At 38.6% G+C, this 72,089-nt stretch overlaps 2 protein-coding genes across 4 annotated transcripts in view; both read right to left on the reverse strand.

The window, feature by feature from the left end:
• Positions 1–13,352: 13,352 nt before the first annotated feature.
• hivep3a (HIVEP zinc finger 3a) lies at positions 13,353–53,990 on the reverse strand. 2 transcript variants are annotated; one of them, XM_060865807.1, is made up of 7 exons: positions 53,851–53,990; positions 27,229–31,224; positions 26,170–26,318; positions 17,620–17,795; positions 17,066–17,167; positions 16,345–16,964; positions 13,353–14,883 (listed from the first exon to the last, which is right to left on the reverse strand). In XM_060865807.1, exons 2-7 carry the CDS (start codon positions 30,877–30,879, stop codon positions 14,323–14,325), a joined length of 5,259 nt encoding a protein of 1,752 aa, XP_060721790.1. In that variant the 5' UTR covers positions 30,880–31,224; positions 53,851–53,990; the 3' UTR covers positions 13,353–14,322. The 2 variants fall into 2 exon arrangements, with proteins under 2 accessions (XP_060721790.1, XP_060721791.1); XM_060865808.1 differs by lacking the exon at positions 53,851–53,990 and adding an exon at positions 38,141–38,205.
• A 17,449-nt stretch (positions 53,991–71,439) lies between these two features.
• Positions 71,440–72,089, reverse strand: part of cers2a (ceramide synthase 2a) — a 23,574-nt gene continuing 22,924 nt past the window's right edge. For both annotated transcript variants that reach the window (XM_060865811.1, XM_060865810.1), the window contains exon 11: positions 71,440–72,089. This exon is cut by the window's right edge and continues 1,961 nt beyond it. The gene's annotated coding sequence lies outside the window, so the exon portion shown is untranslated.

Genomic DNA, 72,089 nt, shown 5'->3' on the forward strand with positions numbered 1-72,089 from the left:
AGAGTATCTGAGTAAAAGCAGTAATGGCTTAAGTGTATAAGGGTATGGGATGTTGATCGGAAGGTCGTCTGAGCGTAGGCAATTGAGCAAGGCCCTTAAACCTCTCTGCTCCAAACCTGCCCCGGTGCTCTGACCCCAACCTCCTCAGTTGGGATATGTGAAGAAAATAATTCCCGTGTGCTGTAATGTATTTGTGGCTATTATGTGTGATATGTGTGTTCCATGTCATTAAGATTTTGGACCTTCATTGAGATGAGGCCAACACTCAGGAGGATCCTGAGGCATTTAGAGATGTTCGAATTCACTTCATGAAGTATTCGGACATTCTAAGAGGAGATGCCAAGTACATGTGGTCTTTGAGGACAACAACCTTCTCATCAATTCACAATTGATGGAGTGTATGCTGTATTTATAATCACACCCTCCAATGTTACTCCAATGAGGATGAGGTTCACTTTTGAGTCTGGTTCCCCTTAAGGTTTCTTCCTCTTCCATCTAAAGAAGTTTTTCCTCACCACAGTCACCTCAGTCACCTCAGACTTGTTCATTATGGATAAATACAAACAAATTTAAATATAAGTCTAATAATAATCTTGAAGCTTGGTATAATATTAATCATTGTATTAATCAAACTTTTTGTATTATGTTTCTTATGTTCTGTAAAGTTGCTTTGAGACAATATCCATTGTTAAAAGCAAAATACAAAGAAATTAGAATTAAATTGAATTGAATTGATTATAAATGCTTCTATGCCACAATTTCATTTCATGACTGCTACAGTATGTTAGTGCTCACATTAAATGATTTATGTTGTGATGTGCGCAAGTTTAATCCACTCTTGATATATCACTATGGTTAAAATATCTTTAAACAATCATTTAAACTTTCTGTTTTACTTAAATATTTTTTGTAACTTGATTTTGCTGTGCAGCTTTTCAGCCAACACCTGGAAAATAATAAAACAATGAACAAAAGAATGGGAAATGTCCATGATGTGCGTCCTAGTTGATGAAGTACAGGTGTGTTTGTCTTATGATAGGCAGTTGTTGTTAAAGGTGACCTTTTAATTTCTGTTTGATATTTTTTGAGAAAACGATTGTGACTAAGGCTTTCTAGCTAAATTGTGTGAGAGTTCTTGATATAAGGATATAAGGAAGTGCAAGGTTTAAGCAAATACATTTTCCTCTGGGTTTTGAACCTCATTCAAAACCCATGCTCCATTGTTCTAGATGTTAAAGTGAGTGAGATCAGACGCTCCAGTAAATGGAAAATGTAATGTTACTAGAAACAAAGACTGTGACTTTTAACATACATACCACATACAGTATGGGTGTGGTGATCGGGTGTCCAGAAACATTTGGAAATAAACTGTCCGGTCTGGGCTTAAACGTTTAAAACTGACTTATATAAAAAGTCGTGCCAAATCTCGAGTAATGTACATTAGATAGAGTATGTGGCATGGCTAGCTGTGAGAACTGCCAATCAAATAAGAAAGAAAGAAAAAAAGAAAGAAAGAAAGAAAGAAAGAAAGAAAGAAAGAAAGAAAGAAAGAAAGAGTAGTCGAACACAGTTTTAAATCTGAAACTGATATTAATTTTAATATTTAATATTATGTCTAATATTAATCTTGAACTCATATAATATTAATCTTCTTGTGTTATGTTCTGTTTTAAGCTGTTTTTAAACTAAAGTGAATTAAAATGAATTGAAATGAATATTCCGGTGTCCGGGTTAAGTGTGAGTTATTGTTTTCCAGTGAGACAGAGAATGAGAGAGAGAGAGAGAGAGAGAGAGAGAGAGAGAGAGAGAGAGAGAGAGAGAGAGAGAGAGAGACAGAGAAAGAGAGAGAGAGAGAGAGAGAGAGAGAGAATGAAACTGATATCCGAGAGAGAGAGAGAGAGAGAGAGAGAGAAAGAATGAAACTGATAAGCAGACACAAATAGTGGCTTTGTATTCCAGCATAATTATAGTCACTATTTTTCTGGCTATCACTGAAAGAAGGTGTTTTCTATTTAAAATTCGCAGACACCAAGGGAGAATTTAGAGTTCGAACCTTAGGGATGCTCAGGCCCTAATGAAATTAAAGGATATATATTAACATGGAAGTGATAGGTAAGAGGTTAAGGTGTTGGATTACTGATCAGCAAGATTTCAGTAAAAACCCCTTTGAACTCTACCAGGGCATGTAGTAATAATAATAATAATAATAATAATGATAATAATAATAATAATAATAATAATAATAATAATAATAATAATAATAATACATGAATTAATAAATAGCCTCCACATATTTAAAGACAAAAAAATTCAATTCAAAAAGTCAATTTGTGTCATTTATTTACTTGCTTAATAATTCATTATTATTATGAATCGATTGGCTGACAAAATATACTATTTTTCAGTGCTTATTCATTCCTATTCTTATTTGATAAATTCATATCAATAATGTGTAATGCACATCATTGATATCAGTTTTAAGCGCTTCACACTCCTCAGTACTGAGTAAGTCAGTACAAAGTGTAAATAATCTGTTTATGCTGTGTTTTAGCCAAGAAATATGTACACACCTGGAGAAACTAATCTCAGTCAACTGTCACTCGGAAAAAGTGCAAAAAGTCAAGTGGGGTAAGTGACTCAAGATTCCTGTTGTTGAAGTGGGAATTACTATGAAACTCCCAGTGAGTCAGAATACCCACTATGGTTTCTTTTCATGTAGAAAACCGTTGTGTCTACCTGGAGATCCAATACTGTCAAAAGAACAGTGAAAATGCCTCAGAGACACTGAAGGTGTAGCTCATTGTTTTACGTACGTAAAATGTACCTTATTTTTCCGAGTCAGAAAAAAGAAAAGTCAGGGATAACACTACTTTAGTTTGTGTAGACTACTTAAACGATCTTTTTTTTAGCCACGGTATCATGTTTTTTTCAAGATATTTCTTCACTTGTGGTTCCTGATTTTTCTGACCACAAAATATATCAAGAGGATACAGTGACAAATTTCAAAATTATTATTATTATTAAATAATAAATAATATAAAATAATTATTGACTAAGTATATATCTTGCATACTGTCAACTATGTAATGAGTATATCACTTTTTTATTAAGGTCAGTGTAAATAAAACGATAGACAAGATGGACTTCTTGTACTTACTGTATATCTAAATGAATACACTGAATTTACTGTATAACGGACAGTGTAGAATTCTACATTTTTCTAATTACCATTGCTTACTGAGAATATTTGTTAAGCTTATTCACTGTAAAAGGTGGCATTGCTAGCAAAAATATACTAGCAGGCATATTTCTACATGAACCGTATCAATGGTCAGTTGATGGGATGGAATGATGAATTGGGGAATTGGGGAAAGAGAGTTAGATTGTGAGATAGAAAGGTATAGATATACAGATAGACTTCAAACATGTGAAGTCTTCGGCAGGAAGTCATTAGTGTTGTGTCTGTAATGAACTTGGTTCCTCATAAGCTCTCGGGTACACAATTCCACTGGACTGTTGAAGAAATGACATTATTTAGATTGACATTATTTCATGTCCAGTGTCACACAAATGAGGATGAGGTTCTCTTCTGAGTCTGGTTCCTCTCAAGGTTTCTTCCTCATATCATCTCATAGAGTTTTTCCTTGTCACAGTCACCTCAGGCTTGATCATTAGGGATAAATATTTTACTAAATTGAATGGAATATACTTGGCTTTATGTGCATAGAGAATATGAGCAGCAGTACCAGACTTCTTGTTTGTGAGTGGTACTTTTCCTGCTCCAGATTGCCTACAGGTGACAGTTGTAGAGATATACAGATTACACATAATTTCCAAGAAAACATTAAGGTTGATTCTTTGAGATACAGTAAGTATGGAGACACTTTATATAGCTGTTACTTTGAAGAAGGGCGTTCAATGTATGAACCTGAGCAATGACATCTAATTAGATGGACTGTCATGTTTTCTTAAACATGTATAAGGTACCAGAGCACCTTGGACAAAAGTCAGTGATTGCTTTTGCACTTGTTGCATCAGATATGAGGCCATACATTTTCAACACTCAGGTATGACAAAAGGACTGCCTTCCAGGACCTAGGACTGCCTTTCAGGTTCCTTGGGAGCATCGATTAGGTTGGGTTGGAAGGCTGTATTAATATAACCTGTGCTTGTAAAAGGGAGCAACCCCAGCAAAAGCAGGTCCAGAGATAAAAGCAGAAAACTCATGAGAAATATAGAGTTTGGAAAAGTCTAACACTTATAGTCTTATGAATTGGCAAACTGGTGGTCAGCTTTTTAATTGGAAATTGGAGTATGATAATACAGTGTAAATGTGTTATGTGGATATATGTGTATGATGTATCTCAGCAATTTGGGAGGTGCTGCAGTGATTGGGATATTTGTATACCTGTAGCTGTATGAGTACCAAGGGTGAAGGTGCTGAAGAAACCATATTAACCTAGTGGTTAAGGTGTTGGACTACTGACCAGAGGGTCATGAGTTTGAATCCCAGGTCCACCAAGCAGCCACTGCTGGGACCCTGAGCAAGGCCCTTAACCGTCAATTTCTCAGTTGTATAAATTAAAATACATTGTAAGTCACTCTGGATAAGTGTCTGCTAAATGATGTAAATATAAGGTGGGCATCTGATGTACAAGATGATTGCTATTTCACTCCTGTTTGTGGTTTATATGGATGGAATATCAAGCTAGAGCCAAGATTGGAAAGTTGTCTTGTCTGTAAAAATGTAAATTGTATGGAGAGCTAGAGGAAACATCCCTGTAGTTTGCACATTATGTTGAACAGATTGGGATGCTTCTCTGAATTTACAAGAACAAATGATGTGGTTCTGATATCTTACAAGGATTGGAATTGCTGGGGATCCCCAAAGAAGAACTGGAATCTGTGGCCAAGTCTCTGCTCACCTCCTTGGCCTGTGGCCACTGGCTAGAAAAAACACCTACTGTACATAGCTTTGTCTTTCCACACCTTCCACACCTTGTAAATGGCAGCACCTACACTCACCTGCATGTCATCACATGCATCAGCATTGCTTTTCTGGTTTATTCTGCATAGATGGACATTTTCTGAGCAGTTGAATGGTAAAAAATGGTACAAATTTGTTAAACTTGTTGTGAACTTACATTTGGTAGCAAAAGCAAAATGACTTTTTATTCCCACCGTAGTGGTAGTGTTCTAGTCATAATATGTGCATGACAAACTAATAACCTTACAATCCTAGAAATACTATCACTTAAATAAGCTGCAAGGTGAAATATCACCAAAACCAATGTAATAGCTAAGTCTAAGTCTTTATTTTGTCACATATACATTACAGCACAGTGAAATTCTTTCTTCACATATCCTTTCTTCACATATCCTGGAGGTTGGGGTCAGAGCACAGGGGCAGACATGATACAGCACCACTGGGGCAGTGAGGGTTAAATCAGAAACTTTGACAATAGGGCAAAAACGGTGATCATCAGAAATAAAATAAACTAGCAAACATGATTTAGAATGCTAAACATTAATGTGACATACAGAGTCTGTGCATATACATAAACAGAAAGACATCATAAATTATATACAGGGGTGAAATGAAAACAAACAGGAAACAAGAGAGTCGCTGAACTGTGTTGCACTCTCAGGAATAACAGGTGGAGTTTTAATGTCAAGGGGTATAAGGACAGAGATCTGCTCTTTAATTAGATTCAGGAGATGTTAGGAGTAGTGACAATAACAGTAATAGATGATAGAGACAGGTGGATGTATGGGCTTTGTGGTATGTAGAGCTGGGTAGTATGGTTTATCTATAAAGTGTTAAGTTCTGGAATAGAATATGCGTTTAAAAATAATGCAAGGGAACAGGATTATATGGACAAGACAGCCTAGTCAGGATGTACTAATTAGCACAATTATGGATGGTAGTGGGGGCACGGTGGCTTAGTGGTTAGCACGTTTGCCTCACACCTCCAGGGTTGGGGGTTCGATTTCCACCTCCACCTTGTGTGTGTGGAGTTTGCATGTTCTCCCTGTGCCTCGGGGGTTTCCTCCAGGTATTCCGGTTTCCTCCCCCGGTCCAAAGACATGCATGGTAGGTTGATTGGCATCTCTGGAAAATTGTCCGTAGTGTGTGATTGCATGAGTGAATGAGAGTGTGTGTGCCCTGCGATGGGTTGGCACTCCGTCCAGGGTGTATCCTGCCTTGATGCCCGATGACGCCTGGCACAGGCTCCCCGTGACCCGAGGTAGTTCGGATAAGTGGTAGAAAACGAATGAATGAATGAATGAATGAATGGATGGTAGTGGGACTGGCAAAACAGGGACAAGATAGACCAGAACTAAGGACACTGTAGAGATGGAAGCTGAAGAAAAATGAACCAGTGCTGGAGTTGAAATAACAAATCAGATAATTCTCTTTATAGTAGAAGAGATTGGAATTCACTAGAAAAGAAACCTGCTGCAAACCATAACACAGCCATTAAACAGTATATGATACTGCCATCATTTAATCAAAATGGATGCAGTTTTTCTGGAATTAGATCAGAGAAAGCTCTTTCCAAATTGAATTATCTTTAAACTGGAGGAAGGAGCAGCTTTTGGAGTCCTTGAATTAAGCCATTTCCAAGACACTAAAGAGGTCTTGGTCATGTTGTGCTCCATGCAGCATGACCTAAACACTTGCAGCTCTCCTCATAGGGAAAAATCAATAAAGATATATATAATAAATTTTTACTTAGAGTATGTCATGAATCAAATGTGCTATATAGACATACATTTTATATTAAAAAACTCAAACTGACAGTCTAAAGTTAACTGGAAAGCAATAAGAATTCAAATTGAAGATATCTACATAGAGACTGTCAACAATGGCTGTTGGGAGGGTGTAGTGGCAAAGGCAGCACTGCAACAGGATAAGCCAACAATAAAGAAACTTCCATTACAAGATGAAACTGATGATCAGGAGAGTGGATCAGGGTGGAGCTAGAGCACAAATGTTTCCACAGTTTTCAAGGAAGGTTTCAGCAGACCTGAAAGGCTACAAGAGAAATACTGACATTAGGTACTGTGTGGATCATCTGGAAATGCCCTAAGATGGTTGAACATGACAGAGCGAGACAAAGCCATTTATATGTGAAACAAATGACTGCTTGATAGCACAAGTGGCCCACATTTGGCCACAGTTACAGCAGTACATCTTCTGGGATAAAGTTCTACTAGCTTTGTATATCTGAATCCTGATATGTTTGTCAGTTTTCTTGCCAAAATTGCTAAGGTTCTGGGGTTTGGGCTTTGTTGGGGTCATTATGTTTTTAAAGGCTCAAGTATTGTCTTTTTAGTTTTCTGAAATTGCCATGTATTTGGCCTTTTCCATAATGCCCGGAAACCTGACCAGCTTCCTAGTGCTTGCTAAGGAAAATTATCCTTATAGCATGGTGCTACCACCAGCATGCTTCACTAGGGGAATGATCATTTCAGGGTGATGACTAGTGTTCAGTTTCTGTCAAACATAGCGTTCTGTGCCATAGTTCAAACGTTCAGTGTTTGTCTCATCAGACCAGAAACATGTTTTCCACATGAGCCTTCAGATATGCATGTATATATTATTTCAGTAACGGCTTTCTTATCAATGCTCTTATTTAAAACCCTGCTGGTTTTTCCCTGAATAGCTTCTGTCATTCAAGCTATGGCTTTTTCAGAGCTACCACTGTTTAGCTGTGTTCTTTCCCTCTTTTTTCTGTTTGTTCTTGGTCATTGGCATTTGGTGGAAAGCTTCGTCTTCTATTTTTCTAGAACTTTGTCCTGAACCATGGCTGTAATGTTGTTTGTTTAGTTATGTTTCTAACAAACTGGGGCTTTCCAGGAACAGGGGCAGTTATATTGAGGTCTCATGGCTCTTTAATGACACACAGATGAGTTATATTCAAATAATTATGTGATGCAGTCATAACTTGCTTTATGTGTAAAATAATTTTGCAAAGATGCTGATCTCAGAATTACTGAACATTTTGTGTCGATTCATTGTTAATATTTTGGCTGCCAACAAAATATTGGGGTTGAAGATCATGAATGATCAAGAATGCATCAATAACTTTATGAATTATGGAATCCATAAACATTACCATATTCATGGTTTCTTCCTTAATGGTGTTCTGCTAGGTATGTTTTCAGTTTCTTTTTGTTCTTGGTTTGTTTAACCATCAGCAAAGTGTGGGCTCAGTTGGATTCAGGTCACATGACTGACTTGCAAAATATTCCACTTCTTTGCATTGAAAAAAATCTTGGTTGGCTTTCACAGTATGCTTCAGGTCACTGAGCAGATAATTCATGCCTATAAACTTTCAGAATACATCCTGTTGTGTTTGTCAGCAATCAACTCATCAGTAAATAAAAGGAAACCCTGTGTTAGCCATATATGCCTAAATTATAAGATTAGGTGGTAAGCTTCAAATCATTAGCAGTTCCTTCTCTTCTCTATACACTTCTCTTCTCATCTGTCCATCGGTGGTTGTCCCAGGACAGGTTTTATTTAATGGTAATGTTAATTAAATTTTAATTATTTAATGTTTTTGGCATATTGACAAGATAGTTTTCTTCTATTTGAGGCTTACTGATGGTTAAGATCTTGTGGTAAGCTCACTTATTTTTTACTCCAGGGAAGCCTTCTCTTGTTTGTTGACTTTAACGTTGGTACAGTAAGTCTACCTGCTGGAAGGCGTTTCCGATTTTGCCAAATGTCGTGCTTTTCTTTACCAGGAAAAGAATCCTTCTGATATCCACCCCAGTTGTTCGCCATGGGCTTCCAGGACGTTCCTGAGCTCACCAGAGCATTCTTCCTTTTTAAGAAATTACCACAAGACTGGTTTGTCTACTGTGTGTGTGTGTGTGTGTGTGTGTGTGTGTGTGTGTGTGTGTGTGTGTGTGTGTGTGTGTGTGTCAAAACTGTATGTCAAAACCGTGTACCCCAAAACCTGATCCTAATAATTGAATTCAAAATTGCTTTATAGGCTTTAATATAGCTGTAACATACTGGTCTCCATCACAGATAGAGTCAGAATAACACTCAGAACAGTCTAAGGTCATATCTAAAAAAATAATAAATAAACAGGATGAGGGCAAATAAATCTAAAAATATACAGTCTTACAAGTAGACATGATGGGTACACAGAGATTAAAAGAAAATAAAAGTAGCAAAAGAATAACAAGGACTAAGCAAAAGGCAAAAAACGCAATCATGGAAAAAGGTCATACACAAAATAGCTTTGTGGCTAATTAAAAGTGCATGTGTTTTAAAGGGTACAAACAGGAAATGGGTGTGAGGTTAAAGACTAAAGAGGGTTAGTCAGGATGGGTGCCCTCTGGCCATCAGGAGGGGAAAAGTCTGGGCTGAAAAATAAATTCATTTTTTCAAAACACCAGAAAACAAACAAAAAATATAAATGACAGAAATATCAGCAATGGCAATATTAATAAAAAAAAAAAAAAGCAAATAAAATAACAATAAAGTGTGTTTTATAGGAGAGGAGGTGCATCACTCATTGTCTTTGACACCATGAAGTGAGATGTTTTTATTGTATATTAATATATGAAATACATTCCAAAGGAGATTTGTAAAATCTCCTTTGGAATGTATTTGTATTTGTAGAATTTATAGAATTTGTTTTCAATAAAGGTCACGATTATGGATTAAATTTTAACAGGTAATTAGATCGTTTGTTTGTACGTTTAGATGTTGGGTTTTTCTTTTTGTTTGTTTTTTTTTTAATTTACAGTAGAGAAGGAAGTACATTTGTTTTCTCAACCTTCCATTTTGAACAATGTGTAGACATTCATAGACAGTCTGCTACGTCTCTCATCTGTCTGCTTGCACTTTTGGATGAATAGACTGTTGGCACTGAGCCTATGTATCACTCTGGATCTGTCTCTTCTTTCTATCTCTGACAATAAGGTGATATTTCAGACAGTTCATATACTCTATTTACAGACTATAAATAGAGACCCGAGGTTTCAAGTTGCCAGTCAGATATTTGTTTTGTATTTGTTTAATGATCCGGTTGCTATGTATATTTAGGTTGTAAAATAGTTCAGATCTTGGCCCTGTGATCTGATCTCTTTCAGGTTTCTGCTCTCAGGTCTGCAGAACTATAAAATAATAATCTTCTAGTGTAGAATTTTTTTTTCTTCTGTACACTGGTGAAAATGAACCCAATTCTTCCTTGTGTGCATGGGTTGATGTGGATTCTTAATACCTCTTTTCAAAGTTTTTCCTGCAGGGCTTCTTCTGGATGCTTGTCGTATCTCGTGTACTTGTGATGCCCGAGTGAACCTCATACCTTTCATACACTGTGGCTGGGCTTCACGTGAAATAATTTCACAATATTGGGATGGCATAGGTATGTCATTGTTATGAAGATGTCTTTCAATTGCATATTTCCATTAATGTATTTACTGTAATGCTGAAACTCCCTGAAGCAGTGTTGAACAACAGGGCCATGACCCGTGGTGGGAATAGAGAGACATTCCAGGGGGCAGGGGGGTGTGGCAGGTCGTGTACAATAGGGGCTGGAGGTTGTCTGTGAAATGAAGATTGCATTACTCAAACAGCACTTTGCTCTGTGACAAATAAAACAACAATGAGTGCACTCCTTTTTCCATCGGTTTGGGAGAGGCTATGATGACTGGCTAGAGAGGCATGCGTATCTTAATTGGAAGGGGGAATATTTTTTTGTCGCCAGCAGAAAGCAGCAACGAAAACATGACATTTCTGTCAGAACATGTACGAAGAATTGTTGTCTTATTCATTGTAGAGGATTAGCTGTTAATAAGAAAAACAAGAATGATCTCAGTTATATCTGCTCTAGTAAATCTGAGGCATGTTTGTATTCATTCACTTAATTGTGATTGCTTTTAACTATTGTATTGCTGTTAACTATGCTTTTAACACGAAAAATTGAATTGAAAATGAAAGATATCTGTCTTCAGAGCTACATGAATTATAGTCAGTTAATCATCTGTGCCTCAGCAGAGTTTGCAGCTATTCATTGTGTGCACTTTGAAATGGTTTGCATGGGATACAGCAGTGGAGTGGGTAAACAAAGGTCATGAAAGGAGAGTGAGGGAGAGAGAGAGAGAGAGAGAGAGAGAGAGAGAGAGAGAGAGAGAGAGAGAGAGAGAGAGAGGGAGGGAGAGAGAGAGAGAGAGAGAGAGAGAGAGAGAGAGAGAGAGAGAAAGATAGCATGCTATTATATGCATTATATGAAAATGGCATATAATGCAGTATGCTGTTGGCATGTTCGATATACATAAAGCCTGAAGTATATACTGTATAATAGGTTTACCAGCATGTTGAAGGTATGACCAGAAATTCTATGTATATAAAAAGATAAGAATCAACACAAATATATTATTTTTACTGACTAAGAAAGCTTTGCCGATAAAGGTGTTGATTTACAGAAGTGCAAGGCAAGTGCAATGTAAGCTCAAATCTCTTCTGTCAGCTGAGTACCATGTTCTGTTGATGAACACGAACCGGTCATGCATGAAGAGCCACTTGGAAAAGTCACTCATAATTAGACAAGTCACAGAAATGCCTCAGTGATGTTTATTTCTATTTGTGTATAGGTTTGAGTTAGTCATGATATCTAAGAAGATGATGCATTATAACTTAGGAACTCAACCTAATGTGCAACTTGATGTAATCATTCAAATATCAAGTTAAATATGATTTTCTACAGTGTTTATAACAACCTGGGTAACAATGGTAAAAGAAAATTAATAAAAATAACATGACCTTTACAGTTAAATAAATAATCTATAGATCTTTTAAGGTACTCAACTATGATCATCACTATAAAAAGTAACACCATTATTATTATTATTATTATTATTATTATTATTATTATTATTATTATTATTATTATTATTTATATTAATATTATTGTTATTATCTACTTATTCTTATACTAATAATACTACTTAATACTAATAAAATAATAATAATAATAATAATAATAATAATAATAATAATAATAATAATAACCGTTTTATTTCGTTTTAATTTAGAAGAAATTTTATTTAAAAAAATGGAAAATATTTTAAGTGGAAAATACTTAAAAATAAATAAATAAATAAATAAATAAATAAAATAAGATTAGAGGAATTACTATTTTATATAAACAGCTCGATACTGACATCTAGAGCACAAAAGATGAATATGTTAATTTTAAAATTGCAAATCCAAAGGTATACTGATGCGTTCTGATTATTTAAGGATTACTTATCACTATGAAATGTAAAGATATATCACACACACACACACACACACACATATATATATATATATATATATATATATATATATATATATATATATATATATATATATATATATATATATATATAAACAAAGAGAAGGTTTTAGTATTTTATATATAATATAATATACTAAATATACTATATATTATATAGTAATTAAGTAAATGTTTAAGATCTTAAAGATTCTGCACGATTTCTATGTGTGATATTATTTAACATGTAATCTGTTTTGTGTAAAATGTCAGCTTTTCCTCATGTCTAATCTCCTCTTCTGAAGCATGTGCTCAGACAACACACTACGCTACACTAAACTATACTACACTACACTATACTACACTATACTAAACTATACTACAATACTTTACACTACACTATACTAAACTATACTATACCATACTATACTACACTACATTACGCTATACTACACTACACTTTATAATACTATACTTTACTATACTACACTACACTTTTTAATATACTATATTATACATACTATACTATATTATACTATACTATCCTATACTGCACTAAACCATACTATATTATACTGTACTATCCTATACTGCACTATACTATACTATACTATACTATATGTATTTTATTTGTTGCTCTGACATCCTACGGATAAAGCACCAAGCTTCATGACTCAATGCTGACATCTGGAGCTCGAAGAAGGAAAAAACAGGAAAAAAAACATTTTTTCAGTCTTATATATATTTTGTTTTTATTTCATTTTGAGTAATAATGGAATATTGAACATTTCAGACATTACTCAATCGAATACAAATTTTTGAATTTTTTTTTTTTTTTTTTTTATTGCTTACCAATTTTTCCTGTAATGCTGCTGTTTATAGGCACCCAATATTTCATCCAGGCTAGCTACATGATGAGATGTTCAATTGAAAAGACATTATTAGTCAAACAGATACTGTTTCTGATTTAAACGATTCTGATTTTTTGTTCGTTTTTCACAAAAACATGTGTAACTAGAAATAATTCTTACGAGGCTATTGATTATTAAAAAAAAAAATAAAAGCATAGCTAGCTGTCAGTCTGGTGCCTGTGTGTGTGTGTGTGTATGTATTTGTGTGTTTGTGTATATGTAACAGGAGCTACTTTAAACTGCAGGTATTTTATACTGTTCTTCATAGAGGCACTCAGTGGTGCTATAAAGTTCACACAACACCATCAGCCAAGAAAAGAAAAGAAAAGTAGCTCAGTTAAAGTAATCTTTGCTTAAATACAATCATAGCTCTTCTGACAATGATAACCAGGTAAACATGTAAGAGGATACATTATCTGCATATTTTCTCTAATCAAATAGGAAATAATGGAAAGAAAACACAGCAGACAATAATCCATGCTCATAAGCTTTAAATATTTTTAGTATATGCATATAATCTTATTACCTCATTTTAGGTTACTAAAAGCTTTTCTGCCATTGATTGATTAACAGAATACATGAGAAAGAACTTTCCATATCCAAATACAGCACAATTTAGAAAATACTATACAGACTCTTTTCATATGGAACCCAGCTACAATTACTAATTACATCAATTAAAATGTGAGAAAAACAAAAAGGATACTGAAAAGTTGAGAGGTTTTGGTTACGGATGTGTATGGAGTCTACCGTGTTTACAATAGATATCAAAAATGTTAGATGGACACAAGCATTTAGCTGAGGTTCATATTCTACTGAGAAATCGCATTTAGAAATGATACAAACACATAAAATACAAATTCCAAAGCCATATAAGGTCATATATAAATCAATATAAACCATACATTGTTTTTTTTTACAGTGTATATAAATTATAGATAGAAATGCGTCTAAAATACAGATAGAGAACAATATACATACAGATATTAGTTGCATCTACATATCTACACAATAACTGTACACTGAATCTTGTTTTGTTTCTAAATGATCAGATTTCCTGTGGATCGTTTCAGGGATGTTAGAAAATTCTGTCCATCTTGGGTGTGTTTGGTTCACCACTTGAACTAGAGTCTTCTTTCTGATAGAGTTCTTGCTGATACCCTAGAAGCCTTTTCCTTCCAAGTCGTGTTGTTATCTGTAGACGTTTGTGTGGTATGCTTGATTGTAGCGCTTTTCTGTATGTGTGTGGGCTTTCTTTCCAAACGCTTTCTCTCTTTTTTTTGAGATATACACTTCCAGGTCGTCAAGGATGCACTTGGAGTATCACTTTTTTTATCACCCGCTTCTTCGGTTTCCTGGTTGTGTCCTCCAGGGGCAGACCCGTATTGTATCAAGTCGTCTGAGGAACTTGTTTTTTCCTCCTTTCCAAGCTCAGCTACATCTGCCTGGGTCATGCTGGGGGTCAGCACTGACCGGTTCATGTGCAGCCCAGAGCTGATTGTAGGAATCTGAACCATCTGGATCCCACCTATGGGGATCATGAGGCTAAGACTGGAGCTTGGAGTCTGAGGTTGAGAATGCAGAGGCAGGTGGCTGAGAACTCTTTGGCCTTCCCTGGCCTGCCCATGCCTGAAGAAGAGCAACTCAGCCTGATGCTCTCTCCTCTGAGCTCTACTCGTCTTCTCCTGAAAGGCAAACAGAAGGGCATTTGTGAGTCAAAAAGCTATATCAGGCCGGTTTTGCTTCACCACTGCTATTTTAATAAAACTGAAAACAGCTGTCATCTTAATTTCAGGTAAAATAAATGTTATTTATATCTAAAAAGATACATTAAATAAATACCAAGAATTTAATCTTAGAAACAGAAGTACAGACCAAGTCCATACCCACTTTGTCATACTAACAGAGGCTAAACATTCAGCGGTATATACCCTGTTTGGGTTTGGCATTAATTTTATGTAAAGAGCAATAACCTTCGTTCTTAATAAAGGCACAAGTCCAAAATAACAGTTTGTGTACTTTTGGTATCAGTGTATTTGTTTTGGAATGTTTGGCCTGGATAGATTTGGCTACGTAGCCCAAAAATTGCTGTGTGCACAAATAAAAATTGTCATACTATATGGGGATAAACTAAACTTGGCCAAAGGAAGAAAACATGGACATCTCATTATCCTCGTACTCTTACTGGTTAAAGTCAATACTGAGCAAAGTAATATAAATTATTCCCAAGAAAATATTAACAATGGATGGTTTGGATCAATTTTAAATAGTTGAGCAAAACTCTATGATTATAATGAAAAAAAAGATAAAAAAGTATAGCTTAATATATACTGAAAGCAAAATGATTTAATTTATATTACGGGTATTACTGACAGATCATGTCGAGTAGATCTTTACCGTCATCACAGCTCTATTAATATACACTGTGTAGTACTCTGGTGAGATGAAATAAATTTTCTTCTCGCCAGACAACTTTATTATGTCCTGAAAATGATACAAATTATCATTACAAAATACAAAAATGTATATATGATACAAAAATGACAAATTAAAGGACAAACCCAACATAAAATGTCTTACTAATGTGTTCAGCAATGACAAGCAACTAGAAGAGCTTCAGTGAACCTTGGCATAGATTCGATGCCAAGAAACTTCCTCGGTTTGTGCTGCAATCTTACAAATCAGTCCCAAATCACTCGTTCAATTAGGCTGGGATCAGATAACTGTGAAGGCCATTCTGTATGATATACTGGACATTTTTGTTCACATCACTCATCAGTCAATTCCCAGAGGTTGGAGACAAATCATCCTTGAAGAGACCACTCATCAGGATACGATAGAGGTGATCACTCAGAACACTCAAGACTCATATTTTTAGGAACAGAACACCTAAACCATGAGAGCAAAATGCCTCATACTGCGTAACAGAGGCATAATTTTTCATTTAATTTGTCACCTGTCTGCAGGATTTGATTATTTACACGTCAGAGCAGCAATCTATAAACATTTAGGTATCTACGGTGATCTTAGTATTAAAGAATGACCATACAAGTCCAACTGTGCTGCCTGGATGAATACCAAATGCTGTCCTGGTTAAACAGTAAGAAAAGAAGAAACCAAATTAAACATGGATTAATATAACTCACCAGCTTGTTCTTGGAGCTGACTGTATTGGTTGAAGTATTGGTTAAATCTTGTTGTCTGCAAGCACTCTGGTGTATGGTCACACTAGTCGCAAAACTGGAGCTTTGTAGACTGCTTGGAGACGTGGGACATATGGGAGAAATGGCTTGAACTGGGGAAAGGTGTCTTAGAGAAAAAGGTGAGACAGGTCGGGTAGATGGGGAAAGAGAGGACTGGTAGGGAGACGGAGAGGGGCTAAGCCGGGGAGAGAGACAGTGTAATGGGGACACATCCAGCCATGGGGGGCATGGACAATCAGGGGATAAATGAAGGCCAGGAGAAAGACTGCATATAGTGGAAGAGGACTTCGTTGCAGTGGTGGTCTGCACATATGAAGAACTGCTTGGGCTCAGCTGTCTGGACTCAGTTGTCTGAATATTCTTCACAGAGGCTTCATAATTTGATGCTGACTGACATCCTGGACCTTCACTACAGAGAGATATCTTCACAGATGAGGCAGAGGATTGCGATGTCTCCTCATCAGGATCCTCACTGTCATCCTCTTCCTTATCTGTATCCTCAGCATCTGAGAACTGGTGTTCTTCAGCATCCTCTGGTGCAACACAACCTTCCTCAGCACCACCTACAGGAAAAAGCACAGCAGAATTTCCTTTTTTTCTTTCTTTAATTGGTTTTGTAGTTTTTTTGCTATGATACTATGAAAGATAATGGTTTCATAGGTACCTCCTTCTTCTTCATCTGGCTCATTCATCACAGGTCCAGGAGTGGTCCCCTCAGGACAACGCTTCCCGTGGGCCTTTGACTTCATATGTTTAGTTAGATTTCCTGTGGAGTACAAATCAAAAATACAGAGGATTAGTATTGCAGAGAAAGAAATGTACAGCTAGTGTCTTCCGTGATGCAGTGTTTTGCAATGTATTTAATATTATATAAGATATTCAAAATAGTTATAACAAACAATTGTCTAAACAAAGCCAAAGACTGAATAAATGTGAATTTTTTTATGTGAATTAATGAATTTATTTTCTGTTTGAATTTCACAATTTCTATTTATTTCATCACATTCATTCTTTCGAATCTATAAGTAAAATGCATAATAAAATCATAATCATAATGACACAAAAACCTTTTGAATTACAATTAACTGTATAAACATAATGTAAATGTTTATCCAATAAATTTAGTTTAGTCCAGGAACAAAAATACAACTACTAATACAACTACTAATACATGCATTGCAGGGTGTGAGAAGAATGTTTTGGACTTCAATGGATTGCCTTTGGTTTTGAAAGCGAAGTTGCAATGCTGGCAGATGTAGGGCCGAGCATCGGTGTGCAGTCTGATGTGTTTCCGCAGCATGCTGGGCTTTTTACAGCGGATCCCACACTCTTCACACACGTAACGGCCTCTCCCACGTCCCCGCACGTACACATACTCCTCACTTGACCTGTAGCTGAAATAACAATTTTTTTCTTTAAGAAGACATACTGTAAGGACTAGCCGAGGTAACAGTCAGGAAAGATTAATAGAAAGAAATTAATCACATGATATATTTAAAACGTTCTTGACTAATATACAAACTTTCAAAATATGACATTTAAGTGAGTAAGTTCATACAAAATAGAATATAATATTGTGGAAAAACTCTAGCGGTGTAAACACATTTAAAGTTATATTATAGACTTATAGAGGATTTTAGACTGTGTAAGAAATACTGTGTAAACTGTCATGTACTTTTTTAAGTTAGATTTGACTGCTGATCTATAGCACCTGCACAGACTGCTTTTACAATCTGCTTTTTAAAAAAAGAAACCAGTATATTTGGGCAAGACATTACACACAGACATGTAGACACATGGACACAAACTCTGACTGGGTGTCCAACCGTAGGTGTTCAGAGAGTCCCAAAATGGGGCCTCCACTTTACCTCAAACAGAGAGCCATTTATAATGTCAAGAATCTAGCCCCCTCATTCCAAACCCATCACCACCCACACCTCCCAGCTTAAACATGGGGTGCCAGGACTGTTGCCCAGAGTCTACATAGTGTACGTATGCCAACACAAACAGCTAAGAGGGAGGGAAACCCTGCCTCAATCCAGCTGCTCCGAAAATATTACCAATTGCTGAACAAGACCACTACACCACCTTTCTTATTAATAACAATGATAACAGTGTGCAAACTAAAAAACCTTTTAGCTTCGTCATTCTCGTATTTACATTACTGGTTTAAGGCTTGAAAAATACATCAATGTTTACTGTGTAGTAAACTAGGCAAAGTCATTGGTATACAAATGAGCTACAGTTAAATATTTCAAGGAGCTAAAACATTTACATCAGGGAGGGGAAAAAGGTCCTGGAAAAAAAATAAGGCCCATCAGACTTCATGTAATTCTGTACTGAAACTAAGAAATTAGTAGTAATTAGATGGTAATGCAATCTATATCTGTTTTTTTTTTTTTTTTTTTGCCCCAAATATCTGGGTCTCTGTCTGTATTTGATCAGAAACACTAAGGGAAAAACAAGGCCTGAAGGAAAGCTAGTAAATTTTTATTAAAACAACTAACAAGCAAACTAACTAATTAACTAAATAAATAAATAACTAAATAACTAAGTAGCAAACACTGGCATTCATAAGAACAAAGTCTTTCCAAAATCAGGAGAATGGTGTGTATAGACAACAACAACAACAATCATAATATTTTTTACATTCGAACCTACTACAGAGTTGGGACATTATACTTCTAGTCTACATGGGGTCCTAGCAGCACTCATTATAATGCCCCTATGGTATTCCAAGAACATTATCATCAAATAAAAATGACAAATAGGATTCACAGTATAGAAAAGTATCTGTACTATGCCAGCTCTATGGTAGAAACACGGTTTTATTTTGGAGCTAAGTAAGTGAGTGTTTAGGTTAGACTACTGAAAAAATACACTGACAGTAGACCAAAATAGACCACCATCTACTAGTGTTAATTTCGTCACCTATTTTTAATTTAGTCTTAGTCTTAGTCTTGTGCCAAATGTCCTTGTTAGTTTTAGTCATATTTAGTCATTCACATATCTCTTTTGTTAGTCTTAGTTTTAGTCGACTAAAAGTCTCGTCATTTTAGTCTAGTTTTAGTCAAAAGAAAACTCAAGGTATCTTAGTCTAGTTTTAGTTTTAATTTTAGTCTAGTTTTAGTAAAAACCACATCTGGAATCTATTGTAAGAATAAATACAACGAGACCTCATTAAATGCAATAATATCAGGAACACAAGTGTTATAGTGGAAATAAATAACTTAATGAAAAGCCTAAGATCAAAACTGTAGGTGTGTATATATATATGTATATATATATATATATATATATATATATATATATATATATATATATATATATATATATATATATATATATATGTATTGCACACACCATTATTAATGATATTTGGAGCAATATTACATGTAATTGTTAAACTTGATTCCCTTACATATACATTTGTTTTTAAGCCCAATTATTCATCTTGATTATGATGTGATTGTGACAGGGGCGCGGGTAGAGGTTTCAGGTTGGGGGTGCTGAGTTTTTTCTGTCACCACTTTTGAATAAGAAACAATATCAAGGCTATAAAACTTGTCAAAACTCCGCGAATCACAAAAGTATCAGTGAGAAGTTGAGCACACTTGTTTAAACAGTGCATACACTCGAACTTGACTGCACATCACATTTTTTACTTTAATGATACTGCTTTTAATCATAATGCAAAGACCGGTCATCGGGACATAAGCTGTCATTTACAATAAAGAGCCTGCGCAGCGACAGGAAATATAATTTAACGCAAAAACCCGCCTAGACCAGGGGTGGACTTGCGCTCAGGATTTTTTATTTATTTTAATCATTTTTTTGAGCGGCGTGTGGACGAATTCTTTCTACGCACACACTATTTTATTTCTTGATAACAGACCGCTGCGAACTATAACACACCATTGCCATGAAAAACAGAGCGTTGCCATGGACACACAGGATTCTAACCGTAGAGACGGAGCGCACTATTTTCTTTAGAGGAAACAATACAATTGTTTTTAAATCAATAAACTCCTTTTTAAATCATCATTTTGAGTCAAATTATCGATTTATTTGGTATGTAGCAATATAATAAGCGGGATCCGCTTCGCAGACCTGTAACTTGAGCAACAGCGTGAAGCGCGAATATTTTAAAGGCATAACAGCTGATGAAAAAGCAGAGACAATTGTAGATGAAAATGAAGAGAGATTTTATCTTAGTTTTTATTTTATACAAAACATTTTCGTCTCGTCTTTTTTCGTCAACAATAATGCATGTTAATTTAGTCTTAGTCAGCGTTTTTGGACAGTGGTGCAGCCTTGTCATCGTCTCGTCTTAGTCATGAAAAAAAGGTTGTTGACGAACATATTTCGTCTCGTCTCGTCTGACGAAATTAACACTACCACCTACACATATCTGCATAACTGCCATTATTCTATATAACTTATTCGTAACATCGCTACAAGGCAGAGTTAAGCGTATCCCATGAAAAATAAGTATCTTCATTATCTTATCCTCAACTATTATGTGCTAATGCTATAACAGCACAAAAACCATGCCCTAACATTTTCTCATCAAAGTGAGAAAAAAAAATAGACCATTAAAAATGTTTGAGCATCTTATCAGCACTTATGACCTCAAAAAAACAAAGAGCAGACTGCTGCTTGGCTGATTGATGAGTCAACCTCACAGCGTCTGCATTAATTGTGAGATCAAAGCACTGTGGAGAATATTTTGTGCAAGCACTCACTGTGAGGGAAAGACACAGATGGCTGCTTTCATACACAGACATGACAATTTGTCTGTGAAACTCATAAACCTCAAGGGCGCAGTCACAAACACCTACATCATGGAACAGCTTTCAGCGACAAAATGGGGAGCAGCATAAATGTCCATGTTTTGCACTTTATGTAAACAAAGGAAATAGCAGCAGTGATCAATAAATTCACCACTGTTCATCATCTACTTTGATACTTCTTTGATCAGCGCTGTTATTTCTATAATACTATATAAATTCTTTAACAACTAAAAACTAAAACTATCTAACATGTTATCTAAAAATACAGCTGTGCCCTTCTGCCTCTCTGTCCTTAACTGGAGCTGAATGACCAAAATCATTTATGCAGTTTGGCATCAGCAGGGCTCTGCGGGGTTTGCAGGAGAGAGGAAGTAAACGCCAGGCTAGGTAGTTTCCTGGCTCAAGCCACGTAACAGAAGGTCTGTGTTGGCTCTGACAGCAAAGCAATCTCCTGCAGCAGAGGGGGCAAGAACAACACAGCACAGCGCACTGAAATACTGGTGACAAAAGTACAAACATGACCAAGATACACAGTGCAGGCACTATAAAATAAGCTCCAACAAAAGCTAAAAGGCTTCTGTAAATTACTGTACTCTGAAACATGACATACCAAAACAATTGATTTTTGCTATAAAAAGTGTTTTTTCCAAGACATACTGAGACTCAATGATATCAAGATCAGAATCCCTCAATTAATATACAAAATCACTTTGTAAAACAAATCAAATCAAAATCAAATCAAATTTTATTTGTCACATACACATACATACAGAACACGACATGCAGTGAAATGCTTTTTGCATCTGTCCGGTATTCAAACCAACAGTGTTGTATAAAGTACTAGAAAGCAATACTTGAAAAAAGTATCGTACTAGAAAAAGACTTTGTTAGAAGTGAAAGTTACCTTTTAGAATATTACTCAAGTAAAAGTCTTGAAGTATCTGATATATCGTCGCTGTCAGGCGGAATCCTCGTATCTCCAAAACCATTATTTTTCAGGAAATTTAAAAAACGCCGTACCTTATCTGCAGTGCACAGGGTTTAGTCCGCGTTGCAGTGGATTGTCTTGCGCTAAATTGCTGTCCTCAGACGAGCACCAAAACTAGCGGGGGTCAAGATTTTTTTTTATTTGAGCCCAGTGTTTTGAAGACATTTACCTCAGAAGACATGTTGACTCGTTGCGACTCTTATTAAGGAGAAATATGCCGCAAAGCTCTCCCACGGAGTGAGGAAGAGGTGGACAGTTGAAGTGTCCAATGGAGTTATGAGATTTGCGCTCAAGCTATTTTCAAGACTTTAGATTGGTTAATAACTTGTAAAAATAACAGACCCACGTGGGAACTGACCAATAGCATCGATATGTGAAAAAATATGAAATTGACCAAATTTGGACATACGAGGTTTCCGCCCAACAGCGACGATATACTGTACTTAAGTACCAAAAGTAATTTTCTGATATTTAATGTAATTAAGTAAGCATTACGCTGAAATAGAGCTTGCGGACATGCGTAATGCAAGTGATTAGCCAAACCTCCCTTATTGCAGTCGCACACATTTCTTCTGATTTTATTTTGTAGTAACGAGTAACAAAGATGCTTAGTGGAAATATATCGGAGTAAAAGTATACATTTTTTCTAGGAAATGTAGTCGAGTAAAAGTGAAAGTTGACATAAATTTAAATAGCGAAGTAAAATACAGATACGTGAAATTTCTACTTTACATTACATTACATTACAACACTGCAAACCAATATAAAAATATAACCAAAAGGAGGTAGATGAATAAAAAAAAGTATAAACTATATAAAAAGAAACTATATAAAATATGAAAATATAAGTGAAAAATAATGTATATACATAAATATCCTTAATGTGTATGTTTTTTAATTATTGTCCTTAAAGTGTCCATGTGCAGTATGGTGTGTATAAAGTGCTGTAGATGTCCTGCAGGTCAGGGAGCTCGGTGTGGATGGTACCTTCAGCTGATCGCACCACCCTCTGGAGGGCTCGCCTGTCCTGCATGGTGCTGTTCCTGAACCAGGAAGTGATGCTACCCATCAGGACGCTCTCAATGGTGCAGGTGTAGAAAGTCTTTAGCACCTGAGAGTGTAGTTTGAAGTCCCTTAAGCGTGTCAGATGGTACAGACGATGCCGGGCCTTCTTCACCAGGGTGTTGATGTGACAGGACCAAGGTCCTGTGTGATGTGAACACCCAGGTATCGGAAACTGTCCACTCTCAACACTGGAGTCCTGTTGATGTTATCACCGCTCCTGCTTTGTGCTGAAGTCCACTATCAACTCCTTCGTCTTGCTGACATTCAGGAGAAGATTGTTCTCCTGGCACCCTCTCTCCAGGTTTTTAGTCTCCTGTACGTAGTCCATCTTGTCGTTGTTGGAGATCAGGCCCACCACAACAGTGTCGTCAGCAAACTTGATGGTGGTGGAGTTGGAAGTGGCCACACAGTCATATGTGTACAGTGAGTACAGCAGGGGGCTCAGAACACAACCCTGGGGAGCTCCAGTGCTGAGGGTGAGGGTGGATGAGGTATGTTTGCCTACCCATATGGCTTGTGGTCTGTCTGTCAGGAAGTTGGAGATCCATTGACACAGCGGCAGGCTGAGTCCCAGGACCTCCAACTTAGAGGTCAGCGTGGAGGGAATTATGGTGTTAAACGCTGAACTATAGTCCACAAACAGCATTTTTGCATAATTCCCTTTTCTGTTCCCTTTTCCCTTTTCCTTGTAGTGTGGAGAAGATGAGCGATGACGTCCTCAGTACAGCGGTTCTGTCAGTACGCGAACTGTAGTGGAACAAGTGTGTCTGGTAGTGATGCAGTGATGAAGTCTTTCGAAGCACTTCATCACTACTGAGGTCAGAGCTACAGGGCAGTAATCGTTGAGGCAGGCGGGCTGGGGTTTCTTCGGGACAGGAACAATGGTGGACTGTTTGAAGCAGGGGACAACAGACTGTTCCAGTGAGAGGTTGAATATCTCAGTGATCACCGGTGCTAGCTGGTCAGCGCAGGCTTTCAGAACCCGACCTGTGAAGCTGTCTGGTCCCGCTGCCTTCCTGGTATTCACTCTTCTGAATGCCCTCCTCACGTCATGCTCTGAAATGGTGAACGTGTTTACCTCTCCAGCTCTCTCAGCGTGCATGCTGTTTGTCCCGCTACTGCCGCTAGCCTCGAAGCGAGGGTAGAAGATATTTAGCTCGTCAGCCAAAGAAGCGTCCACATTCCCCATTCTAGAAGCTGGTCTTCTATAGTCTGTGATTTTCCTTAGTCCCTTCCACCATGTTGGAACTGTGACTATAGTTTCCGCTGCTTTGCTTCCTTGACCGCTCTGCGCACGCTGTAAGACGCAGCCTTGTACTCACTACAACACGTGGCCAGCCCCGTGTTGTAGGAATCTCAGAGCATCGCGGATGGTTTTATCCACCCACGGCTTCTGGTTGGGAAACGTTCTGAAGGTGGTTTTCTGCACTGTATCATCCGCTAGTTTCCCAATGAATCCCACAACGGCTTCCATAAACATGTTGACATCATCAGAGCTGCACCTGAACATGTCCCAGACTGCGTCATCTAAAGCGTCCTGCAGAGCGGCCACCGATTGGTCAGTTCAGCGCACGACCACCCTCTGAACCGGAGTTCCCTGTTTCAGCCTTTGTTTGTAAACAGGCATGAGGAAGATGGCGGCATGGTCCGATTTCCCAAACGGTGGACGTGATTGTGCCTTGTAGCTCTTCTTGAATGGTGTGTAGCAGTGGTCCAGTGTCCTTTCACCCCTGGTGGGGCAGGTGATGTGCTGCTGAAAGTTCGGTAGTGCGCGCTTGAGGTTGGCACTGTTAAAGTCTCCCACCACAATGAGTGCAGCATCCCAATGCTGTGTTTGGTGAAGCATTAGTGTTTCATGTAAGTCCCATACCGCAATGTCCGTGTCCGATTGAGGTGGAATATAAACAGCACTGACTATGACCGAGCTGAATTCCCGAGGTAGATAGAAGGGCCGACATTTGATGGTCAGTAGTTCCAGATTTGGTGTGCAGGAGCGTGAAAGAGGAACGATGCTCACACTGTTGCACCGATGGTTGTTCACCATCAGACACACTCCACCTCCCCGATTTCCCTGACTTCAGTGTTCTGTCCATGTGGTAAACTGAGAAAAACTCAGCCAGCTGGATGGCATGGTCTGGTACCGCTGGGTTCAGCCATGTCTCGGTGAAGCAGAGAAGGTTGCAGTCCCGAATATCCCTCTGGAATTTGACCCTTGCCCTGAGGTCGTTGAGCTTGTTTTCCAGAGACTGGACATTGGCTAACATTAGGTGAGGGAGCACGGTGTGCACATGCCCTCAGCCTGTTCCTGACGCCAGCTCGTTTCCCTCGTGGACACCGGTGTGGGTCATGTCCTTTGTTCCTCCTCAGGATCTCGCTTAGCCAGCATGGGTCCGGGTTTAAAAATAGCGAAGTGTGAGTGGATTGTACACCAATAGATATGAGTGGCTCAGCCATATCTAACGATGATCATCTTGTGTAAATATATCTGTATCTATGTAAATAAATATGTAAAATAAACAAAAAAGACAAAGTCTTTGGCTCATTTCTGTTATTAGAAAAACCCTCTAGAACCTAGTGGAGGTTTTGGTACATCCACCACCAAGAAGAATAGTTAGAAGATTAGACATTAATCCTTGCTGTGACCTTGATCTTGCCTGGATCAATTCTAAAAAATAATCAGTTTATCTGTTGGTGGCAGTGCAATCCATATTAATCCTAAAGGTCAACCATTCTATCTTGAGATTTTGCACTGAGAATCCACTGAGTGGTGAAAGCATTAGGTTCTTAATATCAGTTTGTAAGTTTGATGATCTGACTGACCTAGAAAACATGTTAAAAGTTTGCATACTAGACACAGTAGAGGTCTACAAACATTGGTTTGTAGTAATAGTTGAACTAATTCAAAATGTAAGTGTGTCTTACCCTCCTTCGCAGATTTGTACCCGGAGGATCTCATTGTATTTGGAGGTAGACTGTGCTTCCTCTTCTCCCTCTTCCTTTGGTATCTGTTCAGTCTTTCTCTGCTCAGCGTTCTGGATCTCTGTGGGGTCTATGGGCTGTATGGCACGTACCTATACTCGAGAGAGACACGGGCAAGTTCACCAATCCTGCTCCGGGTGCCCAGGGAGACAGAGATGAGGAAATTCACTTTCAACATTTTGCAGAATGTATTTTAAGCGATTTTGACTCCAAAGAGTCACGTAAGTCACTCTTAAAAACATACTAAACTCTACTTTTTCTTGTCCCTAAAAAAGATGTACCCTCAAACATATATCTTACATAATGTATATCTTTTGTGCTTTTAGTAACTAAACTATAGTGTACCTTAAAAGGTGCATGAATTGCAAATTTAAAGCTTTACACTAAATAATAAACATTGGTCCAACAGTGGCCCTTGTGGTCAATTTATGTACAATGTAAACTATATTCATGTTTCCAGGTCAAAGATACATACTAAAGGTATAAAAAAAAGTACCATTAATGGTACCAATCTATCAACATGGAAAGTTTGTTGGACCTATATTCCTACACTGCATTTCATATATTTTTTTAACAAGCCATCAAGGTCATACAATACAATATATGACCAAAGATTTGTGGACAACTGACCATCACACCAGTAGGCGAGCCATCATTCAACTGTAGCCAACAAATTTGCCTGCACACTCCTTTACCTCAAACCCAATGAACAAGTGAACTGGGATGGTGGGTGTTCCCGAGCCCTCCTCACCATACTCATCACTCTTCAATACCTGACCATGCTAATGCTATTGTGGCTAAATAGGCAAATCACCACAGTCATAGTCTAAAATCTAGTGGAAAGCCTTCCAAGAAGAGTGGAGATTATTAGCACTGCCTTGAAACAAGCATGTGTGATTATTAAGGTCATGTGTCCAAAATCATTTGGCCATATGGTATATATATAAATACTTTGAAAATTTTCTCATATGCCTCATACATTGCACTAATGCTGGAGATTACCTCAGCCTCCTTGTGATCCCTTGTGTCAGGTGCTGCAGGTTTTCCCACTGTGGAGGGAGGCATTGCAGCTGTAGTGTATGTAAAATTAGTATGTCTTTGCTTGCAGTACACAAGGGAGAGTACATCTTTGCTTGTTAGCCCTGGAGGGTTTGGATTCCGAGTACTTGTGCGCCAAGTGGAATAGACCGAGTTCTGGTTGTCATCTTGGGCAGATGGATTGGGTTTGACGTAGTTTAGATAGCACCAAGTAGTTGCAAGATTTGTGTCAAGAGAAGTGTATGAAGTCTCTTCTTTCTTTATTGGGGCTACAATTATTTTTGTACACAACTGAGAGTCTTCTTTTATGCAAGAAATTAAACTACTTGTATTGCTCTGTGCATTGTCTCTGTCCTCCTCCTCTTCTTTTACTCGTTTCTGTTGTTGACTATGAGTGGTAAGTTCCACACTGCTTGTTGGGGACAGTACCCGTTTATTTCCCCCTGCACTGGAGGATTTGGAACCCTCAGCTACTGGTGGTTGATCTTTAAAATCAAATCTAGATCCTGTAGATTCTAATCTTAAACCAGAGCAGCTAGGAGCCTGAGATGCTGAAATAACTGTCTGTGACAGTGTAGTGTAAACTGAATTGGCATGGGAAGGTAAATCTGAATAAAGGCGAACAGGCACTCTCTGCATCCCAAGAGGCCTCAAAAGCTCTTGGCTTGGAGTAATATCAAGATGGGGGTGGTAATGATGATAATTGGCAGTTGACTGCCCAAAATCATCCTCTGTGGGGATCTCAAGCTTAAGACCTGAGGACACTGACTGGTAATGTGCTCTTGCAGCACCTGACAGGCAGTGCAGATTTTCCATGACTGTATGATCATCAGTTTGGATCACTGCATTTAAAGGAGTAACAGGTTTATGAGACACTGTGGGACACACTGTATTGCTTAAAGACACATTATGGAATGAAGAAGGCACAGAGAAATGAGATGTGTCAGGGCTATGTCTAGGGGAAATGCTTGCATTTGGAAATGGGGGATTACCACTATGAATTGGCTTTGGTTGGGGGTCCTCTTCCTCTGGCTCTTTTACAGCAGAATGTTTAATCAAGAGGCATTTGCGCCTTTCCCTCCAACCTGCAGGTGTTCGATCAGGGGATAAACAGCTGTAATCAAAGGACTTACTTCTGGTCTCAACAATGGGGTTTGTCTGCTGAGGTATATGTGGTGCTTGCTCAGATGCAGATCGTTGCATTTCTCTGTGAGTGTGGTGAGTACTTGAGATTGTTAATGTATGAGTAGCTCTTGACCTTCTAGACATTGTGTCAACGTCACTTTGGACAGATTCCTCAACTGATGTGGAATGACTATATCGGTGAGTATCCTGACTTGGACTATGAGGTACAGATAGTGATTCAAAACTGGAGTCTCCAGAGGACTGATTTGCCTCTGCAAGACGAAGTCTTTTCTTTTTTGGTGGCAACTTCTCAATGGGAAGCTGGGCCAGTGATGGACTTCTCTGGGGCCACTGAAAGTCTTCAACTTTTTTTGTCTCTTTAGTTTCAGATAGTTCTAAATGGAGTGGCACTTTCGTGTTGATATTTGTTTCTTCTGTCACTCGAATTTCTGGTATTTGGACATTGTGTTGGCGAACAAGCTTACGGAAGTTTGGCTTTGTTGTCTGTTCCTTTAAGTAAATGTGAGTTGATGGTTCTTGTTTGTTAAATAAACTAGTATGTTGTATCACTGATACTCCTTTTAGTGTGTTCTCTTTCTCGTGTGCCTGCATTGACACAACAGATTCTATGGTGGGCTTTACACATGTTGCAATATATCCTTGTGATGTTGTAAAGGTAGTTGCCAAGGCAGTTGATGGTAAGGCAGGATCATCAAGTTCTAGACTCTCTTCCTTTCTCCTTTTCCGCACTGCTAAGCCACCAATTCGAGCTTTGAGAAATGTCCCATGCTCTTCAGCTTGACATGCAGGAATTTCAAGTTGGTTAGATGGCAAAGCAGGGCAGTGGTGGCTCTTATGTATTTTATATTTTTCCCAGTTGTTGCAAGCAAGTCCACATGCTTCACACTCAAATGGCTCTAGCTGTTTTTGCTTGCAATCAGAGACCATGGAAACTGAGGAATGAAATGGTGTGCTGGAACTGGGCTGTTCCTCAGTAGTAATTTCAGCACCAATGGGTAATTCAATTGCAGGCTGACGCCTTAACATACCATGCCGCCTGTTCTGAGCTGGTTGTTCATCAAATGAGTGGCTGTGACGAAAGTTTTGTGAGGCAGCAGTGTTTTCAACGCTTGCATCTGATGGTAATGAGTGACTTCTTAAAAGAGGACCAGCTGACAAAGGATTAGCTGGCTGACTGACATTGATAGAGTGCTGTTGAAATTTCTCACAAGGGACACCAAGAGTGATGGACCCACTGCTTTTGGAACTAATGTCTATCTCTTTTGCTCTACGAAGAATTGTATCTTTAGAAAGAGATGACTCAATACTGCTCCTTCTAGAAAGAGAAAACCTTCTGGGTTTGACACTATCAATCTTGCTTGTGTCTACAACTGCTTCATTGATGGTGATGAGTTTGGTAATGTGATCAATTACTTGCTTTTTAGGCACTGAGAAAGGGATGCTCCTCCCGTCTTGTTCTGCAGAGTGTTCATCCTGTTGATGAACTGTTCTGTGTAAGTGACCAAGACGACCAAATTTTCCAAGAATAACCTCTGCATAACTTTTGGCACTTGTGTTTGGCAGACTGTCTTGAGAGACTTCAGTGCTCTCAGAACGAGAGAAATAACCTGACTCTGTGCTGCCTTTGCTGCCTGGACCAAATGATGAGGAGGTCTCATCAGATGAGCCCACAGGAGCTCGTCTTCCTTTGCTAAGCCTCATAGCTAGTCTCTTTTTAACAGCATGAGAGTATTCTAGTCCCCGTGACTGTCCTTCGGGGGATCTTTCTGTGCCAGAATTTATTTGAGAGGATATCATCTCTTGATTTTTAAGAGTAAGAGATGAAGATAGCTGACCAATGTCTTCATCTGATTCTGTAATTGGCTCATCATGACAACTCATGTCAGGCCCCTGTCTACCGGAGGTCATGCCAGCTTTTATCTTATGCGTGTGTGACTTACGGTGCTTGTAAAGGTTACTCTTAGTTTTAAAAGAAAAACCACATGGTGCACAAGGGTAAGGCCTTTCTCCAGTGTGGGAACGTATATGTTTCTGTAGTACACTGGGCTTGGCACATGCACGGCCACAGTAGGTGCAAACATACTTTCCTGGCTTCTGAGGTTTACGTTCACGTTTTTGTTTCGGTGTGCTTTCTTGCGTCTCCATCGAAGGTTGCACTGACACTGATGAAGTTGCAGTCTCAGGGCATTTGTTAGAAACTTCCCTATCTTCAGCACTTCTGGAAACCCGTTCTGACTTCCCTCGCTCGGGGATATCGCCTTCCTGAACATTTTTTTTCTGAAGCCGGAGACGCTTTCTCTCATGACGAAGCCTTTTTGTCTGTCTCGAATGAGACGGTCCATGCTGCTGCTGGGAATAAGCTGTGGTTGGTTTTGGGTTGTTGACACAAGACTCACATTGAGGTTCATGAAGGTGTTCTTGACCTCCTGACTGCTCCCCAGTGCTCAGTTGTCTATGTGAGACCTCCATAAAATGTGGAAATGGCCTCTGGTAGAAAGACTATCTCACAAACTTTAAATAATGTAGATTCATTATAGACACAATATGTTCAAAGAAGAACATTTTTTGGGATCTCTAAGGAATCCTGGAATCAGGGAAATTTAATTTATAATGAAAGTGATGCAGTGAAAAACTACTTGAGATTTTCAGTCTTCATTGCTTGTCAAAGATGATCCTATTCTGTTTATTGTAACTTGTACAGAAGTTAGAATATCAGTATAGCTCATTCATAGATGTTTTTCTTGGTACTGGTGTCCTTGGACTGAATAAACTTCAAAAGCTCTTCTTTGTCAAAATGGAATCACCTTCGAAGTTCTGAAATACACCACAAATAAAGAAATAAATGAGATGATCTATGGAGTTTAAGGCATACTAACAAATAAAGAAATAAGATAGAAATAAACCTCCAAATGCATAAACATTACACATATGCTGCTTGAATGCATACACATGCTCTAGTCTTGTAGTTACACTGTAAATATCAAGTGTACTGTACCATTAAACGGACATTTTGTTGGCTAAACATTTAATGATTCAAGCCCATCTGTCACTAAGTACAATATGTGATCCACCCTATTCAATGTCCAGTAGTGAGGACTAGAGCTATTTTTTCCATGCACCATTTGTGATATTCTTGTTCATCCTTTAGCTTTAGCTTACTGCAAACCCTGTGGTGCTTCTAAAGAGCTTCAAAATTCCAGCAGTGCCGCTGCATCTGATGCACACACACCCTATACACCACTACCATGTCAGTGCCACTGCTATGTTGAAAACAGCCAACACCCTATAATAACTGGACAGTATGGCTACATTGAGTTAATGTACAGTATACACATTCATTTTTCTAACAAAATCTTGAAAATGCCAGTATCCCTTTCATTCAGTGTTTGAGAACTGAGTTTCCCCAAACCTCCATTGTCATCCTAATTGTTTATATAAATCATTATTCCCTTAAAGAGCTAATTACCAAAAGCACTCTTATAGTTGTTCCTACCTAGTAAAGACAAAGCTGTTTGAGACAAATAAATGTTTTCTCACTATTTTCATTTTAATAAATACAGGATCCAAGCATCTTCACTCACTAACGAGCTGGCACCTGTGCCCACGCTTTGCTGCAGGGGTGGAAAGGTGTGGAACCATATGGGATCCTGCTGGTAATGCAAATCATTGCCAGAAGTGCATTCCAGACTTGTTATGTTGTGGAGTGCATCTGAGAAAATTATTCTTGGTGGTCAACTTTTCTCTGCTAGGAGTCTTTTTTATTTACAATAATTGCATTTGAATGTATCATTACTGTTATTAAAGAAAAACAATGAGTAATAAAATTCAGTGTTGTAATGTAACAGAGTACATATACTTCGTTACTGTACTTAAGTAGAAATGTCATGTATCTGTACTTTACTTCGATATTTAAATTTATGTCAACTTTCACTTTTACTCCACTACATTTCCTAGATAAAATGTATACTTTTACTCCGCTATATTTCCACTAAGCATCTTCGTTACTATTTACTACAAAATAAAATCAGAAGAAATGTGTGCAACTGCAATAAGTGAGGTTTGGCAAATCACTGCTCCTAGATTGCATTACGCTCCACATGCTCTATTTCAGCGTAATGTTGTCAAAGGAGGTGGAAGCACAACTGAAACCGCCATGGAAGCACCTACTAGAGGACCTCCCGTTATCGTAGACCAGGGGTGGCCAACCAGTCAGAGACCAAGAGCCAGATTTTTTACTGTTACCGCAAAGAGCCGCATTATACACATGGGTACATATGAACATCACATTTTTTTTCCTGCCATTTTGAAAGCAAACTTGACACAAATTGTTTACTCAAATAATCTTGCTCCTACTGGGAAACTTTGAGGTACTTTCATCCCACTAACATGCGCGTTTGACAAAATTAGCGTATTGAACTCAAGCGAAGCGAACACGCACATTAAAAAGACACAAATACAAACTTCGGTATGAACGTAAGAGCCGCAGGAAACCAGGCATAGAGCCGCATGCGGCTCGGGACCCGCGGGTTGGCTACCCCTGTCGTAGACGACCACCCCGACGATAGTGGTGAACAGGGTGAAGAAGATAACGTTTTACACCCCTGGCCATATTTGCAAGAAATGTTTCTGTACATTGGAATGAAAGATTCTTCCTACCAGATGAAATGCCTCTTATGCCTACCGAAATCACTGAAATTTTACTTTTTACTTTTACTTCAAATACTTAAGTACATTAAATATCAGAAAATTACTTTTGATACTTAAGTACAGTATATATCAGATACTTTAATACTTTTACTAGAGTAATATTCTAAAAGGTAACTTTCACTTCTACCAAAGTCTTTTTCTAGCACGATACTTGTACTTTTACTCAAGTATTGCTTTCTAGTACTTTATACAACACTGATAAAATTACATGTAAATACACTGTATGGAAAAAAGGATGTGAATGCTTGCCCATGACCCCCATATGTAAGCGTTCCCCAAACTTTCCCCGGACCTAAGCCTTTTCAACATGGCAGTGTCCATCATCACAAAGTGAGGTCCATTGTTAGTTGCTGACTCTGAGAACTCCCTAGACTTAACTCGGGGTTGTAACACCATGAAGACATAGATTGCCAAGGTTGGTATGGAACCACACGTGAACCACACCTCACTGAACACATTTGGGATGAATTGGAATGCCAAATCACACCAGGCTTCCTCAACTGACATCAGTCCCCAACATCACTAATGACCTTGTAGCTGAAAAGGCAGTACTTGCTTAGTCCTAGGGTGAGTCCTGTTCCTCATGACACTGCTGGTGTATGTTATGCAAGTGATTCATGTGTAAAATATAATTATATTTTCACATGGAACTCTAAATTACATCCATATCTTTTTCTGACAGAAGGCAGTAGAGATGAAAGGCTTATACGTAATCAATATGTAATGCAAATACAGCTTTGTTGGTTACTACTTTGTAAATGAAATTGGGTCATAGAAGCGTTTATCACCACATATACATTCATTCATTCATCTTCTACTGCTTATCCGAACTACCTCGGGTCACGGGGAGCCTGTGCCTATCTCAGGCGTCATCGGGCATCAAGGCAGGATACACCCTGGACGGAGTGCCAACCCATCGCAGGGCACACACACATATACATTACAGTAAAATACTTTTCTTTGCTTATCCCAAATAAGGAGGTTGGGGTCAAAGCACAGAAGTATCTATGATACAGGGAGGGTTAAAGGCCTTACTCAATTGCCCAACAGTGGTAACTTGGCAGCACTGGGGCTTGAACTGTGACCTTCCAAGCAACAACCCAGAGCCTTAACCAGTTGAGCCACCACTGGCATCCAAATGATTCTTACCAATGCTGGCAATTATCTGGGGCTAAAGGAACCCTATTTACAGATGAAATTAGTTGTATCTATTTCAAATTGTACCATAGACAAGTTATAGTCTGTTTTTGTTATCATATATTTTAGTACAGTCGATTAATATGTAAAGAATAACAGTAACACCCTAAAGGATATATATTAAAACATATTTTTAAAAAAAAGAATTTAATAATTCAGAACTCTAAGCTGTTTAAGTAAAGGCAATAATAACAAAAATAGCAATAATATTGACATTTGTATATCAGAAAATTCTTAAAGGAATGAGAATAATTTGAAGCATTAACAGGTACATGTCTGTCTGATGATGTTTTTAAAGCAAGCAACTAAACTCGATATATATCACCATAGTCTAAAGACTATGGTGATATATATCGAGTTTAGTTGCTAGTGAGCACTAGTGAAAAAAACGGCTGATTTATAGAACCTGTACTTCACTCTATCTAGGATGTGTCGACTAAATATGAGAATTATTTTGTATTAAGCAATGTTAGAGTTGAATACTTGAATCTGATTGGTCAGAAGGCCGCATGGCTCGGATGGTAGGCTGGCTGATGTCTGATGATTCAGAGCATTTGATTTAGAGTGTGTGTGTGTGTGTGTGTGTGTATTATTCCGTATTTGATCTTAAGTAATATTATCTCTAGCTACTGTGGTCAACTCACTAGTGACAGAGAAAAAAAAATCTGTCATTTACATCCAGCTTGGTTTGATTTCTGCAGGAAGGTGACATTAAAAAAAATTCAATACACAAATCAGAATTAGGGATCTGCTTACATCAGCTATAAGTTTTACCACATCGAGAGGAACTTCTTTTGTTCTTTTCACACAGAATCTAGGCAGTTGAGGACAGTGAAGCTAATTCCAAACCAAAAGTATGTCAATTTTGCACCATTGTGGTTCATTTTACCATAAAATCAGATTATAATCCAAATTGCTTTCTACAACAGGCAGATCTGACAGCATGAGTGTGATAAACCTAAAACATAGTCAAAATGTTGTACTGTAAAGTCCCAATATCAATGATGAATTGTCTACATTGCTAGCAAGACACTACTACCAATCACTATGAGTGTAATTCCCACACAGTCCTGTACAGATGAAAATTATAGCATCTGACTATGAGTATAACGTTAACCGTAAACCATAAAGCGTAATGTAAAATGTAACCTCAGTAAATTTTTAGTAGATGACAAATCCTTTGCATCACATAATACGTTTATATTTTGACAGACTCTAGTGAAATATATATTTTTTTGTCACAATATTTATATTTATACCTTCCAAATACACATGAAATAAAATATTCATTTGAGATTATATATTATCTGTGTTGCACATGACATCATAAAGGCTTTTTAAGTTACACAAATGACAAAAACCTCTCTATCTCATAACGTTAAATAAATTAAATGACGATCAAAAAACCCTGTCAAAAAAAAATAAAAAAACATTTTCATTTGCTAACAAATGTTTGTTGGTAGCCTAATCATCACATGTGGTGGGAAAAGTCATAGCTTAATGCCTGCATCCTTAATCCTTCTCACTGATTCTCTGTGAGAATCCTGAGACATCTACAGATCTACCAGCTCCAGTTGGACTCTGTGATACTAAGAGGAGATCTGAACTCCATGTGATCCCTACACCAATACAACATTTGTCTGATTGTATATCTGGAATCACACCATCTAGTGTCACCCATATGAGGATGGGTTCCCCTTTGAGTCTGGTTCCTCTCAAGGTTTCTTCCTTTACCAATCTAAGGGAGTTTTTCCTTGCCACTGCTGCCTGAGTCACTTCAGACTTGCTCATTGGGGATAAACACATATACATATACATGTACACTGTGAACTAGATATATTTTGAATTTTGAATTTTTATTATATTAATATTATTACTCCGTATGTTTATCTTCTGTTCTACGTTTACGTTCTGTAAAGCTGCTTTGAGACAATGTCCATTGTAAAAAGCGCTATACAAATAAAGTTGAATTGAATTGAATTGAATTGAATTGCATAATGTCTGCACACTATTTAAATTGCACTGCTAAAGAGAAATGCATGGACTTTTAAAGAGAAGGTCTGTTTATGCAGGCGGAAGTTGGAAGCAAAACAAAAGGCATGACTGTTCTTCACACATGTTCTTGATTAGGATGCAGAAATATCACCTGACTCAAAATGTGTTATGATGAAGCCTCACAGTGGAAATGGATGAAAATCTCAGCACAGGATTTAGGTTTTATGGGATGAAATACTGAACAAATTGCAGGGGCAGCAGATCATAGGGTCTGGATTCATTTTTATAGGTTTTATGCTATAAAGATATAAGTTTGGACAAAATGCAGTGTTTTGTGTTTGAATGCAACACAAAACTAGAACCATGCAAGTGAAATAATCACAAGGCAAATGAACTGTGTGCATGTCCTAGCAAGGTCAAGGCTAAATGTTAATGATTTCTTTGAGTTTTTTCAAAGCATTAATAAGCACCGCTATACATACCAAATGATTTTGTTTAATACATCTACATGTCATTCAATGTGGTTAATCAATAAAAAAATAAACAAATAAACAAATATGGTGCTTAAATGCTTTTTGGAAATCTCATCAATCTCTCACCCTCTCTCTTCCACTAATGGGCACCCAATGGTTGTTCCTATGGCAACGGCCCTAAACCATGCGGCGGCAGATGGAAGCAGAGCTGGAGGGCTAAATTTATCTCACAGCATCCTCGCTGACTACACAGAGAGAATGTAGCACCCTCCACCACCACCTCCACCACCTCCACCACCACCCCTCTTTCACTATCCCTCACTCCTTCATCTTCCTCAACCAGAAAATGACCAACACTCAACAACCATTAGAAGTGCTCCTTTCCAAATCTGACCAAACGCTGGAGTAGTATGTGTAATAATTTAAGAGGAAATAATCCAGAACAAAAACCAAAACAAAAGACCTATATTTTTTTTCCTATTGTTAATTGATCCTTTTTAAAGGTACAACAGTGATCTCATAACACACAAAACATAATACATTTGTGCACCATATTTTTTTGTTGTTGTTGTTATATTATGTGTTCTATAGAGTCGCCTTCTTGACCTCTAGCAATTCAAATGAGGACTATACGAAAGTGAGCTACAACAGTTACACAATGTGAAAACGCCTCGCTATGAACAAACAGTGCAGCTCTGAGGCTGCGTTGCTTTTACTGATGTCATTCCCAAAGAAAGAGAACGAATTCAGTCTCCTGCATTGCAGACTGGCTTCCTTGCTTTCTGCTGCTCTAGTAGCTTATCACAGATACAACATTAACAAGGCACTGTTGACAGTAAGAGCTTCATCAGCAGCATGCCAGTGTCAATTCCTCTGGAGACAAAACCCTTGTGCTGACATTAAACAGTTTCTGAACACACTCACATTCACACTCACACACGCACGCACGCCTGCACACATGCGCAGCGGACAAACCTCAAAGTCGCCCCAGGACTCATTCAGCAAACGGGAGTGTGAGGACAGCAAGAAAGAGGGAGAGACTGAGTGAAGCAGACAGTCAGTCCATTCATCTTTTTCGCAGCCTGTTCCGTCTCTCTCTCCGACACACACCGCTCGCGCCACACGCAACAACATCACAGACTTCACATGCACACTGTATCACCACAAGCACAAAACGTACTTTCACTCAGTAGGACGGACAATCACACGCTCTACAGATCAACATAATATCCTTCAAGTGCTAGCAGTCTAACAAAGAATGATGCAGCACCAGCCTCAGTGAGCTCAGCCACAGAGGAAGGTGAGCTGCAGACAGCAAGCGGTGCTCTAATATTATTAATATTTATCAGTATTATTACCAGGAAAACAGCAGGTCTTCTTCCCAGCCTGGTTAAAGTCTGAGATTGGTGAGGTTTTGAATGAGCAGGACAGAGAACAAGAGTAAGAGAGAGTGAAAGAAAGAAAGAGAGAGAGAGAGAGAGAGAGAGGTGGGGGGTGTTGTTGGGGGGAGAGAAAGGGCCAGAATGAAATCGAGAGAAAATGTATGAATGAGCCAGTGCGGAGAGAGAAGGTGAGATACACCGAGCTCACAGGTGACACGATATCCTGCCGTTCACAAGGAGGTTCTCTGCTGGTTCATGACACAAGCACCGATGTTATGTTAATAATATCAAATTTCTACAATATTGCATCAGATTTGATATTTCATGACTCATTAGCATGTATGAAGTTACATAGCCGGTTCATTCACAAAAAAAAAAAAAGGAAAGGACTCTTTTTCCTGAGTAATGATATATTTCGAATGCTGTTTCTCTATGCAGTTCTTGCGTTCATCAGAGCTCGGTTTAGAGGCTGGATGGAAAGAATCAGGTCGCAGGTGGAAAAAAAAAAGGGAGGGAGTTCTGGTTAGAGTGGCTCTGGAGAACGTCCACATTTCACTGCCCGGCTTCCCAGACGTGCCATGCTCCAGCTGCAAGAAGCCCAAACACTCTGACATCACTTACCATGTTTTTTCCAGCTGCAACTTTTTAAAGAGGATGTGCTGTGCATGTGTGCATGGAGGGTGAGGTAAACTAGCAGCTTAGTGAGGACAGATGGGGAAAAGCTGATTCACACACCCAAAGTACAAGAGGCTCAAGTGTATTAAATAACTGGTTTGATGAGTTTTATGAGACACATATTATTTGATATATTTGATGTAAGGGGTCTGTGGCAAGACTATGAAACATTTGGCAACAAGTGTAAAATTCAACAGATAAGTAAGCATTATTAAAGTTAGTACGTGTGGAGCAAATATACAAACAACCCATCAGTCAGAATCCTACACACCATTCAGATGATCCAGTCAACACACACGTTTCTTTACACACCTTCCTCTACTTCTTGTAAATTGATGCAACGAATTTCCAACTGACCCCAACTGACACCACCAGTCATTCCTAGACTATGAAGCTAATTGACACACACAACACCTTCCCAAGCTTTTCCTTACTGCAGATGTATCTGAACGGTATGAATAAGTGGGTGAGAAAAAAAAGATGTTAAAATCACACATTTACAACCTTGCATCAGATTAGTGTAGAGATAAAGATTACATTAAGCATTTGGCCAACATTTGCTATCCATTTCAGATAGATAGATAGATAGATAGATAGATAGATAGATAGATAGATAGATAGATAGATAGACTAGACAGATAGATAGACTAGACAGACAGACAGGCAGATTAGACAGACAGACAGACAGACAGACAGACAGACAGATTAGACAGACAGACAGACAAAAAGAAACAAAAATGTGCAAATGAGGTCATTTTCATTTTTTTTTTCTTGTTTTTTTTTTCAATATATACATAATATTTAAAATCTAAAAACTATTGGAAGTCAAGAGAGCAAAATTGTCCACGCTGTCTAAGTCTGGTTCCTACCCTGCCAATCACGGTGACACTGATGGATCATGGGTGTCTATAAGCTCATGTAACCAGAAGAGGTCTTCAGAGATAGGTCTTAGGCAGGTGTAAATGAACAGGTTACTATGTATATAACAGAGTCTTAAGACTACTCACACACACATAATAATGTACACACAGAGCACACTAGCAGGAAAGTGCTATCCTTCTTGTTCCCAATACATACGCTCATACATACTTACAACTGATGCTTACAAAACACATAGTGTCCCATCCCTCCCATTCACAGACTCATAGAGCCCAGCCTTTTTTGGGTGATATTTGCAAGCCAGACTTTTTTTTTTAAATATGTGTAACACACACACAAAAAAATCACTGTTTCACTTTTGTGTTAAAGAAAGATCCAAATACTGTCAGATAACGTAAACAATCTCAGACAATTAGCTGCAAGATTCCAAACTGCCATGTTGTTCTGGACGCCCTGCTGGCTGGTTTGAGGTATGAAGGGAACATTTGTAGATATAGGTGTATGGGCATGGCAGTGGCGTGTTTGAGAGACATTGAGAGAGAGAGAGAGAGAGAGAGAGAGAGAGAGAGAGAGAGAGAGAGAGTAAAACAGAGTAAAACAGAGAGAGTGAAAGAGACAGAGTGAGAGAGAGTGAGAGAGAGTGAAAGAGAGCGCGTGAAAGAGAGAGAGAGAGAGAGAGAGAGAGAGAGAGAGAGTGATAGTAAAAGACAGTAAAAGAGAGAGAATGAAAGAGACAGAATGAGAGAGAGTGAGAGAGAGTGAAAGAGAGAGAGAGAGAGGGAGAGAGAGAGAGAGAGTAAAAGAGAGAGTGAAAGTGAGAGAGAGAGAGAGAGAGAGAGTGATAGTAAAAGAGAGTAAAAGAGAATGAAAGAGACAGAATGAGAGAGAGTGAGAGAGAGTGAAAGAGAGAGAGAGAGAGAGAGAGAGAGAGAGAGAGAGAGAGAGAGAGAGAGAGAGAGAGAGAGAGAAAGAGAGAGAGTGAAAGAGAGAGAGTGAGAGAGAGAGAAAGAGAGAGAGAGAGAGTGATAGTAAAAGAGAGTAAAAGAGAGAGAATGAAAGAGAGAGAGAGAGAGAGAGACAGAGAGAGAGAGGGAGAGAGAGTAAAACAGAGTAAAACAGAGAGAGTGAAAGAGACAGAGTGAGAGAGAGTGAGAGAGAGTGAAAGAGAGCGCGTGAAAGAGAGAGCGAGAGAGAGAGAGAGAGAGAGAGAGAGAGAGAGTGATAGTAAAAGAGAGTAAAAGAGAGAATGAAAGAGACAGAATGAGAGAGTGAGAGAGAGTGAAAGAGAGAGAGAGTGAGAGAGAGAGAGAGAGAGTGATAGTAAAAGAGAGTAAAAGAGAGAGAATGAAAGAGACAGAATGAGAGAGAGTGAGAGAGAGAGAGAGAGAGAGAGAGAGTAAAAGAGAGAGAGTGAAAGAGAGAGAGTGAGTGAGAGAGAGAGAGAGAGAGAGAGAGAGAGAGAGAGAGAGAGAGAGAGAGAGAGAGAATGAAAGAGACAGAATGAGAGAGAGAGAGAGAGAGAGAGAGAGAGAGAGAGAGAGAGAGAGAGAGAGAGAATGAAAGAGACAGACTGAGAGAGAGAGAGAGAGAGAGAGAGAGAGAGAGAGAGAGAGAGAAAGACAGAGAATGTATATAAGAACTGTAAATGCTGCACATGTTTAGTAAAAGAAAGTCCTTATTCTGCTGTGAAAATCCAGACAGGCCGATGAAGTAGGTATAAATAACCACCTGATGTCTAGTGGGGAGCCACTTTACACCTAAATCTATCAAAATTGCACATACATACATACATGACCTCAAAAACATTAGCTCACACTGACACACACACACACACACACACACACACACACACACACACACACACATACAGTACTAAACTACCTAGACAACTAACAATTGCAACAACAAGGGCCCGGCTATACCTACATTTCAAGAAACACCCATGACTGAAGAGACCGTGACAATTCACACACACACGCATGCACACACACACACACAAACACACACACACACACACAAACACACACACAGGTCTTCTCTTACTAACCTCATGAGGACCTTACACCGATATAATTATTAATGCAGCTAATTAATACTATGTTAAGACCACCATCTAACCCTATCCTTGGTGTTTTGTTAGGTTTTTAAATTAAGCAGCGTATTTCTTAAAGCAGTTTTCCTCATGGGCTCCAACCAAACGTCCCCACAAGGTCCTAATTGTCATTATTCATACCCCTGCTTTAGTAAAAGGTTCCCACAAAGATATTAAAACACATACAGTACAGATATAGAAGTTGAATTACACACACTTCTTGGCATGTTGCCCCCTGTGGCAAGAGTTTTCTGGTAAACCTGTTATTAACTGCTCAACCAACATTGTCCTAAGATAGTAAACAACACAGTCAGCATTTGTTGAGTCATCGCTGAATATTATGTTTGTTTCTATCCTTAGGTCTAGGGTGTTCTTGTGACAGTTCTTATAGGGGTGACCACAAGAAAACCGCAGGTCTGGCTCGAATCAAAATTCCATCACTAACAGGCACATGGAAGCTGTAGTTAAAGAAAACTTAATGTTACCCCTTAACAAACTTTCATAACGTATGAGTCATTTTACTTCCAGTAAAACTCGTACAGAAGGCTGACCATCTAGTTCTTCTTTTTAATGATCAAAAACAGCCTTACTGTCACTCACTGATCTTCTGGGAAAACATCTAATCTTCTTACCAGAAGGTTCTTGGTGCTGAAAACAGCAAAACTAGGAAAAGGAGGAGTTTCCACTCCAAGAGTTAGAGGAAATACTCCCATGTTATTGATATTGTTGTACGTTTTATAGAAAGGGGTATGGCTTATTTTTGCTTCCAAAACAGCTAAATTTATTCATGGTGTGGATTCCACAAAATATTGGAAATGTTGCTTTGACAATTGTTCTTTTTTCCATTGGTGACATAATCGTACATGAATCACACAATTCCTGCAGATTTTTCAGGAGCACTTTCATGTTGTGAATCTCCTGTTCAATCACATCCCCAAGGTATTCTGTGAAGGTATGACTGAGGAGACCACTGAAGAACACCAAACTCATTAAACCAGTGTGAAACAACCTTTACTTTGTGACATGGTGCATTATCATCCTGGAAGTAGCCATTAGCAGATGAGGAAACTGTGGCCATGAAGGGATGCACATGAGCAGCAACAATACTCAAATAGCCTGTGGCATTTAAGCAATGATTGGTGGGTGTTAACTAAATAAAACTTTTACTACACCATTACACCACCTCCACCAACCTGGACTGTTGACACAAGGCAGGTTGGGTCCATGAATGCATTCTGTTGTTGCCAAATTCTTACCCAACATTCTGTGTGTCTAAGCAGAAATCCTGATTCATCAGACCAGGCTACATTTTTTCAGTCTTCTACTGTCCAGTTTTGTTGAGCCTGCTGCCTTCGGTTCTTGGCTGACAGGAGTGGAACCTCACGTCATCTGCTTCTGTCGTAGCCCATCCTCCTCAAGGTTCAATGTGTTGTGCATTCTGAGCTGCTTATCCTCTTGCCACAGTTGCCCAGAGTTGTTATCTGGGTTACGGTAACCTTTCTGTCATCTTGAAGCAGTCTGGCCACATTCTCTGTTAACCGTTCTCATCAACAAGACATTATATTCTGAGTAAACTATAGAAACTGTTATATGTGGAAAAAATCTCTGATATTTGATGTTAACATTAACTGAAGCTGCTGCTCCATGCCTGCTTGATTGTATGTATTGCACTGCTGCCACAAGATAAATGCATGAATGAGTAGGTATTCAGTCATTCCGAATAAGTCATTATTTTAAACCAGGGTTTGAACAAATGATGTGGGAATGTGATAGGAATACAGATGAGAAATAAATGCTAGGATCATTGGTGCACAAATTGTTTGCATTCCCTTGTTAGAAAATTTCTTCCTGTTTGGTAGCTTTCCTGTCAGATTTATTGTCTAAGGGATAGCCATTTGGAGAATATAATTATTATTTTTTTATTTTATTTTGTACACATGGATCAAAAGTTCAACCCAAAAACATATTTGAAATAAGGCCTAAATTTGGGTCAGAATGTTCCTTAGACACTTCTGGAAACGTTATGCATGGCCTTTTTTCCAGTTTTTTTCCGATATACCTGAATCAGGCAAATTTGAAAAACTGTAAAACTAAATACTTTTTTATGGTGTGTTAATGAATGAAAGGAAGTCAAAATGCACAGTGCCTGGGTTAAGAAACACTGATCTATTGTTCAGTGCAATTCAACCAGTAACAGGACTTAAGTCATCGTTTCCAACCACAGTAAGGTCTGCTGTTCTTTGCTGGCTGTAAAACAGGTATACAGTACCCAGTGATTCGTAAATACAATTTTCTGTTCCAGGTTTAACTCAACATTAATATCAATATATATCTCTACATCCAGCCAGTCCTGTGAAATGTAAGTCTGATGTTCACTCTATATACCTAAAAGTAAAACGTTTAGAAAAATAAAAGACTGTTGAACTTTATAAATCAAGCGATTTTCTGTTTTTCTAGTGGTACAACTGTAACAGCAGATCATGCTGCTTGATAGCAAGGTGATGTAATGCAGAGGGGCACCAGACATATGTTCTATAATTTCATGAACAGAGATGATGAGAAACTCTACCAAAAACCTCTTCAGAGAAATCAATAGCACTCACAACTCTTAGAAAGTGTGTTTGTGTGTAATGGCTAGTTTCCAGTGGCTTATGTTTTTGATAGAAATTAATGAGCATTTAAAACAGAAAAACAACATTCCCGACAGGCTGCTTTAACCGTCTGTCAAAACCAGACGTTTTTTCGTGTTTTTTTATTATTTTTTTTTTAATTAGCACATTAAACTTATAAGCTTGATTTAAGTTTACAATACACACTCTGCAAACATGAGCGAATTCATGTGTAAGTAAGACCATTGCCACATTTCTGCATCAGAGAAAAGGAAATAAGTTTAGAGCTAAAGGCAGCAAAAGGTTACACAACTGCACTTGACTATACAGTGTACTTTTATTTAAAGGGAATTATATACAATCTCACTATATGGTCTTATCCAGATGATGATGTATTTCTGTTTGAAATTCCTCTCTAGGTTTCTTCCTAATTCCATTTCAGGGATGTTTTCCTCACCACATTTTGGTCACTCAGACCATGTTGTGACATTCAGTGACAACAACCAACAAGGCAACGGGATTCTGAGAATTCACAAGGCCACAAAGTCTGAGTGGCTTTGGGATGGCTACTTGGCACGTTCCTACTACTGCTTCCACTCGAAACACGTCTGCTGTCTCTAATGGACAGAGGGATCTGGCATCCTTAGCCAAGTCACCCATGCCTCATCATGAATCATGAACAACTAAGGACTGTGACTTAGTAGTCTGTTAAATACTCTGGAATGCACCAGTCCCTAATACACAGGTACTGAATGCCAACGGAAGCTGGTGGAAACTGTTAGCGGTTGTGTACCCACAGATTGGATCCAGTGCATTGCCCAAGACCCCAAATACTTTTATTCAGTGATGCTAGACAGTGGCAAGTCCATATCTATGCTAAAAGTGTATGTGGCTGCATAAGAATACAGTGGGTGGTACGGGTGGGCGGAATGACCAAAAATCTGTTTCACGGAATGTTATTTTATTTCACGGTAGCGGTATATATCACGGAATAATAATTTTTCAGGTAAATCAACAAAAGGAACGTGCTTAATATATTAAACACCACTTTAACACTTTAAAAATAAAGAATAGGCTTTCTCGTCTTATTTTGTTCATTTTTCTTTTATTTAGCATTAGTAGTGAATGAGACTCTCAACTTTTAGATCAACCTCACCATAAATAGGCCTCATTTTTAGAGTTTAAAGAGAACAGACTTCATTTTTAGATGATAAAACAAGTTACTCGTGCTAGCATGGGTAACGGTTACATTCGTGTGACACAGTTTGCAAATCACATTTGTCTGCTCTTTGTCAGCCTTTGTAAACCCGAACCACGTCTATACCACTGATGTCGCGCCTCGTTTCACAACAAGTTCCTCCTCCTGCTCGGGATTGGTTTATCATCAAGACACATGCATGTCTTTCTCCATGTTTTCCTTCTTATCTACGCTTATGTGCCGCTTCTCAATCGTTCTCAGATTCAGGCGTGCTACGCGTGACGTTAACCACGCCCACTAATTTAAATTTCACGGTATGCACGGAATAGAAAAACCTTTAACGGTAGACATTTTATTCCGCGGAAACGGAATATACCGTCATACCGCCCAGCCCTAGTGGGTGGCATATCGACAGGTATGGGGTCTCAAATGCTTGTGACATCCTTTTTAATAAAAATGATGTAACTTTATCTGCCATATTTCCCCAATAGCCTGGTGTGGTAGTATCCCTGTTCTGAAGCCATTCAAGGTTTCTCCAGTTCAAAAAACTGCTTCCTTTGGTCACAGTCCCCTCTTTGTATTCTTTGTTGGTTATTTGGGAGACACTGGGAAAACCTTATGGCTGTCTTTGGCCGCAAATTGGGTATCAGTCGGGGGCAGTGAAGGATCAAAAGGTCAAGGCTCTGGGATGTTGATCGGAGGATCAGGGTTCAAGCCACAGCACTGCCAAGCTGCCACTGTTGGGCCCATGAGCAAGGCCCTTAATTCTCTCTGCTCCAGTGGTGCTGTATCATAGCTGCCCCTGTGCTCCAACCCCAACCTCCTCAGTTGGAATATGTGAAGAAAAGTATTCCACTGAGCTGTAATGTATTTGTGGTGATAATAAAGGCTTCCATGCCCAAAATTCATTCATTCAATTCATCAGTCAGTGGAAGTGTTCCATGAAAGCTGCAACAGGTAAACACACTGTTGTGATATTGACCTTGGACAGTGAACATTTAATTCTCTGAAAAAACTATTCTTGTGTCATCGTGGAAAGAAAAAGGGAGATCCTTTAACTAGATGCTGGCCCACTGGAACATTATTAACATGGCCTAGAGACAGGCTAGTCTTTCCTTTTACTAAGTACCTATCATGACTTTAACTTTATCCATTTCCTTTCTCATTTGGGTGCCAGGTTATACTAGGTGAGCATTACCCATCCCAGGGGTGAGTGCAGTGGACATCTCTGATCTTCATTCTAAGATTCAACCTAAGGTGACTTTTACTCCTCATGACCTTGTTGGCATATGTTATCCAGCCATTATGTACCACCCATGGGAGTAAGGAAAGGTGAAACAGAATGCTAATTACATATGTGGTTTTATAAAAGCCTTCAGTCCCAGTGCTAACCTGAGAAGGTTCAAGATTAAATGCCTTTATGACAGTGGCATTTCCAAGTGATTCTCACTACCCCTGGCTGTTATCCACAGTAACACCAGTTACATCTGTAACTAATGTTTAACCATATTGTTGGAGGCAATCTGCTGATATGACTGCAGCAGTCCCAAATGAATGAGGAATCTATTGCTGTTTTCATACTATGTGTTTGCATTTTAACACCAGGTTCACTGGGAAATCTCGGCTTAAGTAAATGAAATCATGCTAGCTGACTCTCTGGATCAGAAGGAATCAGTGTTGTTTAACAGGATCTTAGCGTTTAGCCTATTTTCTGTTCAAACATGAGCATTATTTATCATTGTCTCCATGTTTTGTCTTTTCTTATTTATCATACCACAAAACTTTTATTTACATTCAAGGTTATTACCTCATAAATATGTAACAAAAATGTTCAATAAGGCAATGAATAGTCTAAAAGAACCTAATCTGTATTCCCAATTCATCTCCACCTGTGTGCCTGGGATAGTCTCAGGATCCTGGATGACCCAGACCAGGATAAAGTGTTTAGTGAAGCTAAATGAATAAATGAATCTATTTTTCCGCTGTCAGTTTCATGAATATTGGTAAGCAAAGAAGGACGATTTAAAGTGTTCTTGCTGGTGGTGGTGGGAGATGTAGTGTTGTTGTTGCTGTTGAATGAATGTACTACTATTGTATTTATTACTACTTCTTGATTATAGCCATCTACTGAGAGACCAGTCAGCTTACTCAGCTGCATTATACCTGGACTGGAAACCTAAAACGGACCAGCTGTAAAATCTGGAAAGAGTTCTAAGCTTGTGTAAAGTCACAGTCTGTAATTCATCGTGGAGCTTTCATGATGCGTCATGATCTCAGAGCTCCAGTACCATTCGAAAATGTGCCAAAGAAACCAGCAAATTTGGACCTGAAAGTTAAAACACTTATTTATTGGAAGGGAACAGATTTAATTCCCACAGAGTTGTTCTCGTATTACTCATATTAAGTGTGCAGAAATCAAACTCCATTCTGGCTCTGATGACACTCAATCAGAGTGCCGTTTGGGCTCTGGGCCTATCAGTTTTACAATCAAGGCATTATTCCCCTGGGCTAACGGCAAAGACTTTAAGGGTGATTACAGAAGGATTGTCTTAAGTACCTCAGAGCAAAAAGGCACTGTAAGTTAAATCGTATCCTGGCAGAACACTCCTAACAAAGAGTGGTGTTGAGTTCCACAGAGTTACGGGAATGATGGTTGAGGATCAGTGTCAGGTTTGAGATATTTAGGATTATTAGGTGGTGTTTCTAATAATGTAATACAGAGGACTAATTGTAGGTTGCATTACTAAAAATAGCTCTGTTACTAGTTCTACAAGAATTCACTTCATGTCTATCAATCTTACAGTTTCAGTGCTGACAATGACCGTGCTGGCCAAAAGCCGACGACAGTAAAAACCAGAGTGTTTTGAAAGGAAAAATGTCCCTGTGATCTCCAGGGACCACTTTGGAGAAAAATATACCTTAATTCATTTTCTTTGCACCGTTATTACACTCTACCATATAATTTTCTTCACTGTGAATTATGGGTCATTTTTGTCATTATTGAAGATTGATATTGTTTGCTAATAACCACTTCCTGTGCTTCAATAGGCAGTGAACAGTCAAAAATAGCTGTTATATTTGAAAAAGCAAATTGAAACTATTGCCACAACACTAGATAATATAGTGAGGATGTATGTAAGGACATTACGTGAAAGGAAGGGGTCTGTTGGGGTCTGAATGTCCAGCATGCATCAGAATGCCTCAAAATCACAAGCATTTAATTGTAGTGTAGCCCTAAATATTCACCTAGTCTGTGTGTGTGAGTGAGTGTGTGTGCGTGAGTGTCTGTGTGCATGTGTGTGTAGGTGGGTGTAGGTGGGTGCAGTAGCAATGCAATATTTTGCATCTATTTATTTCTGAAAACATAAATTGAATATAAAATCACACACATGATACATTCAGAAATGATTTAAACCTTTACTCCAAACCCTAATATTCTCCTTCAGTTCAGTCAGTTCAGTGTGTTACATCCCACTACTGACTTCTATTATATGCACATCAATCTGCAAACAACTATTAAAATTGAGGCTCATCTCAATTCAACGCATCATTTTTGAGCCCTTATCATACGAATACTCTCATTACATCTCCCATACAAACCTTTACAGACAAATCTGTGTATTTCACATTCATCTTCTATTGATTTTCAGGACACTAGCCAACAATTTACCTCACAGATTTTCACTAAACATCTCAAAAAACGAAAAAGGCTAAAAACACACTAACAGATCAGAAAACACAATAATACAACCAAAAACAGATCAGTAAATTTTTTAAAAACAAACAGATAACCAGAAAACACATGAACATTAAGTCAAAACTGAAAAAATCGGTCCGTAATAAACACCACATGCTTGTTATTGTATTATAAGTTATTCTTTTTTTCTTTCTTTTCAATTGGATTTAATTGTTCACATCCTCATATTAATGTCTTGTAAGATAACAAAAAAACATCCTCTTTTTTTATTTCGGTTTCCTAGAACGTTGTATGCTGCAGCCAATCAGCAACAAGCATGACATTTAATAAGGTTCTACCGTTTCTGCTTTACAGTATGTTGCTGTGCGTTTATTGTTGTGTTTTTGGTTTGTTAATGTGTTTAGCGTTTCCAGTTGTGCAGAAATAAATCAACCGACTGAGGGAAATACCTGAAAGAGCTTAAGACAGGGAGTGGAAGTGTTTATTCAGGTGACTTCTCAGCAGAATGTTCAACTGGGTTGTAGAACTTGACACGCCACATTTTCTTGCTTGATGGACGCAATAACAAGTCACATATTTGGCACGGAAAATGGAGCTGGGTTTACAAAGCTATAGGCAATAGGGAAATCTCTGATGAAACAACATGAGACAAATACGACCACTGGCTTTTGTGGAAGCCACTAGGCAATTGCCAACCCACACACACACAGTCTATTATTTTTTTTTTTTTATTTTAAATACAACCTCTATATTAAAAGGGGTTTGGGGGTGTAGGCCAACGCGGCACATGGTAAGCCTAAAAACAAACTCATAACCATGTTTTCCTGCCATGTTAGATGTTAAGCAAAGCTGTAATATTTTATAGTGACTTGCAAAAAGAGGATTCTCTTCTAGTGTGGATGTATAGCATGTGTTATGAGACAGCATGTGCATTAGATAATGCTATTATATGGGTGGGTCTGAGAACATCTGAAACAGTAATCTCCCATGTGAGTGGCACAAGGAGCTGCAGCCTTCTAATACAAACTGGAAAGCAGCTCAATATTACAGGGCAAAAATCTTATCATATGTGTAACACTGGGTGTCATATCAAGTTGGATCTGAAGAGATTTATTCGTGCAAATATTTACGCAAGACATTTACGCATTGATTTCTGAAAATTTCTAGAAAAAAAACTCATGCTGTCCTGTGTGTAAAATTACGCATAAGAAGACCAACTAATATAAACCTCAAGTCGTCGGCTATATGTTTAAATCTTACGCATTGCACTTTTATACCAGGGTATTTAATTAGAATAGAAATAACAGACGAAATAATAAACAAGAGAAACATAACAAAAACAGAGCAAACATATCATGGTCCCTAAATTAATACAAATAAAACCAGTTATTCAAATAACAATGAGCAAGGACTTAATTGGTTCTGTTTGCCACATCATCATCATCATCATCATCATCTTCATCATCACCATCATCTTTTGATGTTGTGTTACACTGTATTACAGCCAGCACTAAGTGACCGAGCTGATATGTCTCATGTTGCATTGTGCCATATACTCCCTAATGTGCTGCTCGACTTCCTTTGACACATACGATACACACAGGTTGCATGACTTGCTATGATGCACAGCTGCATTACTGGTACTGGTGTGCAGATAATTGGCATGTTGTGGCAACATTTCATTATGTTTTACTTACATCTAATTCACCCTTTCTCAACTCTGGCTTTTTCTATGAGTTGTTACGGTCTTACATAATATATAGCCGGCCTGCTTATTGTAATGTGTATCTTATGTGTAACTGGCATTAATCAGCATACTCACATGTGTACAAAGTGTTTATGAAATGAGGATCGTTGGTTTGGTTTGTCTCGTGCAAACTTTTAAACACGACTTTTCTAAAAGATTGATCATTAAAAAAGATTGATTATTGCTAATAGACTGCAAGGGAAAATAGAATGTTATCAAAAATATCCCGTCCGTTTTCTTCATTCATCCTACATAGGGTTGTGTGGAACCCGGAGCCTATACCAATGCATGTCTTTGGACTGAGGGAGGAAACCAGAGAACCCAAAGGAAAGCACAGTGAGAAGATGTAAACTCCATACATACACAGGGTGAAGGTGGGAATTCAACCCCCAACCCTGAAGGTTCATCAGTGGAGAACAGCTTCAACAATAAAAATGTTTTTTACACATGACTTACTGATACATTAATTAATCGACACAGTACAACTAAGTCTATGTTTTTTTAATATGATTTTGGCAGTGGATGTAAAGATGGCGTTAGCTAGCTGATTTTTCTTTTTTTACACCAGTAAGAAAATAGCAAGGCAAACAGTTAATGTGATCACTACTTAATAATTACCAGCTTCTAACCATACCAACCAAATGGTTTCATACCCAACCAAAGAGACCACAATATTCAATGTTAAAAATAAGGGGTTACAAATTTGCCTATATACAGTAAAGAAAATAAATGTGTTTTCTATCTTTTCCTATAAAGAGGCAGTTGTGGTTCAGTACATTACTGATCAGAAGATCGTGAATTCAAATCCCAGCATCACCAAGCTGCAACAGCTATGTCCTGGAGCAATACTCTTTTATTGTCAACTGCAATATCAGGCACAAATCTAACAAAGAAAAGGTTTGATTTTTATAGTACTCTTAATTTATAACCAGATATTGTACTTAAACTCTATTAACGATTTACAACTGGTTTCTTGTAATCCAGTAATAAACGTCATCTGCATTGATGTATTTACAAAAGCACCATATTGTCGAATGGAAAATGACGCATCTTTGTCTGACACCGTACTAATAATACCTGTGTGGAAATGAGAAATGTCAACCACATCCAGCTTGCTGTTAGCCTCTGCTAAGCTTTCAGAACTAGTGCCTTATTTGTCCTGACTTACCCTCCGTCTCGCTTTCCTTCTAGGTGACAGCTTACTGAACACTCATCCTGAAAAACTCTTAAACCAGACTATGCCCTTGTGTCTTTTCTACACACTCAGAAAAAAAGGACTAAACTAAATTTTCCTTTCTGTATCATCGCGGTACACCCGCCAAGTGTGCGTTTGTACCTTTTGTGTGTATCTTTTACCTAGAAAGGTGTATGTAATGTATGTTGAAAGCTTCACTCTAAAGGTGAACTATAGCCATGCAATTTAATGCAATAAAGATACAGAAGAGTCATTGCCAGTGACAAGGACTTCTAAAAGTGTACTTTTACAAGGGACTGTTTGAGCAACATTAATATCTGTGTGCAAGCTTAGGTGTAAAGGACCCTGTAGGCAACAAAGCAGCATGAATGAAGCATTAATACAGTATAAAACTTCACAAACATCCTCCATAACACTTTCATCTGTTCGGCTGCCAGTTGCCAAACCTGGTCAAACTGGTAGCCATCTTTGAGTCCTGGTAGATGAAAACAGCTTTTGAATAACTGCTCCTAATGCACCGAGGTCACTATAAAATCTCAAACATTTATTGATTCATTTAGTGCAGTCAGGAAACCTGGAAAAATCACTTAACCAGCTGTGTGTTTCAGCAGATGCTTGCTAGCTACTCAGACCATACTGGGATTTTTTCACAAGGGATCACTACAGTGTGCTTTTTTTTTTTCTTGTAAGGACACGCGACCAATAGGTATTAGAACAACTGAAGCATCAGTATTTATGAGTTTACACATCCACAGCACTCAGGAACACAAACGATTGATTGCATGATGGCAGAAGCAGCACTCCTTTTTATTTTCTGCTAAATCTGGCCAATAAAAAGTGTTGTCTAGTGTAACAAAGAGGCTGTAAAAAAAGAAACAGTGATGCACCCGCATGTGCTGGACCGGATGCACACGTGACATAACCATATTACAGTATCCATAGATCAATCCCTGCTTTTTTAACCCGAACCCCATGCGCTCGCGCTTATGTAACGCTATTGATCATTTCGGTTCGCGCGAACAATGCGACATGAGATGAGCATCATGTTGCCCCGCGGCTGGATCCCGCAACACCTAGCTGAAAAAAAGCAGCACCCCACCACCACCCCCATCATTACACCCCATCAGCATCCTCTTCCACATCTCACTCCTCTCCTCCTTCCATGCGCACTGTTTTATCTCTTTCTCGTTAAATGACTGTGACGCAATAATGTCCTTTGTTTCCAAACAACGCGCTCACGCGCCTCTAATCATTACGATATTGTTTTCCCAAATGATGAACACTTGCATCAAGACATGAGTACGGATTGCTTGTCAGATTCGTTCAGGAAGTTCTAAGTTACACAATGAACCCGATCATCTTTTTTCCCCCGTTTTTGCTCCAAAACCGCTCGTGCTGATGTTGTGCGCAGAGCAAATAGTGACAGCAATCTAACTGTCTGAGTGACTGAACTGTTGTAAATAATGCAGCATGCATTCAGGTCAAAGGAAATGAGTCCCTTTGGATAGCTTCTATGCGGGACGGTCCGATCTGAACTATCCGCAGTACATTGTGTGAGCCACCTTTAAACAAGCAGTAATTCAAAAAACAGTACCTGAAAGCGCGCGTGTGCTCCCTGGAGATGTACTGTCTGTCTGTCTGTCTGTCTGTCTCGCAATGCCTGTGCATTACTGCATTTAGGTCAAAGTCAGAGCCCGGGGAAGCAGTTGTAGAGGATGGTCGGCCATGCCTCCAACCTCCTGTCTTCTTTATTGGCACAGTAAGCAGAGCTGCAATCTCACTCAGCTCTGCTGCCAAGCTCGAGTTGGGGAAAACACGCCCCCTGTGTGCACTGGCTGTCAGGGCAATTTTGTGCGTGGGCGCGCACTCGTGTGTGTGTGTGTGCGCGCGCGCGCTTGAGTGTAAGGTCAAATCAGTTCTCATTGTGTGTACTTTTTTGCTGTATGATCATCTGTCAATGCTGTGCGACTATCTGAAGCATGAGATTGTTATTTATTTATTTATTCATTTATTCATTTATTTATTTTCTCCAGGAAAAAAAATGCTAATGCATGCTGGCAAAGTCACCAGATGATGTCATAAATTACATGTGCCTATTTACTGTAACGTCATGATCATTTGCATGCCAAGAATTTCTCATGACACTCGTCATGGCATCACAAACAAATGCCAGTTGAATGTAATTGAGAATCATGCCAAATCATTGCTAATTATTATTATTTTTTTTTTTTTTAGGAAGAAGGGTGAATGGTTGCTAGAAAAATAGTGATCGGTGATTGATTTTAGGAACAATGGCGATCAGTGATTTGTCATTGAGAACATCGTCTCGTGTAAGCGTGCTCTCTCTTACAGTATAAACAACAACGGTGATGTGAGCCAGGAAGCTTATCAAGTGCAGGACAGTTACTAACATCTGCTCAAAAACACCCAAAATTCTGTGCTTGCCTTTTTAAATCACCACAAGAATTTATTAAAACACTGTGTGCACACATGTAAACCTCACGGTGTGAGGGCTAGACGTGACTGTAGGGGCATGTCTAGGCCGGGTTTAGGGGTGTGAGGACTTTCGCACCAACCCTGAATGTAATATGTTAGGCCACTATGGATGCCCCTGTACTAAAGCTAGGTGTTGATAGATTTATTACGTTTTCAATATATCAGTATTACAAGGTTCTATCTGCTATTCTGGTTGAATATGTGTCTATACGATTCTATCTGCCATCCATTTGTCATTCAGGATGAAGATAGGATGAACAGGTGGCCTTGACCATGGCCTTGAAGTCTCAGTATGGCAAGCAGGAGTAGAAAGGAACGTAGAATAAGTAGAAGGTACATTATGAGATGAACAGTACATATAGATGTTTCAATACTAATTTAATACGCAGAAGGAAGACAGAAGGTAGAAGGAGGGGTGTAAAATGAGTGGTGTCATGATGCTAGAGTTGCTAGCATTGCTGCCTTAGTGTATTGTCTGTGCAGAGTTTCTTATATCCTTCTTATGTTCATGTGATTTTTTTCCAGGTTTTCCATTTTTAAGGAATCTTAGCTAAGTAGATAGGTAGCAGTTTTGTAAGATGTAACTGTCTCTCATTGTGAATGAGTGTGTGAACGGACATGTGCAAACATTGCAGACCTGTGTCCCTGACTAGGATAAAGCAGCTACTAAAGATGAATAAATTCATTTTTCACAATGAAATTGCAGGATAAAAATAGCATAAAAACCTTCAGATTTTAAAAAAGTAAATTAGATTTTTTTTTTTTTAAATTAGACATTTTTTTTGCACACTAAATACATTCAGAACATTAAAATGGATTGAAGATTTTCTTTTAAGTATATATGAGAAAAATGCCCAACAGTTTTTTTAAGAGTTAATAGGTTTATATGGTTTATATGGTTTATATAATGTCATTACATTTATTCAAATGTATCCATCAATCAGTGTTTTTCGATCACATTCAGTACTGTATGTCTGTGTACCCTTTTTGTAGAAACATACATGTAGTTTTGGCAAACAACATAAAGTAATTGCAAAAAAAAAAAAAGCTACAGACATTGTGTTAAGTGACAAGTTACGTGAATGGATCCAAGACCTATAACTTTGGTTATAATTTGATTTCACTGGCTTATATAAGTAGTGATAACCAATAATGGACCAATAATGTGAAATCCTCCTTCATCAACTTTCTTCAAAATAGTTTGAGTTAATGTTATTTTTATTATCAGCTAAAATAATTGTTCTAAGAATATTTTATTTGTAAATTTATGCCTACAGCTTTAGAAACCAAATCTATTTATTAATTGCACATCTTCATATTGGTTTACGATATTTATTTTATGATTACAATTTCAAAGTTGACTTTTTATTTTAATCTTGTTTTCTTAAGATCGGTCTATATTTTTTGGACCAATGGAGTCTTTTATGCTTATACACTCATGCTGTACATTACTAAACCTTGGCTTAATCATACATTTTTTGCATATTTGTGACATCGTCAACCATGAATGGATAAATACAGCACAGACTAAATGACAGGTTGTGTCACGCTTTTGCATTAGTGAAAGGAAATGCTTTATACAAAGATCAGTTCTGCAGGCTTCAGTCAAGCATGTATTGTCATTTTTTCACAGTTTTGTAACCCTAAAGACACAAAACAAACCTAGGTACCATATGAAAGGACAACATAATACCTGGAAACACCATATGAATACAAAAAAATACCTGTGGACACAGAAACAGAAACAGACATGGGGACACCTTAAAGACACAAAAACACACCCTATAGCACAAAATAATTCTTGATGACACCCTCAAGGTACAAAAACAGACCTGAGAACAGCCTAAGCACATAACAAATGCCTGGGGACACTATAAGGACACAAAAACTGAATTAGGGACACCCTAAGGACACAAAAACAGACCTGAGGATACCATTAAGGCAAATAAAAACAGAACTGGGGAAAACCCTAAATACACCATAAGGACACATAAACACATCTGAGGACACCATAAGGACACAGAAAGTTTAGGACACTTTTAGGAAAAGAAAGTGTAAAACAAAACAAACCGGGGGACACCTTGAAAATACAACAGAACCAGGGACACTTTGAGGACACAAAAAAAAAATCTGGGATAAGTCTAAAGACACAAAAACAGATTTTGAGACACCCTAAGGACACAACTACAGACCTGGGAACACCCTAAGGACAAAAAAAAACAAAAAACAGACCTGGAGACAGCTAAAGGACACAAAAATAGACCTGTGGACACCTTAAGGACACAAAATCAGTCCTGAGGACACAACCCAAAAACAGACCAGGGGAAACCTGGAAGAGACAACAACAGAGCTGGAGACACATTAAGAACACAACAACAGACCCAAGGACACCTTAAGGACACAAAATAGACATGGGGACACACTAAGGACAGAGGAACAGACTTGGCAACACCTTAAGGACACAAACAACTAAGGACACAAAAACAGACTAGGGTACACATTATAGACACAACAGACCTGGGTCCACCTTATGGACACAAAAGCAGACCTGGGGACCGCATGGGTTGCCAGCACATCGCAGCTCACTATACACACACATTCATGCCATTGTTCACACCTAACTGTAATTTGTCTTATCCAATCCACTAGCAGGCTTTTTGGAGGTGGTGGAAAGGAGCCCTGAAGATTTGTCATTCCAGCTCGCTCTTTATGAACCACATGATGTCCTATAAATGGGGTCCTATATATCCTACTGGGTCCTATAAATGTGCTTGTCGATGTCAAACCCTTAGTCACCGACACATTTTAATTTCGTTTGCGTTGTCAGGTTTCTACACGTGGACATCAATACATTGGCTTCAATTAAGTAAATAGAGAGGACCTATGTACAGGGTTTCGTGTCCTCCACCAGGTGCTTTGAATGTGATGGGCAAGAAAGTTTGGATGTGACCTTTTATATGGATGGCTGCACGTCAAAGCTTTTCCATAGTACAGACATACCTATTCTCATGCACAACAGATTGGTGAGCTACAGTAATATAGCCGGCATGGGTCGTCAGCTCATCACAGGGCACTACACACACACTTGTTTACACCAAACAGCAATTTGTCTTAGCTGGTCTACCTACTTGCATGGTTTTGGGAGGTGAAAGGAAACTAGAGAACCTGGAGGAAAACCACTCGGACACACCGGGGTGCAGGCACGGAAACTCCACACAGACTGCAAACTGGTGACTCTCAGCTAGTGAAGTAGTTAAAATTATGTTTGAATTGCCAGAAATTACTAGATGGGGCCCTCATGGGTACCGCAACCAGCCACTCGAGGCCCACACCCATGTCGTGTCTCCCTGGTGGTCTAACAGCTAAGACCACTCTCTCATTTTATTTATCTTTTATTTTTTACCCATTACACAAGTGTTCCTTTCATCACTCCAGGTTTTTAATGTTCCTTCCGTTTTCATTTTAACATCATTTTTCATGAAGTCACAATCTAAACATTATTTACATGGATGAAAGTTATGTACAGTGACATAAATAAATAAAAAACATAAAATGTGCCAGATGTAGAGACACAAAGTACCCAGGAAATGATCTCTTAAATATGAATCATTTATAACAGTCTTCCTCATGTTTTTTTTGCAACATTACTTCTCAGAACCAATCGATATTTTTTTCTATTTTTAATGGCTGGTATTTTTAATGACTGTAATGAAATTATAAGAAACTTAATAAGGTTAATAATTAGAATAAGGCACATATTTACAACTATAACAAAATAATGTTTTGAATATGTAAAAATGAACAGCAAACAGTAAAAAAAACTAAATGATATTTGGCATGAACACCCTTCCCTTTAGTTTTGTTTTAGTAAGCATCTTAAAGAACCTGCTACTTTTCACTCGCATGTGGTTTTTGAAATATAAAGTCGTGGACATTTTAATTTGGAGATTTTATGCTGACATTGTAATGGAAAATATTGAACGGACACAATCAATTCATTATACTCGTTTCGCTATGATCTCTATTAACAAACCTCCTCAACGTTTGCATGTATGGTCCTTATAAAAGGTCAGGCCCAACGCCCGTAGTGTATTCACCACGTGGGATGGGCCAAATCAACCGTCAGTTAGTGATTTGCTCCTCCTGATAGGTGGAGGTGGGAATAGAGCCATAAGGGTCAATCACTGTTTGTGCACAGCGTACAACTGTAATGACCAAGAAGAGGCAGAGGAGAAACAGGAAGAAGAGTGCAAATCCCAAATCCACATCAATCTCTGACCAGGATGGTGTCTGTACTGGATGGTCCATGTTGCAGTGATGATGCTAAGGATCTCAGTTATGCATCAACTGTAGTAGCACAAACAATGTTGTTAACTTCCCTTGGGTCTGTATGATGGTGTTTCTTCTGTTTGTTGTTATACCAGTTAATCGGTGATGAAACCGAAGTCCTATGGATATGGAAATCATAAAAATATTTTCAGTACAGTCTTCAATATAAATAATAATTGTGCATTACTTATGGTGAAGAAAGACACACTGGCTGAGATCTTCTGCATGAAAAGGAGCAATGGCTCTTATTACATATGTCAAGCATAGTCATTGGTACGTGATCAGATACAGGAACGGACAGTGATTATGTGGCATGTGGGCAATAGATGGCTGGGTAGATGGTTATTTGATCTATGATGTTAAATTTTGGTGAGAGAGCAGCAAAACTCATTGATGCACTAATGGAAAATTATACATTTAACACATTAACAAGTCACACACCATGCAAAGGACTTCATTCAGGAGACAACACACTGAAAAAATATACCCTTGGTAAATGTTGCCAGAATGTTTACAATGGAGCTCGGTTTATTGTCATGCTGGAACAGGCTTGGGCCTATTAGTTCCATTGAAAAGAAAATTGTAATGCTAAACCGTTCGAGGACATTCTATACAATTGTGTGCAGTTTGGGAAAGAAGCACACATGGGTGTGATGGTCATGGGTGCACATACTTTTGGCCATAAACTACAAAATGAATGGATGAATGGATATATAACAGGTTCTTAAAAGGGAAAAAAAAAGGTTCATAGGTTCTGATTGCTGCTACAAAGTCTGTGTCCCATGTATACATGTCACACTTTATGCAGGCTTATATACTGTTTATATGTTTATAAAGAAGAACGGCAATTAAAAAAAAAAAAAACTACTTGACTGGACATCCTCGGTCCTCCTTAGAGTTGTTTAATACACATTCACAACACAACTCTACACCTTGTCTTTCTCTCTTTTCACTATACTAGCACGGCAGGTCGACCTCCCCGAGGCACTTATCAATAGTTTAACAGGAGGTTGGATAGTAATGAGCGAAGTGGCTCAAAGACCTGTAGCCTTTTGTTCTCAGGCAGGGCAAACATCCAGTCCACCAAAACAAGTCAACCAACACCCCAACACCTCCAGAGAGAGTAAGAAGCAGTGACACGGTGTAAGGAATGACCAGATGGTACTAAGAAATGTGATCCTTGAAGGAAATGAAGTTGCTCATCAAAGATACTCTGGAAGGACGCAGAGTCTACGGTTCCAAATCGACTACTGCTGTTTAGAGTATGTAAAATTAGAGGCCGGGACAATGTGAGGCGGGAAAGTGATCCTGCTCTTCTGTAATTAGCTGAAATGTCTACTGATCCGAAGCCCAAACAGGGGCTCAAATAAAAATGTAAGCAGTAGATTATAGATAATAATTATAGAATATCTTAATAAGGTTCATTTCAAGAGTAACGTTTTTTATAGTAACATCATAAAACAATCACTATTTTTGCCACTTTGCATAATTGAACATGTGATTTCAATCCATGGATCCGATCCATTTCAGACAGAACAATTCATAAGTATTTGGACATGGGTTACATTTTATTACATAACATTTCATTCATAGGAAATTCAGTGAATAATCTATCACTAAAATAACTTTTTTAGTTATAAGTATTTTATTTATGATTACGGTGAAGATGTATAAAGTTGGCTAGTAAAATAATTCTAGTAAAATGGTACTTTTATTGGTCAATATGTGATATTTACTTGATGGTCTGGTGCCATGTAACAGACGGATATCACCTAGAACCCAAGGCTACTGCATCTAAACTCTTTACGGAGAATAAAGCTAGCTATTAGTAAATATTATTATCATTAATTATCATTAATCTGCTGCCTTTTATTTATTTATTTGTTTGTTTGTTTATTTATTTAATTTAGAATGAATGCAAAACACTGATTTATATTCTCATCAAGAGCCAATCAGGAACTAAAGATATTTTACGAACTGAATAATTGAAAATAAAGGTTTTAACATGAATGACTCATTAATACTGCTTAAATGTTATGATGTATTATACAAATTAATCACCTGCTTCAGTCACAATGTCCAGAACAAATAAATTTATGAATACGTTAGTGTAGTAATATATAGTATTGATTCTTTAAAAAAAAGTAACTAATAGTGCATTTTAAAATCAAAAGCCAAAAACAAAGAATGGGGAAAAAAGAAGGAATTAAAGTGAATAATCACAGACAAAATACTTTTAAAATGTACTTTCCGAGAGAAGAAGCTGGTGAACCAGTCATGTCTACTTACTGTGTCTCCAAATTACAAGTAATCAAAAGCAAGAATCCTTTTGTGCATCTTCTTTAAGCTCATTTAAAAGTAGATCTTATGTGTTTAGAAATTTCCTATTAAGCTCATTAAATTAGTTGAACCTGAACTGGGTTTTATCAACCTTAAAGCATAAACTCACCTGTGTCACTCGCATCTCTTCAGCATCTGCTTCTCTTCTTTCGATGCGGCTTTGCAGACGTGCTCTGTTTACGGTAGCAGGCGGTTAGAGGAAGAAAGAAGAGGCTTAGATGATGCACATGAACACAGACAACTGGAACAACAGACAGAGGGTTCATTTCCTACTTTTCTTTCTCTCTATGCCTGTTGCCCCTAATTGCTCCAGGATCCCATACCACTCCATGTTGCCAAAGAAGTACAAGAATACCATAAGAGTAACTGATCCGAGGGCATCGGTGCAGTAGCTGAAACGTGTCCAAAGTCTATTATAGTAAAAGCTTATGCCTCTTTGTGTGACTACACCTTGCTCTTCTAAATAGCATTAACTCATTATCTGGGTGGAAACATGGATTTGCTTCTGTCATGTACACGTAGCTGGATGGATTTAATTAGCAGTAATAGCAATCGTACGCCACAGAACTATAAACGTTTATCAAATTTTTGTGAAAATTCCATGACAAAATGAAAACAAAACAATTCGCAGTATTTATGAGAATAAAGGCTTAACGTTTTATGAATCATTACATATTAAAAAGGAGGTTACACTGTTATTTAAAACTCCATTATAAAATATAACGTCCCAATCGTTAGCCGATGAAACCATTTCAGATCAATTCATAACGATCTACTCAGTGGTCCCAGTAAAGATCGGATCGTTTTACTGTGCGATTCTTTAATAATTCCTCTATAAAAAAATCCCCATATCTGTCGATAAAATTGCACCAGCTGGCACTATTTAATCCATTATTAAATGATTATTTTTAAATGTTAGATAATCAAACCTTCTTGAACTCAGCCTCATGTAACCTCACTGTTCTACTTCCCTCTCTCTCGTTCATACGCACGTAATCTGTCTCGTTACGACTGAATTTCATTCCTCTATTAACCAAATATGTTGACTTTGAATAAGAACTATTCAAATGTTCCACAGTAAAATTGGCTGATATTTATTTTCAGCACAGAATAGATCATACTGAAGTAATCTGAGATGGTTTTATCAACTAACAATTTTAAATGTACATATTAGAATGGATTAAATGTTCCCATTGGTGCAATTATATTGCCAGATGTGGTGACTTTCAATAGTAATTACGAAAAAAAATCCACAGTCAACGTTGACTGTTCAGAAAGAGCGACTGGTTTAACTGTGTGTTCAGAAAGAGCGACTGGTTTAACTGTGTGTTCAGAAAGAGCGACTGGTTTAACTGTGTTCAGAAAGAGCGACTGGTTTAACTGTGTTCCGAAAGAGCGACTGGTTTAACTGTGTTCAGAAAGAGCGACTGGTTTAACTGTGTTCAGAAAGAGTGACTGGTTTAACTGTGTTCAGAAAGAGCGACTGGTTTAACTGTGTGTTCAGAAAGAGGGACTGGTTTAACTGTGTTCAGAAACAGCGACTGGTTTAACTGTGTGTTCCGAAAGAGCGACTGGTTTAACTGTGTTCAGAAAGAGCGACTGGTTTAACTGTGTTCAGAAAGAGCGACTGGTTTAACTGTGTGTTCAGAAAGAGCGACTGGTTTAACTGAGTTCCGAAAGAGCGACTGGTTTAACTGTGTTCAGAAAGAGTGACTGGTTTAACTGTGTTCAGAAACAGCGACTGGTTTAACTGTGTGTTCCGAAAGAGCGACTGGTTTAACTGTGTTCAGAAAGAGCGACTGGTTTAACTGTGTTCAGAAAGAGCGACTGGTTTAACTGTGTTCAGAAAGAGCGACTGGTTTAACTGTGTGTTCAGAAAGAGCGACTGGTTTAACTGAGTTCCGAAAGAGCAACTGGTTTAACTGTGTTCAGTAAGAGCGACTGGTTTAGCTGTGTTCAGAAAGAGTGACTGTTTTAACCATGTGTTCAGAAAGAGTGACTGGTTTAACTGTGTTCAGAAAGACCGACTGGTTTAACTATGTTAAGAAAGAGCGACTGGTTTAACTGTGTGTTCAGAAAGAGCGACTGGTTTAACTGTGTTCAGAAACAGCGACTGGTTTAACAGTGTTCAGAAAGAGCGACTGGTTTAACTGTGTTCAGAAAGAGTGACTGGTTTAACTGTGTTCAGAAAGAGCAACTGGTTTAACTGTGTGTTCAGAAAGAGCGACTGGTTAAACTGTGTGTTCAGTAAGAGCGACTGGTTTAACTGTGTGTTCAGTAAGAGTGACTGGTTTAACTGTGTTCAGAAAGAGCGACTGGTTTAACTGTGTTCAGAAACAGCGACTGGTTTAAATGTGTGTTCAGAAAAAGCGACTGGTTTAACTGTGTGTTCAGAAAGAGCGACTGGTTTAACTGTGTTCAGAAAGAGCGACTGGTTTAACTGTGTTCAGAAAGAGCGACTGGTTTAACTGTGTGTTCAGAAAGAGTGACTGGTTTAACTGTGTTCAGAAAGAGCGACTGGTTAAACTGTGTGTTCAGAAAGAGCGACTGGTTTAACTGTGTTCAGAAAGAGCGACTGGTTTAACTGTGTGTTCAGAAAGAGCGACTGGTTTAACTGTGTTCAGAAACAGCGACTGGTTTAACTGTGTTCAGAAAGAGTGACTGTTTTAACCATGTGTTCAGAAAGAGCGACTGGTTTAACTGTGTTCAGAAAGAGCGACTGGTTTAACTGTGTTCAGAAAGAGCGACTGGTTTAACTGTGTGTTCACAAAGAGCGACTGGTTTAACTGTGTTCAGAAACAGCGACTGGTTTAACAGTGTTCAGAAAGAGCGACTGGTTTAACTGTGTTCAGAAAGAGCGACTGGTTTAACTGTGTTCAGAAAGAGCGACTGGTTTAACTGTGTTCAGAAAGAGCGACTGGTTTAACTGTGTTCAGAAAGAGCGACTGGTTTAACTGTGTTCAGAAAGAGCGACTGGTTTAACTGTGTTCCGAAAGAGCGACTGGTTTAACTGTGTTCAGAAAGAGTGACTGGTTTAGCTGTGTTCAGAAAGAGCGACTGGTTTAACTGTGTGTTCAGAAAGAGTGACTGGATAACTGTGTTCAGAAAGAGTGACTGGTTTAACCGTGTGTTCAGAAAGAGCGACTGATTTAACCGTGTGTTCAGAAAGAGGGACTGGTTTAACTGTGTGTTCAGAAAGAGCGACTGGTTTAACCGTGTGTTCAGAAAGAGCGACTGGTTTAACTGTGTGTTCAGAAAGAGCGACTGGTTTAACTGTGTTCAGAAAGAGCGACTGGTTTAACTGTGTTCAGAAAGAGCGACTGGTTTAACTGTGTTCAGAAAGAGCGACTGGTTTAACTGTGTTCAGAAAGAGCGACTGGTTTAACTGTGTTCAGAAAGAGCGACTGGTTTAACTGTGTTCAGAAAGAGCGACTGGTTTAACTGTGTTCAGAAAGAGCGACTGGTTTAACTGTGTTCAGAAAGAGCGACTGGTTTAACTGTGTTCAGAAAGAGCGACTGGTTTAACTGTGTTCAGAAAGAGCGACTGGTTTAACTGTGTTCAGAAAGAGCGACTGGTTTAACTGTGTGTTCAGAAAGAGCGACTGGTTTAACTGTGTGTTCAGAAAGAGCGACTGGTTTAACTGTGTGTTCAGAAAGAGCGACTGGTTTAACTGTGTTCAGAAAGAGCGACTGGTTTAACTGTGTTCAGAAAGAGCGACTGGTTTAACTGTGTGTTCAGAAAGAGCGACTGGTTTAACTGTGTGTTCAGAAAGAGCGACTGGTTTAACTGTGTTCAGAAAGAGCGACTGGTTTAACTGTGTTCAGAAAGAGCGACTGGTTTAACTGTGTTCAGAAAGAGCGACTGGTTTAACTGTGTTCAGAAAGAGCGACTGGTTTAACTGTGTGTTCAGAAAGAGCGACTGGTTTAACTGTGTTCAGAAAGAGCGACTGGTTTAACTGTGTGTTCAGAAAGAGCGACTGGTTTAACTGTGTTCAGAAACAGCGACTGGTTTAGCTGTGTTCAGAAAGAGTGACTGTTTTAACCATGTGTTCAGAAAGAGCGACTGGTTTAACTGTGTTCAGAAAGAGCGACTGGTTTAACTGTGTTCAGAAAGAGCGACTGGTTTAACTGTGTGTTCACAAAGAGCGACTGGTTTAACTGTGTTCAGAAACAGCGACTGGTTTAACAGTGTTCAGAAAGAGCGACTGGTTTAACTGTGTTCAGAAAGACCGACTGGTTTAACTGTGTTCAGAAAGAGTGACTGGTTTAACTGTGTTCAGAAAGAGCGACTGGTTTAACTGTGTTCAGAAACAGCGACTGGTTTAACTGTGTTCAGAAAGAGCGACTGGTTTAACTGTGTTCAGAAAGACCGACTGGTTTAACTGTGTTCAGAAAGAGTGACTGGTTTAACTGTGTTCAGAAAGAGCGACTGGTTAAACTGTGTGTTCAGAAAGAGTGACTGGTTTAACTGTGTTCAGAAAGAGCGACTGGTTTAACTGTGTTCAGAAACAGCGACTGGTTTAACAGTGTTCAGAAAGAGCGACTGGTTTAACTGTGTTCAGAAAGAGCGACTGGTTTAACTGTGTTCAGAAACAGCGACTGGTTTAACAGTGTTCAGAAAGAGCGACTGGTTTAACTGTGTTCAGAAAGACCGACTGGTTTAACTGTGTTCAGAAAGAGTGACTGGTTTAACTGTGTTCAGAAAGAGTGACTGGTTTAACTGTGTGTTCAGAAAGAGCGACTGGTTAAACTGTGTGTTCAGTAAGAGCGACTGGTTTAACTGTGTGTTCAGTAAGAGCGACTGGTTTAACTGTGTTCAGAAAGAGCGACTGGTTTAACTGTGTTCAGAAACAGCGACTGGTTTAAATGTGTGTTCAGAAAGAGCGACTGGTTTAACTGTGTGTTCAGAAAGAGCGACTGGTTTAACTGTGTTCAGAAAGAGCGACTGGTTTAACTGTGTTCAGAAAGAGCGACTGGTTTAACTGTGTGTTCAGAAAGAGTGACTGGTTTAACTGTGTTCAGAAAGAGCGACTGGTTAAACTGTGTGTTCAGAAAGAGCGACTGGTTTAACTGTGTTCAGAAAGAGCGACTGGTTTAACTGTGTGTTCAGAAAGAGCGACTGGTTTAACTGTGTTCAGAAACAGCGACTGGTTTAGCTGTGTTCAGAAAGAGTGACTGTTTTAACCATGTGTTCAGAAAGAGCGACTGGTTTAACTGTGTTCAGAAAGAGCGACTGGTTTAACTGTGTTCAGAAAGAGCGACTGGTTTAACTGTGTGTTCACAAAGAGCGACTGGTTTAACTGTGTTCAGAAACAGCGACTGGTTTAACAGTGTTCAGAAAGAGCGACTGGTTTAACTGTGTTCAGAAAGACCGACTGGTTTAACTGTGTTCAGAAAGAGTGACTGGTTTAACTGTGTTCAGAAAGAGCGACTGGTTTAACTGTGTTCAGAAACAGCGACTGGTTTAACTGTGTTCAGAAAGAGCGACTGGTTTAACTGTGTTCAGAAAGACCGACTGGTTTAACTGTGTTCAGAAAGAGTGACTGGTTTAACTGTGTTCAGAAAGAGCGACTGGTTAAACTGTGTGTTCAGAAAGAGTGACTGGTTTAACTGTGTTCAGAAAGAGCGACTGGTTTAACTGTGTGTTCAGAAAGAGCGACTGGTTTAACTGTGTTCAGTAAGAGCGACTGGTTTAACTGTGTTCAGAAAGAGCGACTGGTTTAACTGTGTTCAGAAAGAGCGACTGGTTTAACTGTGTGTTCAGAAAGAGCGACTGGTTTAACTGTGTTCAGAAAGAGCGACTGGTTTAACAGTGTTCAGAAAGAGCGACTGGTTTAACTGTGTTCAGAAAGACCGACTGGTTTAACTGTGTTCAGAAAGAGTGACTGGTTTAACTGTGTTCAGAAAGAGCGACTGGTTTAACTGTGTTCAGAAACAGCGACTGGTTTAACTGTGTTCAGAAAGAGCGACTGGTTTAACTGTGTTCAGAAAGAGCGACTGGTTTAACTGTGTTCAGAAAGAGCGACTGGTTTAACTGTGTTCAGAAAGAGCGACTGGTTTAACTGTGTTCAGAAAGAGCGACTGGTTTAACTGTGTTCAGAAAGAGCGACTGGTTTAACTGTGTTCAGAAAGAGCGACTGGTTTAACTGTGTTCAGAAAGAGCGACTGGTTTAACTGAGTTCCGAAAGAGCGACTGGTTTAACTGTGTTCCGAAAGAGCGACTGGTTTAACTGTGTTCAGAAAGAGCGACTGGTTTAACTGTGTTCAGAAAGAGCGACTGGTTTAACTGTGTTCAGAAAGAGCGACTGGTTTAACTGTGTGTTCAGAAAGAGCGACTGGTTTAACTGTGTTCAGAAAGAGCGACTGGTTTAACTGTGTGTTCAGAAAGAGCGACTGGTTTAACTGTGTTCAGAAAGAGCGACTGGTTTAACTGTGTTCAGAAAGAGTGACTGGTTTAACTGTGTTCAGAAAGAGCGACTGGTTTAACTGTGTTCAGTAAGAGCGACTGGTTTAACTGTGTTCAGAAAGAGCGACTGGTTTAACTGTGTGTTCAGAAAGAGCGACTGGTTTAACTGTGTTCAGTAAGAGCGACTGGTTTAACTGTGTGTTCAGTAAGAGCGACTGGTTTAACTGTGTTCAGTAAGAGCGACTGGTTTAACTGTGTTCAGAAAGAGCGACTGGTTTAACTGTGTGTTCAGAAAGAGCGACTGGTTTAACTGTGTTCAGTAAGAGCGACTGGTTTAACTGTGTGTTCAGAAAGAGCGACTGGTTTAACTGTGTTCAGAAAGACCGACTGGTTTAACTGTGTTCAGAAAGAGTGACTGGTTTAACTGTGTTCAGAAAGAGCGACTGGTTAAACTGTGTGTTCAGAAAGAGTGACTGGTTTAACTGTGTTCAGAAAGAGCGACTGGTTTAACTGTGTGTTCAGAAAGAGCGACTGGTTTAACTGTGTTCAGAAACAGCGACTGGTTTAACAGTGTTCAGAAAGAGCGACTGGTTTAACTGTGTTCAGAAAGACCGACTGGTTTAACTGTGTTCAGAAAGAGTGACTGGTTTAACTGTGTTCAGAAAGAGCGACTGGTTTAACTGTGTTCAGAAACAGCGACTGGTTTAACAGTGTTCAGAAAGAGCGACTGGTTTAACTGTGTTCAGAAAGAGTGACTGGTTTAACTGTGTTCAGAAAGACCGACTGGTTTAACTGTGTTCAGAAAGACCGACTGGTTTAACTGTGTTCAGAAAGACCGACTGGTTTAACTGTGTTCAGAAAGAGTGACTGGTTTAACTGTGTTCAGAAAGAGCGACTGGTTAAACTGTGTGTTCAGAAAGAGTGACTGGTTTAACTGTGTTCAGAAAGACCGACTGGTTTAACTGTGTTCAGAAAGAGTGACTGGTTTAACTGTGTTCAGAAAGAGCGACTGGTTTAACTGTGTTCAGTAAGAGCGACTGGTTTAACTGTGTTCAGAAAGAGCGACTGGTTTAACTGTGTGTTCAGAAAGAGCGACTGGTTTAACTGTGTTCAGTAAGAGCGACTGGTTTAACTGTGTGTTCAGTAAGAGCGACTGGTTTAACTGTGTTCAGTAAGAGCGACTGGTTTAACTGTGTTCAGAAAGAGCGACTGGTTTAACTGTGTGTTCAGAAAGAGCGACTGGTTTAACTGTGTTCAGTAAGAGCGACTGGTTTAACTGTGTGTTCAGTAAGAGCGACTGGTTTAACTGTGTTCAGTAAGAGCGACTGGTTTAACTGTGTTCAGAAAGAGCGACTGGTTTAACTGTGTGTTCAGAAAGAGCGACTGGTTTAACTGTGTTCAGTAAGAGCGACTGGTTTAACTGTGTGTTCAGTAAGAGTGACTGGTTTAACTGTGTGAATAAATAAATAAATAAATAGTTTGAAAAAAAAGGTTTTCCTCTTTTTTTTCCCCCAAAAACAAGAGGATACTTTTACAAGAATGATAAATAATGAATAAATCTACTGATTCATCTATATATGCATTCATTTATTATTGACATTATAAATAAAGCAATAAATTTATGATTAATAAACCCATCCAAACAATCCAAATAAATAAAAACATCCAAACCAAGATATTACAAAACCTGCCACCTGCTCTTACTCTGTCTCACACATAGGTTTCCATCTCATTTGTCTAAGAGTCAGAACTTTGTAGAGGAACGCACTAACCACTGGGCTACGTGGGTCACAGAGTTTGGCCCGGAGATACATAAATCAGACAGATCCCACCCATTTTTACAGACATTACAAAATACACACATTTTTAAACATTTGGAACACCCAGGTCAAAGTTTATTAACATGAAAAAAAAAGCAATCTATCAAAAATAATTTTAAAAAACCCCACAATATCAGCCAATCGAGGGCAAAAGAGCTAAGAGCCATCATTAGCAACTGTTCTTTACAACATGACATTCATCGATGGTGGAGTTCATTTGTTTCTTCACAGCATCTCAACATCTTTGTTTCTTTCTTTAATTCTTTACAATATAAAACTATTAAATACAAATTAAAAAGTTTAAAATGCAATTCAGATTTATCCCAAATGAGTAAGCCGGAGTCAGCGGTGGCAAGAAAAATAGTAGGGTTAAGGTTAGGGTTTGAAAAGAAACCCTGAGAAGATATACAAGCAAGAAACCTTGAGAGGAACCAAAGTAAAAAAGGAACCGATAATCATTAAGATGTTGATTTGCTGATGTGTTTGGGATCATTGTCCTGTTGGACCAGCTGATATTGTTGAACAGCCTAACATTTATCTCAAGAATCTTCTGGTATATAATAGAGTTTGTCATTAAACTCCTCTTTAATGATGAACCACTTGGCACCATTGCAATGACTGCAAGTTTCCCAGATCCTGTGGGTAAAAAACCAACCCAAATCATCAGCCGTCTGCCAACATGCTTGGTATACAGTGTTTGTGGTGATCCACTGTGGTTGGTATGTGGAAAACATGTTGAAGATGACAAAAAATCTCAACCTTGATCACATTAGTCATTAGCAAACCCTAGTCGTGATCCATAATCCTTTCAGAGGGAAATGAAGATACTTATCGAAAGTGTTTTCATAAACATAAACGATTAAATGTTCTTACAGCGACTTGTAGGTCACATAATACATCGATCGGATTCTTCTAAATATCTTGCAGCATTAAGCCGTAGGAGCTTGAGCTGAAGATGTCCATCGTCTTGAACGTTCTCACAGTAGAATGGGGAATTTTATATTGTTTGGAGATGGTCTTATTGTAATCCATCCCAGAATGAGGTGCAGCAACATCTGCTTCTCAATGGTTGATGTCATTTATTGTTAAGTCTGTAAGGAACTCGGAAATGACTCGGACCTGTTGGTTCCTCAGGAGCTCTCGGTTACACAATGCCGCTGGACTACAAACTGTTGTAGAAAGGACAATATTTACATTGGCATTATTTCCTGTTCAGTGTCACCCAAATGAGGATGAGGTTCTCTTCTGTGTCTGGTTCCTCTCAAGGTTGCTTCCTCATATCATCTCGGGCAGTTTTTCCTCACCATCGTCACCTCAGGCTTGATCATTAGGGAAAATTGTTAGCAATAAATAGTAACTTACTTTTAAACTTTAAAATTGTTTATTGTTTCTATAAATAAGTTCTGCTTCTATAAAGGTAGTCACGGTTCTTTCTGATAAACTAATCACGTGAGTTTCATTAGTAAACCTTGGCTGCTTTTTTCTCTCTCAACAGTGGACGTATGAAGGGTGCACATATTTTATTCACCTGGTTTCTAAATGTTGCTTTACTTTTTGAGACTTTTTTGTTGCCAGAGGTTGTTTGCTTGTCTATAGAAGTTTCTGAAGACAACACAATTATTATTTAGACCCTGATAATGAAGTGTAAGTGATGTTCATTTTAATTCTTATTAAATTCTTATATCAGATATTTCATAAAATCTAGAACTTCAGACATCATTTCAGATAACAGGATCTTCTCTCTTCCCCAAACTCAATCCACACAGGAAACAAACACACAAAGCTGGACGGTTTGGGTATCCACAGTCTTTTATCTTAAATTGCAGAGCAATGATACAAAACGCAACAGAAAACATAGGCAGTTATGACACTGATCATGTTTTTGTGTGCATCAGGGATGTAGTCAACAGATGGAGAAATCTGATTTGGTTGAATAGGTTTTGGCATTAAGCAAAGGTTGTAAGGAATAGGGATGATTTCTTAAGATGAAGAAGTGAGGTGACAATAAAAAAAAAACGAAAAGGAGAGGAGGAAAAAAAATTGAAGTCTCATCATGTCAGATTCTGTATTTATTTGCTTTTTTAGATTCAGGATGACTATTATTACATTTATGGTGTTTGGCGGATTTACATTTTACAGGGTTAAGGGCCTTGCTCAGGGGCCCAAGCACTAGCAGCTTGGTGTTTTGTGGGATTTCCCAGTCAGTAGCCCAACACCTTAACCACTAAGCTACCGCGCAGTCGTGCCACCCGCCTGGTATATTATTTTTCAGGTTACTATGTAGTTATTCAAAACATGGCTGTTTAAGTATTGAGCTAAGTATGAAGCTACGCCTACTGGCACGAACAGACCGGAGAGCAAAGGAAGAAGAGAGCAAGTGCAAAAAACAGCAATGTGTTTAAGATATAAAGCACTTATGACCACAGACGCTGACAGCTGAA

This window comes from Tachysurus vachellii, chromosome 3, assembly GCF_030014155.1.
Source record: "Tachysurus vachellii isolate PV-2020 chromosome 3, HZAU_Pvac_v1, whole genome shotgun sequence".
NCBI lineage: Eukaryota > Metazoa > Chordata > Actinopteri > Siluriformes > Bagridae > Tachysurus > Tachysurus vachellii.

What these genes read in the sequence shown, in the direction of transcription:
- hivep3a (XM_060865807.1), bottom strand. Translation starts at nt 30,879, where the DNA reads ATGGAGGTCTCACATAGACAACTGAGCACTGGGGAGCAGTCAGGAGGT. An exon ending in GTACAAATCTGCGAAGGAGG is followed by an intron (nt 17,796 to 26,169) that starts GTAAGACACACT and finishes TTGTTATTTCAG; the next exon opens with CTACAGGTCAAGTGAGGAGT. An exon ending in CTTCGCTTTCAAAACCAAAG is followed by an intron (nt 17,168 to 17,619) that starts GCAATCCATTGA and finishes TGTACTCCACAG; the next exon opens with GAAATCTAACTAAACATATG.